The sequence below is a fragment of the Saccopteryx bilineata genome, chromosome 11, assembly GCF_036850765.1.
Source record: "Saccopteryx bilineata isolate mSacBil1 chromosome 11, mSacBil1_pri_phased_curated, whole genome shotgun sequence".
NCBI lineage: Eukaryota > Metazoa > Chordata > Mammalia > Chiroptera > Emballonuridae > Saccopteryx > Saccopteryx bilineata.
The window spans coordinates 40,309,570-40,381,658 of record NC_089500.1 but is presented as its reverse complement, the minus strand read 5'-3'; positions in this window follow the sequence as shown (position 1 = coordinate 40,381,658).

Here is a 72,089-nt window from a genome sequence, read left to right as displayed (position 1 = left end):
CTCTCAGTCCTTGTCAGGAGCTTGCCAAAAGACTTACTTAAACTGCAAAAAGCTATTTTTTAATTAAACATAGTGAATATATCAATACTCTAAAGAGGAAGATATGGTATAGAATAAATTTTAGCTCTTCATATGGTTAAAATTGGTTAATAATTATTCATCAGTTATTTCTGAAATATGACCTGGCCAGATACTAAGCTGTTTGGGACACACATATTTCTTAGGAATTACCAAACGAGAGAGAAGCATAGCCAATATTCACTCCCTTTCTCCAGCAATTACTGATTCTAACACATGAATCAGCTTCCTTTTCAGCAGTCAGCTTTCTCTTCCTGTGCTCTTACTTATAGAAAATATGTGCTCTTACTTATAGAAAAAAAGTCACCAATTGTATGTTTACATTTTAAAAGGTTAATTCTTATAAAAACTGAAAAGTCACAGGTCAAAATACAAGCATTAATTAAAACATTTTTTAATATGAAGAATAAATATATAGTATGAAAGAATTAATTATAGCACACTTTTTCTTTCCACCAAAAGCTGTGTCTTCCTAGCTGAGCTGAAACACTTCGGATATTTCACCAAGGCAGAGCAGAACAGACCAGCACAGCACATGCTCAGCAGATCACTGAGGAGGGAAGCCTGGCCTCAGGGCCACCTGTCCATACAGCTGTTCTATAGCCCTGCCTATAGCAATTGAGCTATTCCATAGCCATGCAGTTTTCACAGCCCTGTTATATTGCAACTGAGATGTTTTACACTGAATAAAGTTTCCATCTTGACCACATCCCAGACTGGGGATTCCTGTTGGTGTTGAATCAGCACCAACAACCATTGTTTGATAGGTTGAATCAAGGTTGGTAAAAGTATTAGAAGTTTTGTTTCTTTGTGTGTTTATAGAAATTAAATCGATATGAATTTGGTAAAAATGATACACAAGTATTCACCATATTGTTGATTCATTTTAAAATACTAATAAAACATAAATGGTGACACCTGCAAAAGAAAAAATAAATAAATGCCCTGCTATTATTTGCTACATGACCCTCTGTGAAAACACAATACTCATGTACACTAGATCTATAGATACAAAATATTTCAAAATCAGCAGGTGTAGGGGGCAGAAAAACTTCCTAAGAATTGTTTAATGACACTCCCTGCCAAACTATCTTTACAAATAATCCCTCAAAAATTTTAAATCTCACTGAAATATCCTCAAATTCAGAATCTACTAACCAGTAGTAGTGAGCTTTTTAAGACAGTGGTTACAGAATAATACAGTGAGGTGAAAATATCAATACTTAGGCAGACCACGCTTGCTGCAGGCAGCCCAGGAGCCAGCACTCCTGCGGGATTCAACTCCAGGTTGAATTCATTGTCTTCAGAGATGCTGCCTTTAGGTTTCCGTGGTTTAACCCAAGGGTGTGTGTGTGAGTCAGTCAGCTCCCAGCACTGAGTCTTGCTGTGTTCAGTAGACTCTTCTGGGGTCTTTGGGAAATGAAACACAATTTCCCACAGCTGTCAAAAACATGGTACAGAAGCTCTAGCTGAGAAAGGGAACTTTAGTTTCTTTTCCTTGTGTCATAAGAAATCTAGACTTGAGGTTTTAGCTTGGCACGATAAGGGAAGATGACATCCAGATCCTGAACTCAGGTTAAGATTTTAGGCAGAAAGAGCCTCTGACAGTGTTCCCAAGATGAAAATGAGTAAGCCACATTTTGTGTCTAGTTATTTATCTCTAGGTCTCTTATCACTTTTGTATCAATTGCCTTTAAGTAAAAGTCCTCTTTAAAGACCAAGTCTTTTTCTAAATTTGCTCAAATAATAAAATTAAATTAAAAAAGCACTGAAAGTATAGTGTCGCCAGAGGCTGTTGACAGCAGAAAAAGTGAAGAATCCTCAAGGGAAAAGTGTGATCAGAAGGTTAAAGGTGAGCTACTTTAACTCTACTAAAGTGTCTATTCTTTATGCATGGCCAGGTTTTAAGGCTAGGGTTTGGTATCACCGGGTGTGGCAGTGGTTCCTTATTGCCTTTATTTTGTATGAAACACTGTACTAAACCCTTGAAACATAAAATAAATAAGGCATAGTTATTGCCTTAAGAGGCCAAGTTACCTTGGCTAATTGACTTTTTTTTTTATCAAGGAAATTTTGACTTGAAGAATATTTGTCATGAGGCTCTGTCAAAATAAAAAGTGAATATTTGAAAGCAATATTAATAGTCACAATAAAACCTAACATAATCTCTGGCCCTCTTCTGACACCTCACTCCTAACTACTCATGGATCAGAATTTATGCTGCCAACAACAGGAGGCGAAACTCAGTTTTAATTTTAAAAGCTTAAAATGTAAAGCTAATTTTAAGGCCTTGTGAAAAGAGCTGTTTCAATATGAGTACATCTAAATGGCTACATCAAATTGTCTGCATGGAATCCTCTTAGCCTCTGAAGATTCACAGGTTTCAGAAGAAGTAAGCAGCTTTTCAACAGTCTTCTGGATTATCCAGGAGAGACTGTTCAGAGCTATGGTTTCCAGAGACTGGAAGTACAATGCCATTGCCTACTTTTGCAAATCCTTAGTGCTGAAAGATTTAATGGGGGAATCTACTTTAGATCTAGAGCAACCTTGGAGAAGCAAGGCATCACCCATGATTTCTCTAGCTTGATTTGATCAGAATCCTAAGTGAGGCCAATAACAGATTAGTTAATTTGGTTGATCATTTTTTCAGGGTTACTACTTAGCCAAATGGCTCTGTGCACTTCTGAGTTTAGAGGCTAACATGGATTTGCCTCTTTGTGAACCCATAACACCAAGGCATGCGCTCTGCCCACAGTGGATTATAATCAACTACTTTGGCAGTTTTTTTTCAATGGAATGAGAGCTGATGTCCTTGCCAAACTACTCATCCTCCCAACGCAGCAGTCCCCAAAGTATGTATGACAGAACAGTAGTATCTTTGGTTGTAGAAAAAATTCCATGAAAAACAACTTCACTGGTCAAATATGTCAGAGCTTGCCCCAAATAATGTGGAATGGATTTATTTATTCCAGGATTTTCCATAACCTTGAAAAGGGGAATGAGAGAAGTGCATTAGCTTTCAAACTAATTTGAGTCTTTATTTCTTTCTAATTTTTACCTTGAGCAAGTTACTGAATCATTCCAAGGTTTAATATACCCACTTGTAAAAATTAAGATTCAAACACCATCACATCACAAAATTAGTGGATTAAAAATAAAAAATACTTAAAGCAGTAACATTTTCCATTTGTTTGGGGATATAATTTGTATCATTATATTTCTACCTCATCATGCAATTTGGATTATATCTTTGTCATGCCAAAAAATGTAGATTCAATTTTTAATATACAAACAAAAAAGAGGTGTTGCTGATAGTTTTTAATTCTAGTTAATCATTGTTTTATTAGCTGCCCCATTGAGAATCGTACAGCAAATCTCTGCAAATTAGCTGACAATTTCATGCTCTTTTTTTATGTGACCTTAGTGTTATCCTACACTGGTCATTGATTTTTCTATTGGAATTCTATAGACCTTTAAATGGCCCTGCACTAATGATGCCAATGTATTTTAAAATGGTGTTGGAAAGGTATACTTCCTATACACAATGAACGCTCATGCTGAGGAGCTAAATCTTCTCAGAGGCACTGTCCTTTGTTCTCATATTACAGTGAATTGAGTTACCTGGTTTACAGCTCAAGAGTCATCAGGATATCTGAGCCCTGAATCCCCAGCTACATCATCCATCTTCATCAAGGTGCGATAAATATATGTTCAGAGGTCACTATCTTGGAGATAGTTCAAGTGTTAGTTTCAGCTCGAAAAGAACTCACAGTAAATCATACCTTTTGCTGTTCAGAATTTTTTGTAAGAGATTACATTTCAGGCATAAAGGAGGCTTTTAAAATTCATCTACTGCTTTGTAAGCATGCCTTTTGGAAATAAGAGAGAATTGTAACTATAGATAAGAAACCCAGTGATATGCTATGGGTTACCTCATCTTTCTTTCTCTCTTTAAATGAATGGCATTACCTTTTTAAAGTTACCATACGCAGATTCTGAAGAATGTCAGTGTGTATGATTATCTTTCTGCATGAGAGACTATGTATGGATATGAAACATGTGTAAGAGCTAAATAAATACTGTCAGTTGTTTCCTATTAGACATATATGATATCAAAGGTGGAGAATTCCAAACACCTTTAGGATGAACAGGCTGTAATAAAGGTTTTCAGGGAGGCTTCTGGCTCCATATGGCAGGATAATTGTCAGTTCTAAGTACACAGTTTATGCCTGCCCAGTAGTTGCTGAGCACACAGTGTGTGCCAGGTTTAAATGCCAAGTCCAAAAAGTAGCAGAGAGGGCCTCTGTCCTCAGTTATTTACTGAGACCAGGAGACTCAAATAATAAACAGCAAATAAAAAGCAATAGATATGCCTGACCAGGCGGTGGTGCAGTGGATAGAGCGTCAGACTGGGATGCGAAAGACCCAGGTTTGAGACTCTGAGGTCTCCAACATGAGCACAGGCTCATCTGGTTGGAGCAAAAGCTCACTGGCTTGAGCCCAAGGTCGCTGGCTCGAGCAAGGGGTTACTTGGTTTGCTGAAGGCCCACGGTCAAGGCATATATATGAGAAAGCAATCAATGAACAGCTAAGGTGTTGCAACACGCAATGAAAAACTAATGATTGATGCTTCTCATCTCTCTGTTCCTGTCTGTCTGTCCCTGTCTATCTAACTGTCTCTGTAAAAAAAAAAAAAAAAAGGCAATAGATAAAGACATCAGCACACTATACATATTGCAGGAATTCAGAGAAAAAAAAGATGTTAGCAAGCTGTGGATAGGAAAGATGGCTTTCTTGGAAGAAAAGAACTTGGATGGGAACTTTAAACTGGATAAGATTGCATTGGCCAAGAAGAGAAGGAAAGAAATTCCTGTAAATGGTAAAGTGATGACAAAGAACAGAGTGAGCGAAAGGCCCAGTAAAACAATTGTTGTGAGTGAAATGAATTCATAAAATAGTGATCATTTTAAGGCAGGTAGATATGAGAAAGTTGGGGAAAAAAACTCTCTGAATTTATAATTTGACCTTGATAGCTAGATTGTGGGTGATATTATAGATTTCTTATCAATGTCACTGCATTAAAATTAATAAAAATAAGATAAAAAAAGAAATGACAGAAGCACAAGGCAAAGGAAAATAAACTAGGTAGTTTTTGTTCAGGCTGCATTGGAAATGAAGAGTAGGAAGGCAGAGTAACCAGGTTGATCTAAGGTTGAGTTTACTCAGGACTTGGATGGGATTCATAGCAAGGAGGTGAATAGAAGAGAAACAGAAACACTGAAATGAAGTTCTGGCTATACGTGGGTGATAATCTCAAATGCTTAGGCAATGACATGGCGAAAGTATGCCATCTGTAAATGATCATACAAAATGCGATAAGTCATGGGTTTTAAAATGACCTGTGTTTGTATCCCACCTTGCTTCTTACCAACAGTGTGATCTCAGTAAAATTATTAAATTTATTTGTTCATAGATTTTCCCAAATATAAATGATATTAAAGTTGTTATCTAAGAATTAAACAAGAAAACATGTCCAATGTCTAAGAAGTGCCTGGCACTAAGCAAGCACTCAAGAAATATTAGCTCTTTGTTCTATAACTGAAGAACCAGCTCAAAATGGTTCTATCCTGTTTAAGAAGATACTGAGTTATTTCAGAGACACAGATCAAGTTCTGCAGCAGAAGCATGTGCAGAGGAGAGAAGTTTGACCTCCAGCTGCACCTGGAACCAAGTCTGACCCACCCTTCATGGACAGCCCTCCCTTTCATGAAACCAAAGGGCCAGACATAACCAGAACTTAACACCAGAACCCTTTCAGAAGTGAAGGGTCTATTATCTAGGAAGATCTGGTGCTGACACCCTTACCATAAATGGCCAAGTTTCAAAGTCCTCCAATTAAAACTTGCCCACGAATGCTTCTGTGTACATATTCCCACTACACCCTTCAAAAACCATAACCTAGTCAAGCAAGCAAGATGGATTTGAGGCATCATTAGGTCCCTCATCTTTTCAGTTGGTGTCTTCTCAATCAGTAAAACTTTTCTTACTCTAAACCCTGACATTTTGAGTTTTGCCTTTTTGAAGTATTTTTTTTTATTTTTATATATGTAACACAGCTTTTTAATCCACTCGTCCAAAAATGGATACTTGGGCTGTTTCCAGAACTTGGTTATTGTAAACAATGCTGCAATAAACATGGGGTGCATATCTTTTTTTGAATCAGTGATGTGGTATTCTTTTATTTCTATTTTTTTTAATTTATAAATTGTGTTTACATAGATTCTAGGGTTGCCCTGAATGCATCCCCCTCCCCCTTATTCTACTCAACATCTTCCTTGCTCCCTCCACACAGCACCCTCCCCCTTCCCTTCAGGTTTATCCCATCCTATCATCCCCTTTCCCTCTGTCCTCTTTTCCTCTGGTCCCTTTGATCTCTCCTCTGTCTCAATTCCATTCCTCAGTTCTCATTGTTCCTTGGGTTCTGCAAATGAGTGAGGTCATATGATATTTTTCTTTCTCTGCCTGGCTTATTTCACTTAACATAATAGTTTCCAGGTCCATCCATGTTGTGGCAAAAGGCAAGATTTTCTACTTTTCCATGGCCCATAGTATTCCATAGTATATATGTAGCACTGCTTTTTAATCCACTCGTCTGCTGATGAACACTTGGACTGTTTCCAGATCTTCACTATTGTGAACAATGCTGCCATAAACATGGGGGTGCATTTCTTTTTTTTAGTCAGTAATATGGTGTTCTTGGGATATATTCCTAAAAGTGGGATGGCTGAGTCAAAAGGCAGATCTATTTTTATTTTGGGGGGAATCTCCATACTGTTTTGCACAGTGGCTGCACCAGTCTGCATTTCCACCAGCAGTGCAGGAGGGTTTCCCTTTCTCCACATCCTTGCCAGTACCTATTGTGTGTTGTTTTGTTAATGAGCGCCATTCTGACTGGTGTGAGGTGATATCTTATTGTGGTTTTAATTAGAATTTCTCTAATGATTAGTGATGTTGAACATTTTTTTATCTGTCTATTGGCTATCTGCATGTCCTCTTTGGAAAAGTGTTTATTCATTTCTTTTACCCATTTTTTTTATTGTATTGTTTGTCTTCCTGGTGTTGAGTTTTACAAGATCTTTATAAATTTGGGTTATTAACCCCTTATCAGTCATATTGTCTAATATGTCTCCCATTGTGTCATTTGTCTTTTTATTCTGCTCATATTGTCTTTAGCTGTACAAAACTTTTTAGCTTGATATAGTTCCGTTTGTTTATCCTTTTTTTATTTCACTTGTCCGTGGAGATAAATCAAATATATTGCTGCGAGAGATGGCGGTGAGCTTACTGCATATGTTTTCTTCTAAGATGCTTATGGTTTCACGACTTACATTTAAGTCTTTTATCTATTTTGAGTTTATTTTTGTGACTAGTATAAGTTGGTGGTCTAGATATTTTTTTGCAGGTAACTGTCTGATTTTCCCAACACCATTTGTTAAAGAGACTGTCTTTACACCATTGTATGCTCTTACCTCCTTTATCAAATATCAATTGTCCATAAAGGTATGGGTTTATTTCTGGGTTCTCTGTGCCTGTGTATGCCTGTTCTTATGCAACTACCAAGCTGTTTTGAGTTCAATGGCCTTGTAATATAACTTGATATCAGGAAGTGTGATACCTCCCACTTTATTCTTCTTTTTCAAAATTGCTGAGGCTATTTGTGGGGGATGTTTGGTTTTTTTTTGGTTCAATATAAAGTTTTGGAATATGTGTTCTATACGTTTGAAGTATGTCATTGGTATTTTAATTGGTATTGCATTGAATTTATAGGTTGCATAGGGTAATATAGACATTTTAATGATGTTTATTCTTCCTAACCATGAACACGGTATATGTTTCCATTTGTTTGTATCTTCCTTGATTTCTTTTATCAATGTTTTATAATTTTCTGAGTACAAGTCTTTAATCTCCTTGGTTAAATTTACTCCTAAGTACTTTATTTTTTTGGTTGCAATAGTGAAAGGAATTGTTTCTTTAATTTCTGTTTCTCACAGTTCATTGTTGGTATATAAAAATGCCTCTGATTTCTGTGTATTAATTTTATACCCTGCCACTTTGCTGAATTCATTTATTAGGTCAAGTAGTTTTTTTGACTGAGACTTAAGGGTTTTCTATATACAGTATCATATCATCTGCAAATAATGATAGTTTTACTTCTTCTTTTTCAATTTGGATGGCTTTTATTTCTTCTTCTTGTCTGATTGCTGTACCTAGGACTTCCAGTACTATGTTGAATATGAGTGGTAAAAGGGGGCACCCTGCCTTGTTCCTGGTCTTAAGGGGATTGCTTTTAATTTTTACCCATGATGTTGGCTGTGGGTTTGTCATAGATGGCCTGTATCATGTTGAAGTATGTTCCCTGTATTCCCACTTTGCTGAGAGTTTGGATCATAAATGGGTGCTGGATTTTATCAAATGCTTTTTCTGCATCTATTGAAATTAGCATGTGGTTTTTCTCCTTCCTTTTGTTTATGTGAAAAATCACATTGATTGATTTATGAATATTGTACCGTTATTGACTCTCCAGAATGAATCACACTTGATGTATCATGGTGTATGATTTTTTTCATGTATTGCTGTATTTGGTTTGCTAATATTTTGTTGAGGATTTTAGCATCTAAGTTCATCAGGAATATTGGCCTATAGTTTTCTTTCTTTGTGTTGTCTTTGTCTGGTTTTGGAATCAGAATTATGCTCACCTGATAAAAGGAGCTTGGAAGTCTTCCTTCCTCTTGAAGTTTTTGAAATGGCTTGAGAAGAATGGGAGTTAGTTCTTCTTTGAATATTTGGTAGAATTCCCATGTGAAGCCTTCCGGCCCAGGGCTTTTGTTTGTTAAGAGTTTTTTGATAACTGTTTCAATCTCATTTGTTGTAATAGGTCTGTTTAGGTTTTCTGATTCTTCCAGATTGATTTTTAGAAGATTATATGTTTTAAGGAATTTTTTGATTTCACCTAAGTTGTCTCATTTTTTGGCAAACAGTTCTTTATAGTATTTTCTTACAATATTTTGTATTTTCATTGTGTCAGTTGTTATTTCTCCACTCTCATTTCTAATTTTATTTATTTGAATCCTCTTTCTTTTTTTATTGGTGAGTCTGGTTAAGGGTTCATTGATCTTCTTTACCCTTTCAAAGAACAAGTTCTTGGTTTCATTGATCCTCTGTATTGTTTCTTTAGCCTCTGTGTCATTTGTTTCCACTCTGATCTTTATTATTTCCTTCCTTCTACTACTTCTGGGCTTTACTTGCTGTTCTTTTTCTAGTTCTTTTAGATGAAGGGTTATGTTGTTTATTTGAGCTTTTTCTAGCTTCTGAAGGTATGTCTGTAATGCTATGAACTTCCCTCTAAGTACTGCTTTTGCTGTGTCCCACAAATTTTGAATTGTTGTATGCTCATTATCATTCGTTTCTAGGAATTTTTTAATTTATTTTTTTATCTCACTGTTAATCCATTTGTTATTTAATAACATGCTATTTAGTTTCCATGTGTTTGAGAATTTTTCCATTTTTCTGTTGTGGTTGATTTTTAGTTTCATGCCATTGTGATCAGAGAAAGTGCCTGATATGATTTTAATCTTCTTAAATTTGTTGAGACCTCTTTTGTGACCTAACATGTTGTCTATCCTAAAGAATGTACCATGAGCACTTGAAAAGCATGTATATTCTGCTGCTTTATGGTGAAATGTTCTGAAGATATTTATTAAATCCAGTTGATCTAGTGTGTCCTTTAAGTCTCCTGTTTCTTTGTTAATTTTTTTTCTTGAGGATCTATCTAGTGATGTTAGTGGAGTACTGAAATCCCCTACTATTATAGTATTACTGTTGATCTCGGTCTTTATGTCCATCAAAGTCAGTTTTATATATTTAGGTGCTCTTATATTAAGTGCCTAGATATTTGTAATGGTTATATTTTTCTGTTGGATTGCTCCCTTTATCATTATGTAATGGCCTGCTTTATCTTTTACTATAGCCTTTGTTTTAAAGTCCATTTTGTCTGATATAAGTATTGCTACCCCAGCTTTTTTTTCATTTCTCTTTGAATGAAATATTTTTTTTTATCCTTTTACCTTCAGTCTGTGTGTATCTTTTGTTTTGAGGTGTGTCTCTTTTAGACAGCATAAGTATGGGTCTTGCTTTTTTATCCATGAAGCTACCCTATGTCTTTTGATTGGATCATTTAATCCATTTACATTAAGGTATTACTGATACGTCATTGTTTATTGCCATTTTATTCTTTAAAGCTTCATTCCTCTTTTATATATTCTTTTCCCTTTTTGCTCTGTTTAAAACATGCCTCTTAACATTTCTTGCAGTATTGGTTTGGTTGTAATGAATTTCTTGTGTTTTCTTTGTCTGGGAAGCTTTTTATTTCTCTTTTAATTTTAAATGATAGCCTTGCTGGATAAAGTAGTCTTGGTTGTAGGTTCATGTTCTGCATTACTTTGAATATTTCTTGCTATTCCCTTCTGACCTCAAGTGTTTCTTTTGAGAAGTTGTATGTCATCCTATGGGGGTTCCTTTGTAGGTGATAACCTTTCTTTCTCTAGCAGCTTTTAATATTTTCTCTTTATCTTTTAGCTTTGGTATTTTAATTATGATGTGTCTTGGTGTAGATTTCTTTGGGTTTCTCTTTAATGGAATTAGTTCTCTGGGCTTCTTAAACTTGTGTGACTTTTTCCTGCATCAATTTAGGGAATTATTCAGCTATAATTTCATTGAACAAGGTCTCTATCCCTTGTTCTTTCTGTTCTTCTTCTGGAACCCCTATGATGCGGATCTTGTTTCTCTTTAGGTTGCCACAGAGCTCTCTTAGAGTTTTCTTAGATTTTTTCATTCTCTTTTTTCTTTGCTGCTCTGCTTCCGTGTTTTCATTTATCTTGTCTTCTAAATTGCTGATTTTATCTTCTGCTTCACCCAGCCTGCTATTAATTGCTTCTAGTGTAGTCTTTATTTCTTATATTGTATTTGTCATTTCTGACTGGTTCTTCTTTATTATTTCAATGTCCTTTTTGATGCTTGTAATCTATTTATGTGCTCATTGTGTCCATCCATTGTTGTTCTAAGATCTTTCAGCATTCTAATATTTCTTATTTTAAACTATGCATCCACTAGTTTCATTATTCTCATATCACTCAGTTCATTTTCTGGAGGTTTCTCTTGTGGTTTCATTTGTATTGCACTTTTCTGTCTTCCCATTATGTCTGTGTTGTTGGGTGTGTTGTTTGTAGAGCTGGCTGAGTCTAGGGTTGGTGTTTTCTGCATCCAATTTTCAGTTGTGTTATTTCTAGGTCTTCTTGGGTTGGCATCAGCTGTTTTTTGTAAGCCACTGTCGAATTTGGCTTTTCTAGTAGAGTCGCTTTGAAGTCTTGATTTGTTTGTTTTCTTCTCAATTTTCTTAACTCAGTGGTAGTCTTGTTTACTGATCTCAGCAGGGGGCTTATTTGAAACTGTATCCAGGAATGAAGTGGGAGTAACCTGAGACTCTAAAGGCCTAATCTGCCAGATACTCTCTGGGGGCAGGGTGCTTTCTCAGCTTCTGTAATGGGAGGTGTATCTCAGATCTCCATGGAGACTTGAGTTACTGCCCCTCCTCCTCACTTCCTGTTTTCAGCTGTGTCTTTTTGCACTGATTAGAGCTGGAGAGATTTCTGGAGATGAGTCACCTGGAACCACTTTAGGCTTGTGCTGTATGGAAGGATCAACCCCTCTCCCAGCTATGGCCACCTCCGCACTGGATCAGTCATCTTCTCAGGTCATCCCATGCATTCCTCTGCCCATCACTGTCTGTCTCTCTCTCCCCACTTTCTTTTTGTAGACAAGCCATCCCTCTTAGCACAACTCATTCCCAGGTCCCCAGGCAAGTGGCTCTGAGCAATATTTTCTGCTCTTCTCCTCCCCCCCCATTCCTGAAAGCAGGGGCGACCCACCATGCCTTGGTGCTCCCTATCAGGCTCCTATGGCTTCTTTTTTGCTCCTTGGTTTTTGAGAACTGTTCTTGTAGTTCAGAGTTCAATTTTTTATGCTGATTGTTCCTAAATTAATTTGTAATCCAGTTTGATGGTGTGAGCTGAGAGTCTGTGCATCTGCCTACTCCATTGCCATCTTGTTATCCCTGATTTGGTTTTCTTAGGATATATTCCAAATATTGGGATAGCTGGGTCAAAAGGCAGTTCCATTTTTAATTTTTTGAGGAAATGCCATACTGTTTTCCCAGTGGCTGCACAAGTCTGCATTCCCACCAGCAGTTGCCTTTTTGAAGTATTAAGCATATTAACTTGGGTTTATTAATAGTTCCATTTAGGGAATGCTAAAACATCCAATCGGCAGCTACTAACTAGAAATCAGGTTCAAATTCAGTGGCTATGTTATAGTCTGAATGTTTGTATTCCTTCCTTCAAATTCATATGTTGAAATCCTAATTCCTAATGTGATGTTACTTTGATGTTAGACCTTTAAAAGATGACTAGGTAGTAAAATCAAAGTCTTGTGATGGAATTAATGCCTTATAACAGGCCTGAGAAAGAGAGCTCCCTTCACTCTTTTGCCATGTGATGTTATACTGATAAGATGGCCATCAAAGAGGAAGCTGTCTCTGATCAGTCACTGTATCACTCTGCACCATGAACTTGGTCTTCTCAGACTCCAGAAATGTGAGAAATACATTTTCATTCTTTATAAGACACTTAATTTATAGTGTTTTGTTAGAGCTGTCTAAATGAACTAAGGCAGGAAATGTAGTTAAACACCAATCACAAAGAAGTGGTATTTTGAGCCATATGAGAGATACTCTCATTAAGAAAATGAGTAAGTTTGGAAAAAGCCTAAGATGAGAAAAAAAGAAATTAAGTAAAGCTGAACAATAGATATGAGATACGTTTAGAATAGTATTTAGAACCTACTATACACTCAATCAATACAAGTTGTTATTGTTATTGCTATTGTTATTACTAATATTAAGGATGGTCAAAGATTTGAGAATGACTCCTAGAGAGAAATAACTTATGGTTATCAAGTGAAGCAGAAAAGTTGAAGTGTGGAGCTCTCTAGTGCCTAATGTTGCAAAAAGATAAGGACATGAGGGTAGGGTCTGCAAAACCATTCCATTCAAGTGGGAATAATTAGTGACTAAAGTGCCTTGTCTTTGTTATTCTTGTCTCCAGTTTGGACTCCTTTGTAATTTAGGACAAGACTATGTGATTTTCACTTAGCTACCTGAACTGTGAATGACATGTAATTTGTTCATCATTACCAAAAATACCTTTTCAACAGCTACTCCACCTGCTACAGAAGAAAGAGAGAATCAGGTTCTTAAAATAAATGCAACTGGCAAGCTATTTTAACATAGAGGAAATAGAAAACTATGAATTAATAAAATACAACTCCCTGTGATGGTTTTTTAATAAAGCCAAACAACAAATATTGGCTTCCCTTGTGTTAGAAAATGAAATGATAAACACTTTTGCAATGACCTGAAGTCTTGGCTAGAGAGAATACATAAATTATTGACACATGAGGAGTAGATGATTCTCCATCCACCATTGAGTTTTTCATTCTTTGTGGAGCAGATGGTCTAAATAAAGCATCCAAAAATAACAGGTGGATTTTATTGCATTAAGCCACTGAAAACACTAAGCTTCTACAGTTTAAATCATGTTTAAAATATTAAGCCTTAAAACCACCTTTGAAAGTAATCTTTTCTATTTACAAACACCTTTGTCCATTTTCAATGATATCAAAGCACAAGGACAAATGTGAGCATGAACACATATTTAGAGACAACATGGGAGAGACAGATTGGTAGAAACAGATGTTCTTTATGAAAATGGTTTAACATGAGGTTGTTAAACTATGTTGATGGACTCTAACTAATATGGATAACATCACCTCTTCTGGGAACAAACAAAGCTTGGGTCTAAAGTCATTGCTGCCATAAATATGGCTATCTCCCATCTCCATCCACCATATGGAAGGCTGCTATAAAGACTTCAAATACATTATTTCTCCTATAAGTTGTCCAGTGTGTAAGTCCAATTACAGAAGTCAAATTGCAGTCCAATAACATCATGCTGCATCATTCTATGTATTTATCTCACAATGTATATTTTTATACATCAGAGAAGGAAAATGTCTGTGAGGTGGGAAGAGATAAGGGAGAATATAATGCTTGGGTCATCAATGGATGAGATGACCATTGGATCAATTTAGAAATTATTGTTGTTTTATAGTATCCTTTATTAATTACATCATTTGATGCCTAGAGTTTTAAAAGTAAAAAATATCTTCTTACTTCCATTCCCCAGACTCCCATTTCTCTAGAATTACTGCTTTCAGCATTTTCAAGAGTAACCTTCAGAATCTGTGCATGTATATCAATATCTGAAAAATGCTCAAACCATTACATCTACAATGAATTTTAAGAATCTTGCACATTTATGAAACATCTTCATTCTTCTTAAATAATTTAAACCACAAACACCTTCCTGAGTACAAAGTATGAATTATAAGAAAATGAAATTATGTCTCTACTTAATGTTTGCAACTTACTTTTTAAAAAAATTCAATATTGCCTCACGGACCTATTTAATTGTCATAGATGAAGATCTACTTCATATTTTTTAATGGCTGTGCCCTTTCTTTAGGTATATTCTAGTTTATGTAATTATTCCCAAATGAATGGTTGTTACTTTCAATTGTCACCAAAATAAAGTCGCAATTAACACTTTACTGATATACACTTACTTGTACAGGTATTTCTAAAGTGTTTATCACCACAGACAGATTTGACGTATCAAAGGCTTTGTGGATTTTCATGTCAATATCTTTTGGAATACTTATGTTCAAAACTTCCTCAATTTTCTTGTACTTTCAATAAGTAATGTTATGTTTTTCTCTAAATCTAAAGAGTTTTTTTTTTTTTTCCTGAAGCTGGAAATGGGGAGAGACAGTCAGACAGACTCCCGCACGCACCCGACCCGGGATCCACCCGGCACGCCCACCAGGGGTGATGCTCTGCCCGCCAGGGGGCGATGCTCTGCCCCTCCGGGGCGTCGCTCTGCCGCGACCAGAGCCACTCTAGCACCTGGGGCAGAGGCCAAGGAGCCATCCCCCGTGCCCGGGCCATCTTTGCTCCAATGGAGCCTTGGCTGCGGGAGGGGAAGAGAGAGACAGAGAGGAAGGGGGGGGTGGAGAAGCAGATGGGCGCTTCCCCTATGTGCCCTGGCCGGGAATCAAACCCGGGTACCCCACATGCCAGGCCGACGCTCTACCGCTGAGCCAACCCGCCAGGGCCAAGAGCTTTTTTATTTAGGAAACTACCATTTTTTTATTCTTTTCATCTCAGAGTTGGCTGCATTTGGGAATAAATTAAGTTATGTACTACTGTTGATTGTATATGAGACAGGGAAGGAGATATGGTGAAAGAGAGAAGAGTTTAAACCATAAGCTGAGAGTTCTGATACTGTTGGCACTGCTGCTAGTATATAATAATCATTAGTAGCCATAGTATATCTTACATTCACAAATCACTTGAATGTGCCTCTAGGGCTTTGATTGTCAAAGTCTATATTATGTAAGTTTAGTGCAAATACAGATGCTTGCAAAATATGTAGTGGGTAGGTTTGTGGTGGTGGTATATTTGGTCAAAAGACAATATTTGACTGACAGCAATAAGACAAGGTGTGGCAACCTGGTATCATAGGGTAGGAATGAGGCTGTCTGAACAAGAAGAAATGCAGAAAGGAGGAAGTTAAATCTTTGTAGAAGATTCTGAACAATTGGAAAATAAAAAAAACTTTCTTATGCAAAAAAACCCCAAAACAAAACAGTAAGTATTTATGAGGGACAAAATACCTTGGGCCATGCTTCCCAAGATTCAAAAGATTGCATATGGAAAGGGAAACAAATGTATATAATTGAAAGCCACTGTGAATAAGTCTGAGCAGGTAGGTTCAGGCTTGCATGAAGAGACAAAAAAATTTGGAACTCAAAAGACTTAAATTGCTTAGTGCTTATTTTGACTCCTCTAGACTGTGATGAGTATTTGCAATTGGTTTATTTTTGTATAGGTTTTGGAATCAGTGAAGTAAATGTAGTTGGGCAAGCAGAATTGTCCTCTAAAAATGGGCAGTTGAAACCAAGAAAGATCATGTCACTCAGCTACATAGAGGGAAAGCCAGACTGATGATGGTACATTCCTCTGACTCACTGAATTGATGCTGTTCCCTTAGCTGAGATCACACTGTCTAGACCAATGGGATATTATATTCTCTAAGTAAGATTAGCACAAAGGTCAGATGGGAGATATTAAGAATCATTGGTTTATGTCTTCCTAGTCTAGACTGAGTTTTTGATAGTTTTTCAAAATCATATATAAACAAATACTTGTACATATGTATTCTAATTTAAACATTGAAAAAAATGACTGAGGAAAGAACTAAGAAGTCCTTTGATCTTTCTTCCCATCAAATCTGCATCCCACCAGTGATTGCCTAACAGAGTTGGAGCCTACTGTAGCTATTTTTTGGTCAGTCAAGATGGCTACATTCTCAAGAGTTAAATGAGGTCCCATAATATTGTTACCTTGTTTACACTTTCCCCAGACATTCAAAAAAATATAAGTGGTCAGAAAGACAGGGATTAAGAACAGCATGGAACCTTGCAAAGGCAGCTATACTCTCTCCATATCTGTTTCTTCATTCCTATGCCCACAAATGTCTTTTTACCACCAGGAGACCAGCTTTGGTTTCTAACAGACTTTTGAGCATGTGAGCTTTGAAGTGTATATGCTCTATGTTTCTTGTGCTTCTACTACCAGAGCCTCCACAGCAAATTAATTCTTCCTATTAGCTGCTCAAAGGCTGTCCATTTCTCTTCTGTATCACAACATTTTACTACCTTAAAAATTCTTGCTATAGCAGTCATTCTTCTCACTGTGGCCTCCTTCTTTCTCTTCTTTCCTTCCTCCTTGATCCCTTTCACAGTGGTTAAGTTTTTGTACTTTGTGGTAAGTTAGACTGTGTTCAGATCTTGACTCTACCTATTTAATAATTGTCTAATCGTAGGCATCTACCTTTCTGAGCCTTACTACCCTAATCAGGAAAAATAATAAAAGATTATTTTTGAGTGAGAATTAGATATGGTAATTCATATCAAGTGATAGGTATAGTGTCTGACACCAATATGCATCAGATATCATTTATTTTTGTTGTTAATATTAAGCACCACTATTTTCCAGGTATTGTGAAAAGTACTGAAAATATAAAGTTAAGTAGGATGTAGTCCCTTGAGAAACTAATAATCTAGTCAGTATTTTCAGCTAAACTTTATTCTGTTGTTGGTGAAAACTCTTGTCAAGAGCTTGTGGCTACTTTTTTCTCTCTTTGAACAGGAAGGAAACCTCCTAAGTAAAGTACTCACATTGCAACCCTCTGTACAATAAAACTTATCCAAGGTGCAAAGGGCCAAAACCAGACCAGTCTTTCAGATACACTGTCAAGTGCTGACTCCATATTTCTCTTTAATGTGGGCAAAACAATTTTCTTACCATTTTTACAGTGTCTTATCATGTGGTCATATCTCTGGTATAAGGTCAAGTGATTCTATCCTCCAATTTTCTGGGATTAGGTGGTTGGCAGAAATAGAAAAAGAATCCTGTGTTCTTAGTTTTTTCTAATCTGTCTGTTCTAAGAACTTGCTCATTTGTAGGGAAAAGAAACCATGTCAACTGGGTACCTGTGGATAAAGTCTTCATAACAGTGAAACAATATGAAACCTTGTACTTAAAATTTTATGTAAGCCATTAGGTCTAAGATGGTTGAACAGAGTCTTTTTAAAATCCTACTTTGATCTCCAAAAACCCACTGTGAATAATAAAAAAAGATAAAAATGCAAGAGAAAACCTCTTAATCTCTAATGAAATAAAAAAGTTTTACAACCTTGAATTATTCACATATTTACAAAATATTGCAACACCAAAGCTTATATGATAAAAGCATTTAACTTGTTATGTCTCAGAGAAATTATAAACAACAAGATCACTCTTGAAAAAAACATCTCTTAGAAAGATAAAGGGATTCAAAAAATTATAAGACAATGGATGGAGAAAAAATTTGAGCTACCACAACTCATAGAGAAAATATAAGAAAAAAACTAAACCATGAAAAATGAAGGTCACATTAGGAATAATAATAATAGTAATAATGAAAGAAACTATTACTGTTTGTAAATTGATAAGTAGGGAAGAAAAAGAGATCGGTATGCCCATAATTGCCAAAGGAGAGTGCACAACAAATGGAATAGCTGAAATAATGAAACAATGTTCCAGGTGAAAACACCACAAAAACTAGAAAAAATTCAAATCTTCAAATTGAAAGGGCATCTTTTATCTTGGAAAAATTCAGACAGTATCATATGACATATTTTGTAAAAGTTGTTGCCCTTAACAATTCAGGAAAAACCAATTGAGCATAATAGTATGCAAAGTAGTAAGTAAAAAACAGGTTGTCTGTGGATATCTCTAAGGTCACATTCAACCTTAAAGACAGTGAACAACATTTATATATTTCCAAGAGAGTGACCCAATGGTTTATCCATTCCAAGCATCTTCAAACAAAGAGCAAAAGACATTTTCTGAAAGTTAACAAATTTGTTAATGACTTAGGGACCACACTGCTCTTGGGCAGAATGAATACTAGAAAGGCAAGTGATGAACCATAATAAATATTCAGATATGAAGAAAACATAATGAAAAGTGATGGTAAATATCAAATCAATTTAAATACAAAATGTAGGCATTATAGTTTCAAATAAAAATAGATACTACTTAATGTAGAAACATAAAATTTTATAAAAACTTTATATTAAAATGTGAAAAAAATATAAGGATTGAGTGTCTCTTGAAGATACCATTATTTTAGTTTCAAGGATAAAATCTATTATTTGTATAACCTTTTAACTGTACAGGTAAATTTGTGTATATACATTCTTAACAAGAGAAAGCTGAATTGCACACACTTCTTTACTGTTCTCATATTTCAAGGTTATTTTTCATTTGATTTAAACCAGAATAGTTTAATGACAAAGTAACAAGAGAAGTAAAATGATGACAGCTGAGATTGAATAGGCAGGTGGATTTTGATGTGGTATTTGTAGCTAAAACTACATTATAAAATTCTATTTATTTTTGGTTGAATTACTAAGCATTTGTTAGCATTTCATGAGCAAAGTATTTCATTACTATATTACAGAATTTAAGCAATACTTAACAACTTCTTGTGTGGGCAGAGAGAAAAAAAGACGAGAGACAATTAAGTAAAAGTAAAAAAGAAAATAAATAAAATATGTGTTTCTGTTTTTACAACTATTTAAAGCTCATTCAATCTCCTTCATTAACAAATCTACTGTCAAAATTAAAAGGCAAGAGAAAATAACAACTTAACCTTCTGAGATCATATAATGATCAAATTCATAAAATGCTGAAATACAGACTTTATTATCCTGCCTGTCATTCCTTGCAGTTGAGCAATGAAAGTCAGGAATGTTGAAAATGACAACTGATGACCTTATTAGGTCTCCGTGTGGCCCAGGAAATGTAATTTCAGGGCAGAAAATGAAAAAGTATTCTATCTGCTATTTCCTCCAAAAGGTTTTATGAAGGGTTTTCCAAGTCCCTGGCAACATCTAGGGTGAAATAATAATTTGTTTAAGCTGATACAACTTCAATTCCTCCACAACAGTGATTTTAACTTGGAAACTATGGATTTCCTGGTCTTTGAATACGTTTCAGGGGTTTATGAAATTCTTGCATTTCTATCTACATGATTTATTGAAGAACTAGTGCTCTAGCAGCTTTTTATCTAAATAATACTTGATTTGAATACTAAGAAACACACCTACATCAACTATTAATTTTTGGAAATGATACCTCCTAAGATTATGGACTCAAAGGAAACTTTATAATGCACTACACAAGAAACAAAGACTAATTTTGTAAGTTTTACATACTCTACTTACTAGATTCTTCAAACAAGAAGGCTCAGAAACCTGATGTGTTCAGTGAGATGTACAACCATCCTTGGGTTGGTGGACATGTTCTCTAACTCTTTAAGTTGTATGTACAGCTGTAAAGGGTGGGAGAGTAAACTTAATTTGTCTAATCTTTTTTAAATTTCCCCACAAACAAAATGAAGTTAACATAGAAAAAAATGGTCCTATTACATTTTTTGGGAATCATGGTAAAGCAAACTGCCGGTTTCCTTCAACTGCTTATCCTACCGAGTAATGTTATTCCTATGTGGTGGCACTTTGTTATAAACATGCTGATATTCACGTTGCACTTTGGTCATGGATTCGAATTTGGCGAGCCACAGAACACATTGAACTTTCTTCTGTACTGTCCACATCTCGACTGGCATGGCCGTGGGCTGCTCCGCTGTATACACAGTGTTACATCATCATCTGCACATGTGCACATGCTGCCACGTCATCCTACAGAAACTGGGAGGGTTTTCCTTTTATTTGGTGCAGATTTCACATTTCTATCATCTTTTGTTGCTTTCCTGTGACCGGTCAAAAGTGCACCATGACTTTATGGATACACTGTATTTAATAAAGACTTCATAATTTAATGCTAAGGTTCCCAATCATTTCTCATGATGTTGATATATCAGATTTATAAGCCTAACAGTAAGAATGCTAACCTTTTAGGGAAAAAAATAGCTAAATTATTATTTGGGCAAAAAACAATATGATCATGGTAAACCAAGAAGAGAAACTTGAATTTATAGAGTTAATTCTCTTGAAAACACTAAACTTCATACTTCCATTTGTGTAACTCAAGTGCCAAAAGAAATTCATTCAATATATTTTTTAATTGTTTGTTATTCATTTATAAGGGAGCATCAACTATAAAAAATGGCACATCTCTTTTTTATTTTGTGTGTGTATGTGTGTGTGTGTTTGCACAAGACTTAATATGAAAGAGAGGGTAAAGAAAAGAACTAGTTAAATTCTTCCCCATCCCTAAGTTGACTTTTTTTTTCCAACCAAATACAAAAATGTTGTCTTCTCCATTCCTTCCCTCACTTTTGGATTGATTTATTGTTTCTAAAGAGTAACTGATATTATGCTACTGTCTTCATTCTCATCTAGAAACACAGAAAACATTTTTTACTGAGGAAAACTTTCAGGTGAAAAGTGATAAAGTAGTCGGTGAAAATTGCAGCTCCTCTAGACAAAGATGTCACTACCACAATTGACTTAACTGCTGTTGTCCAAAGTCAAAGAATATAGTTAATTACTTTTTTGTTATTGTTCTTCACCTTTCCACAGACAATACTATAAATTCAGAACCAACAGGGTGCCATAACTCAGGCATTGTTCAGTGCTAATGCTGTCTGTGAGGTAGTGTGTTCTTTCCATAAGTGGTTGCTTTCTTTTAATGCTCCCCATTTTATTAGGATATAGATTACCATGGGAAACACTTGTCAGTCCACAAAGTGCTATCTCCAAACTGCCTACAAGACTAACAGTATTAAGAAACAGGCTTCATATATCTTTGCGGCTGAATTGTTGATTTTTTCCCACTCCTGACTAATAAAGACCCACCTGAAGCACTCTCAAACACGGATAGGCACCACACTGTTGATTTATAACTGAGCACCAAACTTTTGTGATTATAAATTCTATACTGCAACAAATTTGGCTACTATAATGTTTCCCCCAAGGAAATTAACCATTGCACATTCACAAAACAGCAGAATTTCTTTTCTTCAACTCTTCTCCCCCTGTTTTTTCTTCCATCCTCCAACTGTTCCCTAAAGTCCAACAAGATTACATTTCAAAACTTTCATCTTGCAGTTGAAAACTTTCAACTGAGCATTGCAGTTTTGAACTTCTAAAAAAATATTTTTATAACTAGCAAAGAAGGTCCAGATTAGGTCATATGGGAGTGGTTGTGACATGTTATCCCCTAAATTGGCAAATAACCTTTTAGTTCATAAAGTATAATCACAGGCGTTATTATCTCAGTATTACCAACAATCAGACTGAGTCTGGTAGATGCAGGTGCTGCTGGCCTAAGTGGGCGGATCCATGATTTGGGTTATTTTTTTGGAGGACTAGTTAGGTGTCCTGCCATCACATTGTGTGGCAACTGTGCAGCCATTTTGTTCCAATGGGCAACTTTTTCAATAAGAAAAGGAGAGAATTTTATGAAGCCTATGTAAGGAAATGATGACAGCATGTGATTTGAGCACTGCTGTGTGACAGTGTGACAGAAAAGCTCACTCATCTTTAAATCCCTCTTCAACTAGATTATAATAAATGCCTAACATTTTAACATTAGTAATACATTCCCTGGGGCAAAGACTTATTTTTTAGTCATAGCCCCGTTAAAATGCAAATATTCCAAAATGGCAAAAATTCAAATGATGAAGAGAGTTCATTTGCTAAATTTATTTTCAGTGCTAGGTGGGAAGAAATTGAACACATGCAGGTGACTATTAAGTTTAGAGAAATTTGCTACTAATGTGTCATGCTAGTGGAGACAAGCCTGAGCACTTTAGACAGTTGATAATTTTTAGATTAAGTCCTGGGAAGAGTATTGTACAAATGTGGGTTGTAGATTTTAGTCTTGAGCATCTTAATTAGCATTTAATTAATGGAGACACTAGGAAAAGGGCACTAGAAAAATTGTGAAGTTACTCTTCTAAGGTGCTTTTGTTTCTACTTTGTCAAACCATGCTTATCCATCACCTGTTTTTCAATCATTTTCCCTCATATTTCAGAGAAAACTTGGTAATGTCAGTAGATGATTTCCCCTGCACTTCTCAGTGTTTCTGCATGGTTCAGGCATTCTGAGTCACGGGGGTATTTTGCAAACATGTAGAAACAAGAGACAGTATCTCCCAACTGACTGAACTCCCAGAGATATTCAAGTAAGTAATGTTTCTTTGCACTCGTACAGAGATACCAGCTTTCATTGCAGGAAGTCGGTCTTATTTACCCCTTTTCTTTTCTTTTTTTTAATTTTTATTTTAATGGGGTGACATCAATAAATCAGGGTACATACATTCAAAGAAAACATTTCCAGGTTATCTTGTCATTTAGTTCTGTTGCATACCCATCACCCGAAGAGAGATCATCCTCCGCCACCCTCCATCCAGTTCTCTCTGTACCCCTCCCCCCCTCTCCCTCCTTCTCTCTCCCCACCCCCATAGCCACCACACTCCTGTCCATGCCTCTTAGTCTCGCTTTTATGTCCCACCAATGTATGGAATCCTGCAGTTCCTGTTTTTTTCTGATTCGCTTATTTCACCCCGCACAATGCTACCAAGACTCCACCATTCCTCTATAAGTGATCTGATATCACCATTTCTCCTAGCTGAATAATATACCATGGTGTATATGTGCCCCATTTTCTTGTAAAACTTAATACCAGGAAGACAAACAATCCAATCCAAAAATGGGCAAAAGAAATGAATAGACACTTCTCCAAAGAGGACACACAGATGGCCAATAGGCATATGAAAAAATGTTCAACATCACTAACGATTAGAGAAATGCAAATTAAAACCACAATGAGATATCACCTCACACCAGTCAGAATGGTGCTCATCAATAAAACAGCACAGAATAAGTGCTGGCGAGGATGTGGAGAAAAGGGAACCCTCCTGCACTGCTGGTGGGAATGCAGACTGGTGCAGCCACTGTGGAAAACAGTATGGAGATTCCTCAAGAAATTAAAAATCGAACTGCCTTTTGACCCAGCTATACCACTGTTAGGAATATTCCCCAAGAACACCATAGCACTGTTTGAAAAGAAGAAATGCACCCCCATGTTTATGGCAGCATTGTTCACAATAGCAAAGATTTGGAAACAGCCCAAGTGTCCATCAGAGGACGAGTGGATTAAAAAGCTTTAGGGTATATATATATATATATATATATATATATATATATATATATACACACACACACACACACACACACACACATACATATATATATACACACACACTATGGAATACTACTCAGCCATAAGAAATGATGACATAGGACCTTTTACAACAACATGGATGGGCCTTGATAACATTATACTGAGTGAAAGAAGTAAATCAGAAAAAACTAAGAACTATATGTTTCCATACATAGGTGGGACATAAAGATGAGACTCAGAGACATGAACAACAGTGTTGGGGTTACAGGGTGGGGGGAGGAGAGGGAGGGGTTTGGGGGAGGAAAGGGGCACAAAGATCATGGCTTTTCAGCATTTGCCATATTCCCCCCTTAATCTATAGACAGACAGCAAATATTTACGTATGGTGTTCCCACTATAAAGACTGCTGTCTTAGGGACAAATGCTGATAAACTATTTCAGCAGTTCCTCCTTCTTCAAAGACTTATATGTAAACATAGAGCTCCATGTTTCATAGGACATACTCAAGCTCACTCCATGCTCCCTGGAGCTTTAGCACAAGGGAATGCCCCCCCCCCTTTTTTTAGTATTTTTTCTTTTATTTATTTATTTACCCCTTTTCTAGGAGAATGTTGTCTATATCGCAAAGTAAAAGTCTTTTTTTTTTTCCTGGTAGAATGACAGATGTGCCAATGCCCCATATAAGTTCCAAGTCTCATCATTTTGGGTTCTTCTCTTGCAAGGCAAACAATGCATGTGCAGATAAACATCTGGCTCTCATTCTGTCACCTTTTGGGGGTTGGGGTACGGGGTCGGGTGCTGAGAGGTTGTTTGGGCTCCTTTCTGCTGTAAGTAATAAAGCATCTGTGTCTATGATCTAGGGTCTAGTTTTACATACACACACACACACACACTATGACATGTTAACAAGCTGACTGGTTATCTCGCAGATGCAGTAATCACAATTTTATTACAGTTTCAAATTTAAATAGAAGAAGCCATAAATTAATAGAGGAAATTTTGTGTGATTTCAGTTATATGGCATTCAGAAAAAGGCAAAACCTATCTTCAGCGGTAGAAGTCAGCATTGTGTTTTCCTCTGGTTTATTATTTTATTTATTACATTTGGTCCTTATTGAAATTACATGTGTATTTAGATAAAATCATGAAACTATTATGCTGAGATTGTCATGTGAAGGGGGATTGAGAAGAAACAAAATCTAGAATGTCATCAAAACAAATTAAAATTTGTGTAGAAATCAATATGTTAATAGGTTCTTTAACCCAGTTTACTTCTAATTCTTCCCCTCCTTCTTCTATATTGTGTTGTATTCTTCATTTTCTCTCGCTAGATATCTTATCTCCACCAAACATATGGCAAGGTATGGAACAATTTAGTAGTGGCTGAGGATTGGAACATGTAATTCTAGCTTTCTGATTATCATGACCCTTTTATAACCACTGACCTAATGTCTTTACAAGGTATGGAATAGAGGATGCATTTATTTATTTTTTATATCCACAAATAGATATTAAATTTTATATTTAATCCTAACTGATGTAGATCAAAATCCACAGGACTTCCACAATTCTCCGTGTTTCTGTTTTTTTCTCTTGGGTGATTTTTATTCAGCTTTACAACAACCATTTTTCACATGAAAACAACTTTTACCAACTAATGTGTTTTTTGGCACCTATGGTGATTGTACCATACACAGTTAACAATCAGATTACTGTCTCTTTAAATTAAGATATAGGAGTAGTGGGGATGGCTACTGACATTTGTTGGAATATGTACAAAACTCATTACCATTAGCTTGTTGCACAGCTGTATATTCCTGCCGACAAATGTTTTAGTTTCACAAGCTTAGCAGTTATAGAGCTAATGGTAATTTCTTGAAGTGGGTCTCTAATTATGGAAATGGCCTAAAGGCCTTTTTTACTTATATATTTATATTTTTTTAATTTTTAAATTTTATTTAGAAAATTAACTTTAACAGGGTAACATTGATCAGTAAGAGTACATAGGCTTCAGGTAAACATTTCTGTAGCATTTGAACTGTTGTTTTTGTTGAAACTCATCACCCAAAGTCAAATCATTTTCAGTCACCCTTATATTTGTCCCTCTTTATACCCTTCTTCCCACCCTCCCCCTCCCCCATATCCTCTTTCTCCTGGTAACCACTTTACTTTTATCTGTATCCATGAGTTTCAGTTTTATATCCCACCTATGTATAAAATCATACAGTTCTTAGATTTTTCTGATTTACAAATTTCACTCAGTACAATGTTCTCAAAGTCTATCCATGTTGTTGAAAATGTCACTATGTCATCATTTCTTATGGCTGAGTAGTAATCCATTGTATATATGTACCGATTCTTTTTTATTCAATCCTCTATCAAGGGACAATTTGGTTATTTCCATGTCTTGGCTACTATAAATAATGCTGTGATGAACATGGGGTGCATGTGTCTTTATGTATCAATGTTTCTGAGTTTTGGGGGTATATACCCAGTAGAGGGATTGCTGGGTCATATGGGAGTTCTATTCTTAATTTTTTGAGGAACCACCATACTTTGTTCCATAATGGCTATAATAATTTGCATTCCCACCAGCAGTGAATAAAGATTCTCTTTTCTCCACAGCCTCTCCAACACTTGTTATTATCTATCTTATTGATAATAGCCAATCTAATATGTGTAGGGTAGTATCTCATTGTAGTTTTGATTGGCATTTCTTGAATAGCTAGTGAAGATGAGCATCTTTTCATATATCTGTTGGGCATTTGTATGTCCTTTTGGGAGAAGTGTCTATTAAGATCCTCTCCCCATTTTTTAATTGGATTTTTTGCTTGTTTGTTGCTGAGCTTTGTGAGTTCTTTATATATATTTCCAATCCTTTTTTCAAAAAGTAAGGTTTTCATTAATCAACATGTATATTTATCTATACACATGGACACACATAGGCTCTAAGAATAGTAGTAAGGCAGCCATGAGAATGAACCTCATGGATTTCCAAAGGCAGGAGCATCAGTTACTGATGACCTGAAGCTTCTGTACTCTGAACTCCATTTCCACATTCTGACGGAGGCTCTGTTTCCCCTGCTATTCCCAATGAATGACTGAGCAGAGTGGGGATACTAAGTCTCCATGTCTATAGAAGAAAGAAACAAGTAAGGGATAGCAGGTAAAGGAAAATAGAAAAAAAGAAGATAACATAAAAAAGACTGACAGAGAAAAGAGAATATCAAAGAGAGAAGAATAGGAAGAGGTGAAAACTGGAGGACCTCAAAAAGGGCATGCAGAATGAGGCAGGCAGTGGAAAAAGAGAGGAAGCATCAGATGGTGAGTGTAATGAAAAAATAACATGGTTCCAGCATTCTGCTTATCCATGTGAACATGGAAGTGGAGGCTAACACCAGGCCTTTCATCTCCGGTAATTCTTCATGGGGCTCATCCTTCTTACCGTGAACCACAAAGTTGCTCTGGAAGAACCAGTGTCTGTAATTTCAGATTCCAAAGGGGCAACAGTTATCATTGTTTTGTTTGTTTGTTTGTTTGCTTTGGTTCTTATGAACATCTGGCAAACTTTATGATTTGAATAGTCATATATATGAAGACTGATTCTATTAAAAATGTGTGATTGTTGAATTCAGGGACACGGTCTTTCCTCTTACACTAGCATTATTTAAGTGTAATTGATAGCCTCAACATTAGAATTGATTCTGACAATTTGAGCAATAATTGTTTATCTGTAACCACACCTGTCAATTAAAGTTACTACTTCTTTCAGTAAACTCATATTATGTAAGCTGAAAGTTCTTTAGTTTAATCTTTATCTTTTTCTTTACCCTTTTTTTCCCTGTAGCTAATTATCACTTTTCATTTACAGGTGTCAAAAATTTAACATGTCAAAGACCAGGAAGATCACCTTTTTATTTCTGTTCCATCAGGCAAGGGTTTCAAGTGGTGCAGGAAAAGTCTCATATAATCCATTCCTCCTCCTCTACGCAAGAGGGATTTCATTAGTTGAAAGGATAAACTGGGTAGAGTCACTGAAGATATAAACATAGAGTGTCTTCTATCTGGCAAGATTTTTGTGGCTTTGCACTAGACTCCTACTCTGGTAGTTATACAAACTGTGTCCCACACTAGCTCCACTCTTCTACTCGCCAGCCACACGAAGTTAACCATGAACTTGGCAGAGCCTCAGTGCTTCCATTGTAGAACAGAGATAGTATTTCCTATGGGACAGTATTACTGTGGGCATCGTATGAGAAATAAATACAAAACACCTAGTGGAAAGGGAACAATTTGGGACTCAATAGAGATAGCTATTAAGTTGCATCCATTTAACATATATTGATAATCTTGAGTTTAAATAAAACAGTGCAAGGTGGTGTTATTGTTGTCACTTTTTTTCTCATTATTGATTAGAAAAATATGACTGAAAAAAGTTAATTTTCCCATAGATGTACCAACTTATATACATCTTGATTTCCAAGTTTATGCTCTTGGCATCACTATGAGTGAGTTCTGCAGCCATGCTATACAAAACTGGGCACATCTTATTATACCCTTGGCATATGTGTTAGCATATGGATTGTGTTCTACCTGGCAAAGAGTACTTCCCGAAAAATGGAAGATGTTTTGCTATGAGCAAAATCCCAGCATTCCTTATTGGAACAAAAAGATATACAATAAGCACAATTGGCCCCCTCCTACTCTTACCCCATCCCTAGGGAAGAAATAACAGTTCAAGACTGAGCTATAACAATGTCTTATTTTTACATCCAAAGAAACTGCTGTAGACTCATGATGAACATTTAACGCTCACAATTCTCCATATTTTTTATTCTGTTTTAAGAAAGGTTTTCTGTTTCTGATTTGACAAGCCATCTGCCTTGTTAGTTTTGTTTCTCATTTGTTTCCTTTTTAAATTTTTTTTATTTACCTTTAAAATAAACTCTAGAAACAGCCCAAGGTAAGGCAAAAAAAAAATAATAATGAAGATAAATACATGCAACGGGCTTGCTGATACCTATGTCCCTCCTTAGTGTTTTTAATTTGTCAGTTTCTTTTGCTTGATTGAAAGTCCACTGAATAACAACATCATTTTAATGCTGCTGCCTGTATGCAAATACAATTATTCTCCATTTCTTAATACTAAATTGCAAGATGGCTGCTTTTAGAAAACCAGAAGGGAATGTATTTATAATTAGGCAGTGAAAACAGTTCGTCATTTCCAGTCAAATAGCATAAAAACTTTTATTTATATACTACTTTGCAATTGTCAGAGTACTTTCATATACGTCACTTGATTTAGTCCTCATATTTACCTACTCTGGAATTAAATTAGGTTGCAGTTGAGGATGTGATAGGTATACTTGGTAAAACTACAGATTTCGCCAAGTGAAATTTCCTTTCAGTTAAGCATTGTGATTTCAGGAACCTGCACATACCTCCTAATCTGTTACAGGGATCACAGGTGAAAAACTGGTTTAGCTACAGAACAAAGAAAACTAACCTGCTTTTTTGGGGAAAGACATTTGCATTCAATGTTTAAGTGCATTCAATTATCTCTGAAGTTCTGCCTTTGACCTTTCCAGACTCCGAAGAACTTGGTGGGACTGAGAACCATCAGGTAGTATTAAATGAGAAGCCTTAGGCAAGTTGCTTAATATTTAAAGGCTGAAAAATAATCACTTTGGCCACAGTATTAGCAATTTTTTGCTTGTATCTCCTGTGATCTATGAACAAATTACTTTATTAGGAAATCACTAGAGCATAATTTGCTTCTATACGTTACTGACATCAATTTTCACTTCTTATAATGAAACTATAGGTTCTCATGATACATTAGTATCGTAAATAGTATGTTGCCAGGTAGCAATTAGCAATTGTCATTAACTCTAACACCTATGCCTTTCTTAAAAAGTATATGAACTTATCAAGGTTATGTCATAGTTCAGCTCCCTTCATCTTACTTAAACACAGAAAGATCTTTCTAAAGACAGACAAAGATGAGTCTCAAAATGAATTTCCATAAATATTTCCCTTTGTGTTGTTGTGTCTTTATTTGTGAAAGACAGGAAAGCCCAAATGAATGTGTTGATCATTATGATGAGTTTCTTACTAATAAGGGAAATAAAATCTGAGCAAAGGCATAGAGTTTCAGGTCATAATTAGATGGGAAATACAGTAGACCCCCTTTGTCTATGGGGGTTATGTTCCAAGACCACTGGTGGATGTCTGGAACCACAGATAATACCAAACCTGATATATACTATTTTTTCTATGTATACACACATACCTATGAAAAAGTTTAATTTATAAATTAAGCTCAGTAAAAGGTTAACAATAACTAATTATAAAATAAAACAATAACAATATATTATAATAAAAGTTTCTTCATTGGTCATGGTTTCATTGGTAAAAATGGATTCACTTGACCTCTTAACAATAAAGCACAGTTAAGGGTAGAAAATGGGCCTTTAATATATCTGATCATTTTAATTACTTGAGATTTAGTTGGCATCTTACCTTGGAAACTGTAAGGCTGGTGGTGGTGGCTATGCACGATCACACTGGATTCGGGCAGATGGTAGAGGAACTGAGGAGCAGGAGGATGGTGGACCATTCCGTTTATTCGAGGCTTGCAACGGTGGTTGAGCAAGCAAGAAAGGAAAACTGCGTCTCTCTCTCTCTCTGGGCTGATGAGCAAACAGGTGGGGGAGTGCAGGGGAGAAACCCCCTCTCCTGCAAATAATAGCAAAAAAAAATGGCTCCTCTCAATGGCGGCAGGCAATCTTCAATCTACAATCTGCTGCCCTGAGACAAGCACCTGCAGCCTTACTTGACTCTACACAGGTGGTGCTGCCCCGTGCTCATGCACCATCAGGCAGAGTACAAGTGAGCAAGCCTAACACATTTATTTTCCCCACACAAACCCTTGAAATTCAGCAGTTCTTGACAATATGCAAAAACCTTTCTAACCTCTTATAAGAAATTTTAACTTAGATCTTACCATTTTCTTAGAGGCACACGCTTTCATTTCATGAAAGTTTTCTATCTTCCTTTTTTCTTTCTTTTTCTTCTTTCTTTATCTCTCTCTTTCTCTCTCTCTCTCTCTCTCCCTCCCTCCCTCCCTTCCTCCTTCCCTCTTTCTTTCTCTCTCTCTCTCTCTCTCTTTCTGTCTTTCATTTATAATAGGAACCTGATTTTTTTTAATGCCTTTCTGTGTGTCACTTGGTTATGGAAATCATTAGAGAGCATAATGTTTTGTGTTTCTCCGACCCCAGATGGCAAAAGAAAATGTAAGTGTTCTCTATCCAATTCTCTCTTTCTGCAGTGAGGAAAGACAAGCTGAAAAGCAATCCTTTAGCTATTGACTGAACTAGGATCAAAATTCAAACTTCTTCATGATGAGAATATTTTCTCTATACCATACTGTCTCAGAAATTTATCTCTTAAAAAAAGGATTTCCAGGAAAGGAGAACTTGATACTTTTTCCCTGGAATCTCCCCTCCAGTCACCTTTCCTCTTGCCCTGGTCCAGAACCTGGGGCTGCCCAGTTGACCAAAACTTATTAGCAGCCCCTCTACTGTTCAGAAGGTAATCATAATTTCAGAGAAATGTTACTCATAAGCATATTCTTAAATTGAATTCTAAAATGTCTAAAAATAAGATAATTCATTATTTTTAATTGAGGCTTGTCATGGGCATTAAAACTGGTTTGCTATTCAAAAAAAATCATTTACTGTATTTCAGCATGTTATCAGAAGAAAGAGAGATACCTTATAATTGCATTAATAGATACAGAAAAAGCACTAGACAAAATTCAAGGTTTATTTCTGAAAGCAGCCTAAGATTGGAGATGGATTTGTTATCTGATAAAGGCATTGATGAAAAAAAGCCAGAATCACAGTGAATGGTAAAATGTTTAAGACTGACTACACCAAATATAAAAACCATTTGTAAAAATGTGTCAAGACTCATGCATATGCATTTAAGATAGCGCACTTCACTACCTGCAGTATTTTGTAAGCATCCTGTATTTCAGCCTTTACATTAAAAACAAATTGAAACACTGATTTCACAGCTCCTTTCATCCATCCCCCTTCCTCAGATTCTGATTTGATAGTTGTGGGCTTGGCTCATAGCCAGCATATGCTGCATAGTGTGTGAGGACCAGTACAAAGTGAAAATGAATAGCACCTTTCTTTAGCATTATTAAAAATTTCAAGACAGCAACAACAGAGTATTAAGAGAAAAGATTTTCTAAGCATGCTCCTTTGTGACTGCACAGCCAGCATGCCCAAGAACCTTACCCAGGTCACAAAGATGGTATTTTTCTAAATGCTTTTCTGATAATTCTAATGAACAAACAGGGTTGAGATCCATTTGCAGGTCAATCCAAGCACACTGACCTGCAGATTTACTTAGAACAATATATATAGTGATATATACATATATGTACATATATATACATATATGTGTGTTGTGTGTGTGTGTGATAGAGACAGAGAGAGAGACAGAGAGAAGGACAGATAGGGACAGACAGACAGGAAGGGAGATATGTTAGAGATGGAATTAAGCAAGATTTGTGGAGGCAAAATACCTCGGCAAGGCAACTCTAATAATTTCTGCAGAAGGATGTGCTGCCACTACTGAAAGCCAGCCAGGAAGCGTGTGGGCAGAGGGCAAGTTCTGTTTTTATTCCTAACGCAGGCCCTAGGATGCTGGGTCTGCTCCATTGGCTGGGGTGTTGACCGTACAATCTTATTTTTTCTTGATTGACTTGTTTAAATGGCTGCACCAAGGTGGAAGGGAGAGATGGGGATATCATTAACTAAGTAAAGGGGTTGAGGAATGGTCAGAAACAACCGGATGACCAGACAAAAGGCACTAGGGGTTGGTAAACAAGTTAGCTATTTCTCATTCTATTTCTTGGTCAGAGGAATCCAAATGAAGGAGGCTGGGAATTAGTAGGAGCAAAGAACATGAGTTAAGTATTTCCTTCAGAGAGAGAGATGAGAAGCATCAATTCTTTGGTGCGGCTCCTTGGTTGTTCATTGATTGCTTTCTCGTACATGTTTTGACTGGGGGACTCCAACAGAGTGAGTGACCCCCTTGCTCAAGGCAACGACCTTTGGGCTCACACCAGTGACCATACGGTCATGTCTATGATCTCATGCTCAAGCCAGGACCCTGTGCTGAAGCTGGTGAGCCCACGCTCAAGCTGGCCACCTCAGGGTTTCAAACTTGGGTCCTCTGCCTCTCATCCAGTGCCATATTCACCACTGCCTGGTCAGGCAATAAAATATATTTTAAACATTACTAAATTCATTGTTTTAAAATGTCATTTACACTTTAATTAAAAAATTTGTTTAGAAAATTAAATATAACAGGGTGACATTGACCAATAAGAGTACCTAGGTTTCAGGTAAATGTTTCTATAGTATTTGAACTGTTAATTATATTGTATACCATCACCCAAAGTCAAATCATTTTTTTGTCACTACAATTTGCTGTTATGTGAGGATAAATACTAGAACCAAAACTGACTTATAGTCAAGGAGGATAATCAAACTTTAAAAGATATGGGATTCACTGTTTTGCCGTATATTACACAACAACCCACTTAGAGAATTTCTCATAAGAACTGTTCTTTTCTAATTGTGGGTGTATCAATATGGACAGAGTTCCTTTTCTACTAAAACAACCTCTCACTCTTTTGCATCTCCAGAATATAATTAATGGATCATACTCTAATGATTTATTTTTTAATGAAATTCTTTATAGTTTCTATTTTAACTAAAAGGTTATGAAAGTTTGTTGCCTACTCCCGAATGATCTAGATAGGCAGAAAACAGGAAACAGAAAAAAATGTGGATTGAGGAAATGATATAATGGCAGAAATGGGTAGATCAAGAAAAGCAATGTTCTAAATTACCACTATTTAAATAACATAACTATATGAAAATTATTTATTTATTTATTTAAATATTTGTTAGAAATGTTTAATAGAACCATGATTAAACTTCTATAGTTCACAAATACTTGCATGTACATTTTCTGTAAACCCATATATTGTTTTATTCAACAATTTTTTTTTAGCTGTCTATGAAATACCACTCCTTTTCTTCATGGAGTTCACTTTCCAGTAAGGGGATCAGAGATGGTTAGTAAAAGGTAATGAGACATTCACATTACCCAGTCTCATAAAAATAATTTAAATAGACAGTCATACCTCTTGTACAAATACCAATCCAGGAAACCCAAAGTGAAAGAAAAATATGTAACAACCAGGAGAGGTTCATATATAATTTTGGAAATTGACAAAATAAGTTTAGAAAAAGTGAGACTAAATCCAAAAAATTAATTCAATTTTTAAATAATTCATCAAGATTGCGAACATAATAAATAATGTAAACAAACAGCATGAAGCAAATGAAAAATTAAAGCAAGAAAACACATACGAGGCATTGGTTGTGTTGGGAAAAGTTAATTTTAGGAATAATCAATTTCCTTTGAAAACATTGGAAATGTATTTGTGTGTCTAGCTTACAGTCTCGTATATTCTGGAGAACTGTCACAATGTGAAATATTCATTGATAAATGGACTATACATTATCCAGTTGAAAGTTTTTACTACTTAACATTTTTTTTTAATTTTAGGAAAATTTATATGGTACCAAAATTATTAATATTTATCAAGAACTCACCATATTCCAGACATGGTAACTGATTGTGCCCATCATCTTTTTCCATTTTTCTAACATATCTTAGGGACTAAATTTTATTGTCCTCGCTTTAGACACAAAGAAACAGAGGGCTAAAAGAATCGTTTACCCATGAGTACAAAGCTTGGAAATGAAAGAGTTGTGACTCATACCCAGATTATTATGACAGTAAAGCACTATGACAAGGTATATTTACATGCTTACTGGAGACTGTTGTCAATGATATACATTAATCTGCTCAATCAACAAATACTTAATTGAGTATCTACTATATATTAAATTGCTTTTGATTCTAGCCTATAGCTCATTTAACCTTCATGACAACTAGAAGAAATACTTTTTATTATCCTGATTTTTTTTTATAAATAAATTTTTATTTTAATGGGGTGACATCAATAAATCAGGGTACATACATTCAAAGAAAACATTTCCAGGTTATCTTGTCATTTAGTTTTGTTGCATACCCATCACCCGAAGAGAGATCGTCCTCCACCACCCTCCATCTAGTTCTCTCTGTACCCCTCCCCCTCCCTCTCTCCCTCCTTCCCTCCCCCCACCCCCCATAACCACCACACTCCTGTCCATGCCTCTTAGTCTCGCTTTATTATCCTGGTTTTACAGAGAAGAAATTGGCTAGGAGAAGGTATAACTTACTGAGGTCTAGGGATGGCTAGTAAAAGGCATGGACCAATTTCAACCTCAGATCTGTTTTACTTCACATCTTATCTTTATATCAAAGCTTTTATATAAAGTTTCGTCTCATACTTAGCACTAAGGAGAAAGAGAAGATAAGTAACTTCTTTTGTTTTCCTATAGAATTGTCCTAGGTGACATTTAACAATTGTACTTTAATTTCCTCTTGTGTACTGGTCTTTCCATTTTCCCTGTGTGGCTCTGGAAGTCAAAGGCATGTCTGCATTCCAGGATCTGACACATTTTCAGGCAGAAAGCTGTTACATAACACAGGTTTCATGATAGAATGTACTCAGTGAATTTTTTCAACTTAAAAATACCAAAAAAGATAAGAAAATAAGTGTTTATGGAATATTTGAGTACAGGCTTTTTGTCTATCTGGTATCTAAAAAAGACAGACACCTAGAATAAAAATTAATAATTCAGGCTGTTATTTTTATGGAATAATAGAATCTCGATGAAAAAAAAATAGAGACTGAAGTCCAGGCTGATTTTTGGAGAGTGGTCGCAGGAACCCAATGATAAACATGCATCACCAAAAGGCAGTTTGCTTTGGGCATTTACAGGGAAGATTTCCAAGGGAGTTAGTTACAAAGAACTGTGGCTTTCCTTTCTTCCCAGGCGGTGGAGCACAAGGGGACAGAAAGATGAAGTAGCAGGCGGTCTGAGCTTTACGTTTGTCTTTCTCTCCAAGGCACTCATCAGTTTTGTGCTCTGTAAATGCAAGCCTCTAACTGAAGAGAAGGGGAAAAGGGGCAAAGGACTGACGAATGCCCTTCAGTACTCTCATGAAACAAGAACGCTCAGAAGAAGCGGGTGCTGGGGAGAAAGTAAGAATAGAATTTGGTGTCAAAAGTTGTTGCTATAAAAACCTAATAGGAGAAAAAAATAAGTTCTTTTATAGCATGTACAATATTATTCTCATGAATGATAATTCTTGGCATATAAATTTAAAAAGTGTCACAAACTCCGAAAAAAAATACCTTTCACTAAGTGTTAGAAAACCAATATTCTAAGTGCCGTGGTCAGTAAAGGTTAAAGGCAAATATTATTCTCACGTTAGACTAGAAGGCTTTTGAAGACAGAGACGACAACGCATACAACTTTCTGTCTCCAGGAACTTGCACAGTGTCTGTTGAATAAAAGAATAAATATTCACACACACACAACAACAACAACTGGGAGAGATAGTAGATACTTTGAAGTATATAATAGCTTTGCTGCTCTCTGAAGCCTTAAATGAAAAGAAGCAAGAAATAAGAGATATTTTTCTTCACTGATAAGATTATTCTTGAAGACACTGATCAGAAGTTAGACTTTAAGAGGTTTTCCTAAACTGAGAAAAATGGCTCCTCTTATTATATTTGTAACAGCAGTTACAAATAAAATGGAAAATAGTGAACCTGAATGAGCAACACCTAGTATGACTGATGACAGCCTAAGGGTATGAAGTCAGTGATATGATGAGAAGGATGCAGACAGAGAGCCAAGAACAGAGAATCCCTCTGAAGACTTGAAGCCTGGAAGCACAGAGCCATTATTAGAGTAAACAGTGACCAGAGTGTGGAAATTCCAAGAAAAGAAAGCCTACAAAAGTATGCAGAAGAGAGAATGTACAAGAGAAATGGAGTTCATACGGGATTAATTCAGTGAACTGTAAAGAGACTTTGCAAATTTTCTGCAACAAATAATAGAACAAATGAAAGTAAGACGTTAAAACCTAGAAAATCAGTATTGAGAGACTAAACTAGTAAACCCTATCTAGAAAACTATTATTGACTATGAGTGAGAACACCCAAACTTAACTGATTGCCAAACTGTAGCTGACAGAGTATGGGTTTAATATGTTGTTTTAAATAAGTAAAGCTAAAATTAGTAATAATGAATTTACCTATATAAATGTTTAGTTCATACACAATGAGTTATATTCTGATAACCCCATTTTGCTTAAATGTGTAATATTGGAACTCTACTCAAGTAATAAAGGCTAAACTAAATTGGATGGGCACAGGGACCATGTTGTTACCAGTCAAGATGGAGTAGGACCAGACCTCCTGGATTTACCTAAATTTTGAGTCACCTGGCAGAGAGGAGCTAGGGGTTATAACCCTGACAACTTGAAATGAGATGACTCTACAATGACTCTCATTAACCATAAGTAGGAAAAGCAGTAGTTTGTGGGTCTCTACTAAGTAGTGTAGATGTGGTTTATCAGAAGGCAAAAGCATGAAATGAGATGGAGAGGCCTATTAAAGACTCATCAAACACATTAAACATTATCCACTTCTCAAGAAAATCAGAATCAATGCTACCCCCATAAATGAATTGGAATTCATTTCAAGTGAAATAGTCAATAATGTTTTTAAAGTAACGAATGTTTTTGAAAGATCTGAACCATCTCCTTTGAAAAATACACAGAACCAAAAATTAACAAATAATTTCATGGTGTTCTGAAAGTCCTTTGAAGTGTATCCATGAACACATATGGATTCCATAGACTTAAGAGTAAAAAGCCTTGCTCCAGTGACAGTATGTCTTAAATAGAAAGCTAAGGAACTTGAGAAAGAGAATAATCTGTATATTTGGCTATGCTTTAAATTTACAGTTGTTTCTAAAGTATGAGAATTTAATGATGTCAAAATTACAGTTTAACTTTTGAGTCCAGAGGAAACAAAGTTTAAGTTTTCTGTAACATTGAGATAATTTTTCTCTGAACATTTAACTGATAGTTTTGAGACTTATGTAAACTTTTAAATAATTAAAATGTATTGCTTCCCTATAGTACTTACGTCAAAAATTCTTCTTATACCAAAACACAGAATTGAAAAAAAAATGACAGAATTGAGTCATTTCAAAATAAATTGGAAAAAACAAAATGAAGATAATAGAGATATTTCCTCTAAGAGTCAGGAATGAGCAACAGAGCTAAGAAAGGGTAGAGACTCTTACTTAAAGAGCAATGAGAAGGAAATTATCTAAAATAAAGATACAATGATCTAAAACAGAGAGAGAAACAGACACAGAAATTCCAGCTTGCCTTATGCTAATTTTCTATAAACATTAAAAAATAGAAAGAAAAAACATCCTATCAGAGGTATCAAAATCACCACAGGAAGCCTAAGTCAAATAATGAAAAACTAAAATATCCTCCTACTATTACTAGTAAATTTTAGATCCCCTTAAAATATGAACTACAATACAACCCCATTGACGTTAATGGGAGTCGTATGAGCCCCTAGAGCAGGGACTCACCCAGTTATGAGAGACGCATAACTAACCACCACGAATCACATTGGATACATTCCCAGGAGTTAGTTCCATGACCCAAAGCCTTGCAAACATCCATGAAGTGAATGAATCCTGATTTGTAAAGACCAACTGTCAGGAAAAAGAAGAGGTCCATTAAAAGTGTTCCAAATAATTCTGAGGAACAACTTGGGAACCATATGGACAGAGGAGGCTCACTTAGCTACTGCTATTTCAAATTGCAAAATTCTGACATACAAAGAGAACCCAAATAGTTTGTTCCCCTACTCTGTATATAATTCCAAACAATGTCAAAGAAAGAAGTCTTTCTTCAAACCATGGACAGAGGATAGAGCTTGAGGGGCAGAAGAAAACAGTAATTTCCTTAAGCCTTTGTACTTTGCAGTATTCCAACAAAATTAAAAAACTGAACTACCCTAACCATAAACACTTTTAAACCATTTCTGTAGTGATAATATATTTATTTGTTTGCTGAAATCCTATCTGTGAGTCTTTGCTATTATGCTAAATTAAATACCACCTAGTTTGGTGTTTAGATTTTAGTAAGGATAATTTCTTTCCCAGAGTCCTAGCTGAAAAAATTAATAGAAACCACTCAAAGTGGTGAAGTTAGAGCTGGCCTTGTGTGGGGAGCATCATGCGTATAATTCTAAACCCGCTGGTCTCCTTGCTGAAAGTGACCTACTGAGCCTACTCTCTGGTATTTAAAATGTCAAAATTATATCCCAATTTCTCTGGTGTGTACAAAATATATGCTTTACATTTTAAAAAGTAAACATCTCATAAAGAGGGAGTACTTTATATTTTATCGATTACTTGCAATTTACTGTGGTGAACAGGTAGCATCCTTTCCTAAAAGTCTCTCTTTATAGATATGACTCCTTAAATGCTGTGCAAAAAGAACCAGAGCTGGAGACATGACAGGTGACCAAACAGTGAGTGAACTGTGAGGATAATCTAAGATATGCACGGAAAGGGAACACAAGGGAGGTATCTGTCCATGAATATGTTGAAAATTGATGTGTTGCTATGATCCTAAACCTCTCCAGCCATGCTTCCCACATGCCTGTATTTTTAGTCGTTTTTCTGTAGCAGAGTTACTGGATTAGACATTTGTACATATTAGGCATAAAGAATTAGCAAACTGCATTCCTAGTTCATGATCTAAAAGAAAATTTAAGAAATCCTTTGAGATTCACATTGACACTCATTTACAGTATTTGGAAAAAGCTGCTACCTTTAATTGATCAAGTACAATCAATATTTGATTATAATGCAACAGAAGGGGGACTACTCATGACATAGTAGATAATAATATTTTAACAGTTATTTAAAAAGATTTTATTTATGCCAGTAATTGAGTATGAGTTTAAAATAGCCTTCAGGCCCTGGCCAGTTGGCTCAGTGGTAGAGCGTTGGCCTGGCGTGCAGAAGTCCCGGGTTCGATTCCCGGCCAGGGCACACAGGAGAAGCGCCCATCTGCTTCTCTACCCCTCCCCCTCTCCTTCCTCTCTGTCTCTCTCTTCCCCTCCCGCAGCGAGGCTCCATTGGAGCAAAGGTGGCCCGGGCGCTGGGGATGGCTCCTTAGCCTCTGCCCCAGGCGCTAGAGTGGCTCTGGTCGCAACAGAGCGACGCCCCAGAGGGGCAGAGCATCGCCCCCTGGTGGGCGTGCTGGGTGGATCCCGGTAGGGCGCATGCGGGAGTCTGTCTGATTGTCTCTCCCGGTTTACAGCTTCAGAAAAATACAAAAAAATAAAAATAAAATAAATAAAATAAAATAGCCTTCAAATTCACTCTAGCAATCTTTGAAAACACACTATTTGCATCAATCGGAGCAATTGTCCACAATTCCGTGCTGAATCTGCTGAACCTGATCGTTTTATGGAGACTCACTCAATTCAAGGAAAACAGCTTCATAAGGAGACCTGTGCAAATTTGTACCTGAAGAGATTCTCTATTACTTGTCCTCCAGTATATACTATAGTCCATGCTCTTGAGATTATTAACAGATTAAGATTATATAAAAAGATTTCTGTTGTGGGGATTTCAAAGAATAAAGGCTCTGGAGACCACTTCTTTCTATGGGCACAGACACTCGAGAACTCGGCAGCCAGGCTCAGCCATGGCCACAAAAGCAGGAAACGCAGCTGGGAGGGCTCTTCTTTAAACAAGGGGGATTCCAGAACAAGTGGACCCTCTACATTTGTGAATTGGATTCAGGGTAAGAAGGTCTCCATAGCGAAAGTGAGTGGAAACTATACTAAAGTATGCTGATAATGATCCTTGTGAAAAATGGTCTTTGATTTCTGAAAAAGCATACACAGAGAAAAAGACAACATGAAATCAGCAACACGAATAGTTTTGTAACCATTTAAAAAGTTAGACTTTATTTAAAAACTCCTGCAAAAGAAATTTCTATGCCCAAATGGCTTCACTTGTTAATTCTACCAAACACTAAAGAATTAACATGAATTTTCTCCTATCTTTTTCAGTATTAAGAGGAACATGTCCCAACTTATTTAGGTATTATGCTGACACTAAAACCAGACAAAGGTAGTCTTTTTTAAATTGGATTTATTGGGGTAGCATTGGTTAATAAAACTGTACAGGTTTCAAGTATACAGCTCAACAAAACATCATCTGCACACTGCACTGTGAGCCCACCACCCAAAGTCACGTCTCTTTCCCTCCCCATTTACCCCCACTTAGCCCACCTTCATCCCTCCATTCTTCGTTCCCATGACTGTCATACTGTTGTTCAGGTCTCTATGTTATATATATAATTTTTTTTTTGCTTAATCAAGATATAGTTGTTTTTTTAAAAAAAAAAAGGAAAGCAAAACAAAGATAAAGAAGGCAACAGATAAATATGTCTTATGAATTTACAAGCAAAATTTTCAATTAAAAATTAAAAAATCAAATCCAACAATATATAAAAAATTTATATCCCAACACCAAGTGGTGTCCAAGTTGGAGAGGCTGATCAAACATTCAAAAATCAATTTACTATAACCCACTATATGAGATAAAGAAAAAAATCATATAATTATATCAATTGAATGCAGTTGACATAATCCAAGTTTTATTCATAATAAAAACTCTCAGAAAGCTAGAACCACAGAGGAATTTCCCCAAATGTAAAAAGAGTACATACAAAAATCCTGCAATTATCATACTTCAGGGAGAAAGATAGAATGGTTTCCACCTATGACTTGCAAGAAAGCAATGTCTGGTCTCACCATTCTTATCCAACATAGTAATGAAAGTTCTGGTGTGCACAATAATGCAAAAAATAATAAATAAATAAATAAATAATAACAAGCATCTATATTGAAAAAGAAGGAACAAAACCATTATTATTTTCAGATTACATGATTTTTTTTACATAGAAAAATCCCAAAGATTCTATAAAACACCTTTTAGAACTAATAAGTGAGCTTAGCTAGAGTAAAAAATATTAGAGGTTAACATTCCAAAATAATGAGTATATTTTTATAAACTAACAATAAACATATGGAAATTAAAATTGAAAACATGACATGATTTACATTTGCTCCAAAATTTTTTAAATATAAATGTACAAAAACATATACAAAAACTGACTTCCAAAAATTACAAAATATTGATGGCATGACCCTTGACGTAACAACAGTGCCTAAATCCACTGACTCTTTTAATACAAATCACAGAAAATAACCTTTGCAACCCTTTTTTAACCTTCTTGTCTAAGGACATCTCTTCCACCTCAGTAATATCTAACAAAGCATTTCCAAGGTTTTTTTGTTGTTGAATTCTGTTTAGCAGGAGACATATTCTAATGTATATAAATCCCTCAAAAGAAAAACAGGTATAAAATAGTATCTTACTAATGAAAATTGTAGTCAACATGTAAGACCATGAATGTTAAAAACTAAAGAATTGGTGTTTGTTTTATCTCTAGGTGTTAAAAAATACTGTGTCATTAAAGCATATGTGACAGTCTAGTTTGAAAAAAATATATTAAAATCCCTCTTGACTTCCCAAGAGGGATTTCCTTCTGAAAAGGTCAGCTATAGAAAAAAGGAGAGAAAAGATTTCTTACTCCCAAGATCACCAAAATAACATAATTTATTAGTTTTAATGCCAATGTGTGAAGTTTTTTGGTATTCACCACTAAATGTAACAAATGTAGTAAGAAAACAATAAACTTAGAAAAGGATCAGTAACAATGATATTGATAATAATAACAGAAAATTGAAAATTTTTTGCCCTTTTACAAATATGTATTTTACTCTGTTTTTAGGTCAGGCACTTTAAGATGAAAGGCAAAATGGCTTTAAAAAGTATTTAATTGAATATGTATAACAGCATTATTTAAAATATAATCTTCCAGAAAATGAATGGTCTACTACTTCTATGAAATTTGCAGAAATCTTTTTGATGAATGTTTCCATTCTATGTATCTAATTGCCCTCCTCATGTACCTGCTTTTAAGAACAGAATATAATAAAATTTATTCTTTTTAATTTTAAAGTGTCCTTTATTTTTGCAGATTATTAAGAACACGTTTTTATTTTAATATAAAGGGTACATATTTGCAGGTAAATAATGAACTTGTAGGAAGGGTCTGAGAGCTTCTCTGAGCACATACCAGATCTTGTCTTCCACAGCAGATGTATTTTATAAAAACACACACAAGACCATAAATAATGTGTTTGTGTGTCTTCAGGTTATCATGTTTGAGTACATAGAGAGTCTGGGCTAACCTGAGAAACTTCAGTCATATTTATTTGACTGTTAAGTTTCCCTTCGCAGGGTTCTAGAATCTGAGAGCGGTTCCCATCCAAATGATGCAGTGTTCCAGTCTTTCCTCACATTTCTCCCATTCATTTCTGGTCTCTTCCCTGGCTCCCGCTCGATCCCCAAATTATGCTGTTCTAAAAGATGTCAACATATAGCTATTTCTGCGTCTCAGTGTATGAAGGCAGCATTTCTGTGAAACAGCATGAAGTGTCAGAGCCATTTTTGTTTCTTTTTTTTTTTTAGTAGAAGGTGAGAATGAAATAATTGAAATAATATGTCTAGAAATAATATAGAAGTTTTCCCATGGTAAGTATGGGGGTTGAATTTTTGCAGAGAGATTTCTTGAGGTCTGTAAAAAGGTATGGAGTTTTCTCTGGTGGACCCAAGTATTAAGAAGAGAGAGCAAAAGAGAAAGACTGTCCCTAGAGATGAGAGGGGCTATGCAATGTGCCAGCAGGCTAGGGCCTTAAAAAAAGAGACAGTCAGGAAGACTTCTTCCCACCTTTGATAAAAATGGGCAGCAGACCTATAGGAGTAAAGACAGGGGCAGCTGAGTTCTTAGTTTTGCTTTTTGTTAATTCTCTTATGATAACTTACAGTCTTTTCTGAAGTTTTTTAAACACAAAAGCTTAAATTCAATAGGGCTTAAGGGAATGAAAAGTGGAGACTGGCAGGACCAAAAATTATAATGTAGTATGAAAGCAGTCCAGAGTCTGACCTGTAGTGGCACAATGGATCAAGTGTTGCCGTGGAATTCTGAGGTCGCCGGTTCAGAACCCTGAGCTTGCCTGGTCAAGGCACATAGATAGGAGAAGCAACTACAAGTTGATGCTCCCTGCTCCTCCTTCCCCTTTTTGTCTATCTCTCTCCGCTCTTTAAAATCAGTCAAGATAATTTCTTGCTGACTAAACAAGGCACTATATGATATAAGTCAGACACCCTCTCTGTGATTAATCTTGAAAAAGAAAAGAAAAGAAAGCAGTCAAGAGGTAGTAAGAGGAAGGGGGTGAAGTAGAAAGGTAATGAGGGTTAAGTGGTGATGGACGGAGACTTGACTTAGAGTGGTGAGCACACAGTAGAGCATACAGATGACGTATTTTAGAACTGTACACCTGAAACCCATATCATTTTATTAACCAGTGTCACCCCATTGAATTCAATAGAGATAAAAAAAAAGAGCTAGTAGGAAGAAATAAAAAATAATTCTTGGGTGGCAGTACAGAGGGTGAGGTGACAAGCAAAGCCTGGTTTGCACTAAGCAGTCTCTAAGCATTCTTAAAAAGTCTTGGAAAAAGGAGAGAATTTCTCCAGTCCTGCAGAATGGGGACTAGAGTTATTTTATTTGGGAATATTAAAAAAAACTCATAAGACAGGAAAGGCTAGACTGTGTTTGTGAATTACAGATTTCCAGTGGAAAAACTCAAGTTTTCTAAATCACTTCAATAATGCCACACACTGGCCTCGTTTTCAAAGGCAGTGGAAAATGGAGAGATGAAGTACAAGACACAGATGCCTTCGTCTGAATTTTCTGATCTCTATGTTTTAGAATTATACTGCTCACAAAAACTAAGCCATATTTTGTCGCTTTATATTCATTTTGAAATATCCCCTAATTTTTGTGAGCAGTATATATATATATATTTCCAACTGGTATGATCACTTGACCCAAGGTACTGAGTCCCTTGTTGGGAAGAGAGCGACTTTCTGAAACAGGACATTTCATGGCACAGCATTTCCTGTGGCTGCAGGAGCAGGGGCTTTTTTAAAAGTTGAACAGACTTCGTAGTCAGCAGTCTTAGAAGTATACTGGAAGATAATTTCTTGCTGACTACACAAATCACTCTACAATATAAGTCAGACACCCTCTCTGCGATTAAAACAGTTCTGGCTGCTCTAAGTACAAAAAGAGAACACTGACCTTTCAACACTGACCAAGACGATGGACGAACAACAGTGCTGCTACCCTTGCACTTTGCAGAATAAGGAATTGGCAATGTTCCATTGAATGATCACTTCCTACATGCAATGAATCTCAGAACATGAAAGGAGCTCCATTCAGATGTTTCCTTGGCAAGCAAAGTAAACAGGTCAGATAAATTAGCGATAGCCTTTGAATCAGGGATGCACCATTGGGATGACTAATGATAAGTACGGTGAAACTGTCATGTTCTCCGTTACCCAAATACTCTTAACAAATTCCTCCCACCTTGCCTTATTTACATCATTCTCTGTCTCAGAGTCTTTCTTCCCCTACAAACACCATACCATTTTTTAAAATGTTCTTTAATTCTGCCCCATCTTAAAGATATCCCATGAAGCCTCCTTCAAATAATCAAACTCACAATGTTATATCCTTTTCAGGATTAACTTCTGTTATTTGTACTGTTAAGTAGATTACCCAAAATCTATAACGTTCCTGCATAACATCTGAAACATACTAGTCATCTATTTTCCCCCCCAAACCCCCACCAAAAACCACTGGGTTAGGTTCCAAAGCCTTCATAAAATTGTTAGTTCTCTCTTCACCTCAATTCCCTATTGGCATTTAGCATAGGCTACCATATGTGTGTATTCTGGCTGATTAAGAATCATATCTCATATCTTTTATCTTCCCATATATCTACCACAGTGCCATGCACATATGAAGTAGGGTACTTTAATTATTCATTTATAGAGTTTACAATCCCATCATGTTACTGGATTGAAGAGAAGTGTTGAACTAATTGTTGCCATAGATCAGCATCAGTTTTTTAATCTGATGCATCCATGAGATGAAACAACTTCTGAGTAACATGAAAATTGGTATTCATTTGTGGCTTATGTCATAAAGCTCTGTGTCAAATAAAAACTGTGTTTCAAGTCTGTATTCAGTTATATTTTATTCAAATTTATCTCTAAGTTCTCATCGTTGGACCTTTGGGTATATATTCATAAACCCTTAAAAAGTATACTAAAAATTCTAGGAAAACATCTATATCAGGGTTAGACTTGCTCGGCCCTGAGAAGGACCTCGTTAGAAGCTCTTCTTAGGAAGCCCAGAAGCCCCTACAGGGTCCTCTTTTATTCTTAACAAAGTGCTAGAATTCACTGTAATAAATGGGTGTCAGAAATTCTGGCATTATACATTTCCACTAGTCCTGATGGTGAGTTCTTTAATCTATACGGCGAGCAAAAAACTGGGGAGAGGGACTGTTCGTTTAATGGAATAGATTCTTCATCTTCCACCACCAGTTTGAATTAAATATTTTAAAGAAATGTTTTAGAGCAGAGAAATGTGTAGACTTTAAGACACTGCTATTGTTCATTATGGACTAACACCATTGTTGTTGCCACTTTTTGAAACTAATATTAGTCACATGGAAGCTTAGTAAAGTAGAGAAAATGAAAATTATGTATGCGTGCAGTTGATATGCCAGAAAAATCATTCACACCAAAAAAAAAAAAAAGTAAAATGTATTAGTCTAATTCCTGAATTTTTTTTATTTAGACAATTAATTTTAACAGGATGACACAGATTCAGAGAAAACATCTGCAGGCCATTTTGACATTTGATTATGTTGTATACCCATCACCCAAAGTCAAATTGTCTTTTGTCACCTTCTATTTGGTTTTCTTTGTGCCCCTCCCTTCCCCTTCCCCTGGTAACCACCACACTCTTGTCCATGTCCATGAGTCTCAATTTTCTGTCCCACCTATGTATGGAATCATGCAGTTCTTAGTTTTTTCTGATTTACTTATTTCACTCAGTATAATGTTATCAAGGTCCATCCATGTTGTTGTAAATAATCTGATGTCATCACTTCTTATGGCTGAATAGTATTCCATACTATATATGTACCACATCTTCTTTATCCAATCATTTATTGAAGGGCTTTCTAGTTGTTTCCATGTCTTGACCACTGTGAACAATGCTGCAATAAACATGGGGCTGCATGTGTCTTTACATACCAGTGTGTTTGAGTTTTAGGGGTATATACCCAGTAGAGGGATTACTGGGTCATATGGTAGTTCTATTCTTAATTTTTTGAGGAATGACCATACTTTCTTCCATAATGATTGTACTACTTTACATTCCCACCAACAGTGGATGAGGGTTCCTTTTTCTCCACAGCCTCTCCAACACTTGTTACTATCTGTCTTGTTGATAATAGCTAATCTAACAGATGTGAAGTGGTATCTCATTATAGTTTTGATTTACATTTCTCTAATAACTAATGAAGATGAACATCTTTTCATATATCTGTTGGCCATTTGTATTTCTTCCTGGGAGAAGTGTCTGTTCATGTCCTCTTCCCATTTTTTTATTGGATTGTTTGCTTGTTTGTTGTTGAGTTTTGTGAGTTCTTTGTATATTTTGGATATTCGGCCCTTATCTGTGCTGTTGTTTGAAAATATCATCTCCCATTTAGTTGGCTGTCTGTTTGTTTTGTTGTCAGTTTCTCTTGCTGTGCAAAAGCTTCTTAGTCTGATGTAGTCCCATTCATTTATGTTTGCCTTCACTTCCCTTGCCTTTGGAGTCAAATTCATAAGATGTTCTTTATGGCCAAGGTCCATGAGTTTAGTACCCATATTTTCTTCTATGTAATTTATTTTTTCAGCTCTTATATTTAGATCTTTGATCTATTTTGAATTAATTTTAGTACAAGGGGACACACTATAGTCGAGTTTCATTCTTTTGCATGTGGCTTTCCAGTTTTCTCAGCACCATTTATTGAAGAGGCATTCTTTTCTCCATTGTGTGTTGTTGGCTCCTTTATCAAAGATTATTTGACTATATATATGTGGTTTTATTTCTGGGCTCTCATTCTGTTCCATTGGCCTGAATGTCTATTTTCCTGCCAATACCATGCTATTTTGATTATCGTGGCTCTATAATATAATTTGAAGTCAGGTATTATAATGCCCCCAGCTTCATTTTTTTTCCTTAGGATTACTTTGGCTATTCAAGGTTTTTTAATGACTTTTTATTTTTTTATTTTTATTTTTTTGTATTTTTCTGAAGCTGGAAACAGGGAGAGACAGACAGACTCCCGCATGCGCCCGACCGGAATTCACCCGGCATGCCCACCAGGGGGCGATGCTCTGCCCCTCTGGGGCGTCGCTCTGTTGGGACCAGAGCCACTCTAGTGCCTGGGGCAGAGGCTAAGGAGCCATCCCCAGCGCCCGGGCCATCTTTGCTCCAATGGAGCCTCGCTGCGAGAGGGGAAGAGAGAGACAGAGAGGAAGGAGAGGGGGAAGGGTGGAGAAGCAGATGGGCGTTTCTCCTGTGTGCCCTGGCCAGGAATTGAACCCGGGACTTCTGCACACCAGGCCGACGCTCTACCACTGAGCCAACTGGCCAGGGCTATTCAAGGTTTTTTATAGTTCCATATAACCCTGATGATTTTTTTGTTCCATTTCTTTAAAAAATGACATTGGAATTTTGATGAAAATTGCATTAAATTTGTATATCGCTTTGGGTAATATGATCATTTTGACTATATTTATTCTTTCTATCTAAGAGCAAGGAATATTTTTTCCATTTCATTATATCGTTTTTTATTTCTCTTAACAATGCCTTATAGTTTTTATTATATAGGTCCTTTACATTCTTTATTATGTTTATTCCTAGGTATTTTATTTATTTTTTTGTTACAACTGTAAAAGGGATTATTTTTTTGAGTTTGTTTTCTGATGTTTCATTGTTGGCATATAAGAAAGGCAATAAACTTCTGTATATTAATTTTGTATCCTGCGACCTTACTGTATTGGTTTATTGATTCTAATAGTCTTTTTTTGGAGTCTTTAGAGTTTTCGATGTATAGGATCATATCATTTACTTCTTCTTTCTCAATGTGAATGCCTTTTATTTCTTCCTCTTGTCTGATTTAATTCCTAAAATTTTTAGATGATGAAATTTGTGCAGATAAGGGCTTCATAAAAAATAAAAGGGTGCAATTTATCAGCTTCAGGACAATTACAAAGCCTGATAGTCTCCAGGTATAAACACAAGATAAGGAAGTAATGTAACTGCACTGTTTTAGCCTCATTGGTGCCCACTGTGGATAAAGAAGGGGACACATACTAAACCTGATGAGCTCTGGCGAGGCCTGCACGGCTGCCTCACAAACTCAGAGACAGAAAGTAGCGACATGGGATGGTCTGAAAAACTTCACTAAAAGTGAGTCACGGCAGGTAGTCACATCTCAGGCCAGAATCTTCTTGACAAAGGTCAATCTTTACCTTAAATGAGCCTGTCCATTGTATTTCTGCATCTACAGTAACATACCAGTGGATTGCCAGAGTAACTCCCTTTCCAGACCACTCAGGGTGCAGTCTCTCACCAGAGCAGGAGACCACAGAGCCCACATTGTTATCTTTTTTTTTTTTTTAACTGATATTACTTTATTCATTTTTATTGGTAACCTTATATTTTTAAAATTAATTTTAATGGGGTGACATTGAAAAATCAGGGTACATATGTTCAGAGAAAACATCTCCAGATTATTTTGACATTTGATTATGTTGCATACCCCTCACTCAAAGTCAAATTGTCTTCTGTCACCTTCTATCTGCTTTTCTTTGTGTCCCTTCCCTCCCCCCATCCCCTCCCCCCCATCACATTCTTGTCCATGTCTCTAAGTCTCATTTTTATGTCTCACCTATGTATTCCATGAACTATATGGAATCATATAGTTCTTAGTTTTTTCTGATTTACTTATTTCACTCAGTATAATGTTATCAAGGTCCATCCATGTTATTGTAATGATCCGATGTCATCTTTTCTTATGGCTGATATCCTGTTGTTCCACATACCATCTGTGTCCTGTAAGTGTTCACTGTTAACAATACTGTACCCACCAATGTAAACTTACCTGTTTTACTCTTCATCGAACCTCAGAGGTTTCCCCACTTTGCTTTCTCACACCTTGCTAATCTACCACAATGAATTTCATGCAACCTTCCTTATGTTTCCTTCTTTGACTTTTTTATATTAAACATTTTATTGAATTTATTAGGGTGACATTGAATAATAAAATTATACAGGTATACAATTCTACAATAATTCATCTCTGACTCCTTTGACTGTAATGTATAAAACAAGGTACAAAACTGCCATTCTCTGGAGCATTTTCTCAATACAATTGAGATTTTTGTTTCCTGGCAATTGTCATCAGTTTGGCTCAAATAAACTCATAAAAATTCTTACAGGTTTATGGGTTTTAAAGAGCATTTTATGAATTTGAATCCAAAGGCAAGAGAAGTGAAGGCAAAAATTAATGAATGGGACTACATCAGACTAAGAAGTTTTTGCTCAGCAAGAGAAACTGATAACAAAATAGACAGCCAACTAAATGGGAAATAATATTTTCAAAGAACTGCTCAGATAAGGGACTAATATCCAAAATATACAAAGAACTCATAAAACTCAACAACAAACAAACAAACAATCCAATAAAAAAATGGGAAGAGGACATGAACAGACACTTCTCCCAGGAAGAAATACAAATGGCCAACAGATATATGAAAAGATGCTCATCTTCTTTAGTTATTAGAGAAATGCAAATCAAAACTGCAGTGAGATATCACCTCACACCTGTTAGATTAGCTATTATTAACAAGACAGGTAATAGCAAATGTTGGAGAGTCTGTGGAGAAAAAGGAACCCTCATCCACTGTTGGTGGGAATGTAAAGTAGTACAACCATTATGGAAGAAAGTATGGTGGTTCCTCAAAAAACTGAAAATAGAACTACCTTATGACCCAGCAATACCTCTACTGGGTATATACCCCAAAAACTCAGAAACATTGATACGTAAAGACACATGCAGCCCCATGTTCATTGCAGCATTGTTCACAGTGGCCAGGACATGGAAACAACCAAAAAGCCCATCAATAGATGACTGGATAAAGAAGATGTGGCACATATACACTATGGAATACTACTCAGCAATAAGAAATCATGACATTGGATCATTTACAGCAAAATGGTGGGATCTTGATAACATTATACTAAGTGAAATAAGTAAATCAGAAAAAAACAGGAACTGCATTATTCCATACGTAGGTGGGACATAAAAGTGAGACTAAGAGACAATGATAAGAGTGTGGTGGTTACAGGGGGAGGGGGGAGAGGGAGAGGGGAAGGGGAGGGGGAGGGGCACAAAGAAAACTAGATAGAAGGTGACAGAGGACAATCTGACTTTGGGTGATGGGTATGCAACATAATTGAACGACAAGATAACCTGGACATGTTATCTTTGAATATATGTATCTTGATTTATTGATGTCGCTCCATTAATAAAATAAAATTATTAAAAAAATTCTTACAGGTTTAAACTTTTCTTATATCGACACCATTAATTAATTAAAAAAATTTTTTTCTTTCTCATAAATAGTTCTTCTAAGCTTGTATCCCTGTGTCCTCAGATGACATTATTTGCCAATCATGTGTCCACAGTAACGCCATTCTTCCAAGTGTGCACTTGCCAAAGCTCAGGGATGGGGCTGTGGTGTCTTTGTAATTTGTGTAGCATTTGAAGCTTACTCCCTGCTATAGTCTTCAGAGATACATTCGTTGATACACAATTGAATAATGACACTGAACAACTGCTTTTCTGGAGAATACAGTCCATAACAGAATTTCTTAAATTCGCATATTCAATTATTTGCTTCAGAGACATACAGATTCACTTTCTTGCTCTATTAACTACCCCTTGCCATGCCTTTGGCACTCTAAAATGTGCTTAGTCAAAGAGAAATTACATCTATACCTTTAAACTCTTGGTGTACTGGGGAGTTTCCAAGTATAAAATTTCCTTTTTAAGTACACCTTTTAAAACTACTAAAATGTGGTGAAACAGTCCTCAAATGCAACATGACAGCTGGACAGAAAACTTTGCTAGCATGATTGATGAGTTCTTTATTTTTTTCCTCTGTGAATGGCTGCTGATCATAATCACTTTTATAGCCTGGCTGCAACAAAAAGGATTATTTCTTTTGTCCTGGAATCTCAAGATGAGCATATTTGTTCAGAGGATGAAGGGGACCAAATGAGACCGAGCTACTAGGGCATAATAAATTCACAGCAATCACAAGCCAATGTTCTTTAATTTTTAAGACACTATCAAGTTTAAATATTCTGATCCTCTCATGCTAGCTCCCTGATCCTTTTGTCCTTATTGAATTAACTGCCTTTTCTTTTACATTGTCTCCTGAGGGGACCTCAATTTAAATCTTTTCAGTTTAATTCCATTAATTGGCATATTGTCTGGTCTCATGTTCTCCTCCTGGATCTTGAACTTATGTTCCCTTCAGTTCTTAAACTCCTTAGCTATATTTTGCAGCTTTGAATGACAACTTGCTCCATCTGTACACAAAGCATGTGCATGCTTATCTTTCATTTCCAGGCTCATGCTTAACAATGAATGCACAATCCTGGAAGTTTACCGGCCCGTTCAGTAAATCCAAGAGCAGAGTTCCTTGCTTTTAAAGCCATTGCACTGAAATCCAGGGGTGTTGGTTTACTAATTTGAGCATAATTTAAGAGTTAGCAATTCTAAAATATGTCAAATGGATCAAAAGTATATGTCATTTATCTTTTTAGGTCTTCTTGCTTAGAAATAAGACAGATCTGAGGTCACGATACCAGGATTTATAGCTAATCTTCATCATTTATTAACTAGGGAATCTTGGGCAGATATTTCTCTAACCCTCAATATTCTCTGCTATAAAATGGGAGTAAAAATAACAATTAATTTCAAAACACAGTTGTGATGATACTTAATGAGATAATCCTTATAGAATACATAATATAATATCTGGCATATGGTAAATAAACAATACTAGTTATCACTATCATCATTACTATTAAAGTACCATTGCACCTATTGGTGGTGTATGTATTTCCTTGCTGCAAAGCACATCTAAATCAAACCTTATCTGACACCTCAGATTCCACATGGAGAATGTCAATTTGGGAGATAAGCTTTGTACTTGTATTTGTCACTGTGAACAAAATAAAGGGGCCGTATACTAAACTTCACAAGTTTATGGGAGGCCTGCCTTGTGGTCCTTACAAACTCAGAGACAGAAAATAACCACACAGGATAATCTGGTCATAACAATTTCTAACTAAAAGTCGTTCATGGCAGTAGTCATATTCTGAGCCTCTCGCTTCTTTGACAAAGGTAAATCTTTTTTTTTTTTTTTTTTTGTATCTTTCTGAAGTTGGAAACAGGGAGGCAGTCAGACAGACTCCTGCATGTGCCTGACCGGGATCCACCTGGCATGCCACCAGGGGGTGATGCTCTGCCCATCTGGGGCGTTGCTCTGTTGCAACCAGAGCCATTCTAGCGCCTGAGGCCGAGGCCATAGAGCCATCCTCAGCACCCGGGCCAACTCTGCTCCAATGGAGCCTTGGCTGCAGGAGGGGAAGAGAGAGACAGAGAGGAAAGAGAGGGGGAGGGGTGGAGAAGCAGATAGGTGCTTCTCCTGTGTGCCCTGGCCAGAAATCGAACCCGGGACTCCTGCACGCCAGGCCGACGCTCTACCACTGAGCCAACCGGCCAGGGCCGACAAAAGTAAATCTTTATTATTAACTTTATTAATTCAGCCTATCTGTTATCTTTTTACATCTAAGATAACACACCCTTAGAATGTCAGAATAATCTTTTTTCAGACCGCAGGCTACAACCTCACACCAAATCAGGAGACCTCAGAAACCCTCCTTGTTATCTTGTTCTTTCATACAGGGTCTCTGTGTGTTGCAAATGTTCATTGTCAACAATCCTGTACCCACCAATGTAAAAGGAGCACGTGTCTCTCTGTTTTACTCTTTATCCTATCTCAGAGATTTCCCCACTTAGTTTTCTCCTGCCTCTTTCATTGACCACCAATGGATTTTATGTAACTGTCATGCTTCCTCATTCTATTCTAATGTATAAAATAAGCAGTAGAACTGCCATTGTCCAGAGCATTTTCTCAATCTATTCAGATTTTGCTTCCCAGTAGCTGTTATCAGTTTGGCTCAAATAAACCCATACAAATTCTTACAGATATGTATGTTTCTTACATCAACATCACTTATTTCATACCGCCATTGTACTCTTCCCTTCTTTTCAATTATACTGGAGTTCCTTATATCATATAAAGAGACCACATCGGGTATCTTTACAAACCCAGGCTCAGAAAAATGCCTTCCTCACCCAGAAAAGGTGATATAACCATTTATTATCAGCAATAATTATATGAGAAATCAGATTTTAAATTCATCTTATTTTGAGGAAAAGGCCAAAATTAAAAGAAGATAGCATTTTATTGCAATTAATGGAGCTATTTAGAAGGGGGGAAACTGACGGCAAGAAGAGGACAAATGAGTTTATCTCTGGGCCAGTCTTGATTACCTATAGATGATAAAAATAATAATTAAGTGATAAACAGATTATAATGCCAAAATCCTCATAAAATTCCCCTTAATTAAATAATCTCATTGCACTTAATTATCAAATACTTTTAAAATGGATTTGGAACAGGGTGTTTCAGAAAACAACCCATGAAAAAGAGTGATATCCAGCCACTGATAATTGTCAAGTGCTTCAGTGATACGTATTAAAGCAGGATGCCAAGCTGTGGTCATCACTTGGACTATAAAAATGATTTGAATGGACAGTGCCGACTCCACCCATTCCTGCTCTGAACTGCCCCTTAGCTATCCCTTTACTCCTCTCCTTTACCACATTAGCCTCTTACACTTCCAGAACTGTTCTTTTCCTTTGGCTGGACTTCTCTTCCTCTAGATAATATATAGTTTCTTCCCACCATTCACTCACGCCTTATCCAACACCTCCGTTTTCAAGGATGTCTTCCTTAATCAACTTAAAATGACTGCTTCACCCTCACCTCAACCCTTGCCTTTATTGAACTTCTTATACCCATCTTTGGCATCTCACCGTCTTATCTTCTAAAGTCTTATGTGATTTTGTTACCAGATGGAAGGGGTCTGTTTGCCGGTGCTCATCAAAGCTCAATAAGAAACGAACAGGAGTCTGCAGCCAAGAAAGAAAGGATTTATTAAGGAGATGGCGCCATGCCCGGAGTCAGAGGTAGCTCATGCTCAGAGACCTGGCTCCCTGGCGGCTTCCAGGAGATAGATTATATAGGGAAAATCGTTAATCACGGTGTCTAATAAAGTTAAGAGCACAGTCTCTACTGATTGGTTGGTGCTAAGATAAGGAGTAACTGATCACTGTATTTGGTCCTGATGTCAGTTATAAAGTTGTTCTGATTTTGCAAGAATTGTGTGTGTGTGTGTGTGTCTGTGTGTGTGTGTGTGTGTGCGTGTGATTGTTCTACTCTCTGGGGTCTGGAGCTAAAACATAACTGAAGCCAAGATAATATGTTTAGTTTGATTGAAAATTCTATCTCAATGCTGACTGGAGCCTTATTGTCCTAAGGGTTTAATGATTCGGCAAGGGAAAAGGTGATGGGTGAGTTAGAGCTCTGGGTGAAGACAGTTTGAACAACAACAACAACAACAAAAATCAAAACAAAAGGTCAAATTAAAGAAAATAAGGTTTCTGCACAGTTATAATTCCCCCTGTTCTTTTGACCTTTCCTCAGTTTTGAGGAATATAGGGCAACTGGTTCGAGGTTCAGTCAAGAGGGAGAATTAGCTGGGAAGATGGAGTCAGATTTGTCTGTCCATTGTGCACTTCTTATCTGCTTCTTACAATCTCACTTGCCCACCTCTTCTGTGATGGTCCCTGATCTTAGAGGGGGCATTTTAGGTGTTCAGTTTACAATCCAGAATCATAACAATGGGAAGATCAGGATACCCGTACCTTAAGTAATAATCAGAGAAAACCATAAACTAGTCTCTGAGTCTTTAAGACGACTGGCTAAGAAAACCTCCAGATGAAAGGCTCAGAGCTTCACTTTTGTTAGAATAAAGGCAGGCAGTGACAATCTGACAAGTTCTCCTGGTGCGCAGTCCAACCATATCTGAGGAATATCCTGACACCAAGCAAATGCTCTCTGTGGGTTACATAGTATCAGTTCCAAAATTGTCTCGGCACGAGTTGTTGTGACGACTTCACTGAAGTTGACAGACGTTATGTTGTCTACCTGCAGTCTAGAATTGCAAGGCTCAAAAAAATTAGTTTGGGTTCTCAATAATCCAAGGCACAGGATGAGAGAAGAATGAAATACTAGTTCAGAGGGCTGTAGCCAAACACTGCCATAAAAAAAGGTCAAGATCCAGTCCCGTCCACAGGTGAAATATAAGATACAGTATTAAAGACAATTAACTGATCTAGAATCTAATCTTGACAATTGGACATTACGGTTTCTATTGAAACAATTTTTCTCTAAAATTGCTCTTATTTTATCAAAGCTAGCAAAGTTAAGATTAATTTATTATATAAATCCAGTTTCAATAAATTTGGCCTCTTTTTTGCATAAGTACAACAAGAATAGTAATGGCTTATATAGGTTCTTTTAAATGCTTTGCTGAAATTTTATGAGAAATTTCCAGATTGAAGTTTAATTAGTCTCTCAGGGCTAAGAAGCCATATGTACTTGCTAACAGTACTTGCCTGCAATACCTATTGATTTGGGTTAATTCTTCAGGTTCTTGATGTTCCACCATATATCTTGAGGGCACCTGACCAGGTGATGACGCAGTGGAGTAATTGATCACTGTATTTGGTCCTGATGTCAGTTATAAAGTTCTTCTGATTTTGCAAGGATTGTGTGTGTGTGTGTGTGTGTGTGTGTGTGTGTGTGTGTGTGTGTGATTGTTCTACCTGGGATGCTGAGGACTCAGGTTCAAACCCCTGAGGTCACTGCCTTGAGTGCGGGCTCATCCGGCTTGAGTGCGGGGTCACCAGCTTGTGCATGGGATCATACACATGACCCCATGTTTCTGGCTTGAGCCCAAAGGCTGCTGGCTTAGGCTCAAGGTCTCTGGCTTGAACAAGGGGTCACTGGCTCGGCTGGAGTCCCCTGGTCAAGGTACATATGAGAAGCAATCAATGAACAACTAAAAGTGCCACAACTACAAGTTAATACTTCTCATCTTTCTCCTTTCTAGTCTCTCTTTCTGCTTCTTTCTCTCACTCACTGAAAAATAAAAGAAAAAGAAAAAAACTGTCTTGAAGGCAACCTCTATTCCTTACCTGGATAGACTGCTATGAACCATGTAACTGAGGCTTTAGGCCATTTTTCAAAGAAACTTTTGTTGGCCTCCAATGTCAATCTTAATTCCTTAATTAAGAGACATCCGGAGTCTATGTATGTCTCTCTCAATCATGCCATTCCCAGTCAAGGTGTTGGTACTAAACCAATTTCTAATTGTGTCTCTGTTATAAAAGTATTATAATTATTGAATTTATGTAAACAACCACATTGCCATGAAAATAATAATACTCATTCAGAATCTTCAGTTTCCTAGAGGGATCAGGTAGGAAGAAAAATATAAATGTTTCAGTATTGCTTACAAAGGTACAATTTACTATTGCTTGAAGTTATAGGTAGTTTAAGTGAAAACAAGTTTCCTTATGTCTAAAAATCAAAAAGAAGTTAAAAATGAGCAACATTTTTAGCAAAAGGATATAAAAACTATCATCCTCAGCTCATTCAGTCCTGTATAAGTGATTCTTGTCTGTTGCCCTCATTTTCTCCTTTGCCAGCAGTTCATGAATATCCTCAGAGCTTCAGCCAGTTTAAAGGTATGAACTTAAAGTTTATTTTTAGAAACTCTGTTTTAGAATAAGTTAGAGTCCTTTATAGATCTTTTTGGAGATGAAACATACTTGCAAAAGCATCAGAGTAAAACTGACTCTAAATGACATGGTTATAGATCTGATAATAATGCAATTGGCAAAGAACTTTGCTTTTTTCTAACAGAGCATTTTAAGATAACAATAATTACTAACGAATATTGTATCAGGACTTTGTAAACTCCTGAAGATTCTTTTATTTATTTATTTTTGACAGAGACAGAGTCAGAGAGAAGAACAGATAGGGACAGACAGACAGGAAGGGAGAGAGATGAGAAGCATTAGTTCTTCGTTGTGGCACCTTAGTTGTTCAATGATTGCTTTTTCATATGTGCCTTGACCGGCACGGGGATAGGAGAGGCTACAGCAGAGCAAGTGACCCCTTGCTTAAGCCAGTGACCTTGGGCTCAAGCCAACAACCTTGGGTTTCAAGCCGACAATCTTTGGGCTCAAGACAATGACCATGGATTCATGTCTATGATCCCACATTCAAGCCAGCAACACCTTGCTCAAGCTGGTGAGCCAGTGCTCAAGCCAGTGAACTTGGGATTTTGAATCTGGGTCCTCTGCATCCCAGTCCAACACTCTATCCATTGTGCCACCACCCGGTCAAGCAACTCCTGGAGATTTTAACATAATCTTCAATATATTTTTTATAATATTAATTTAATAACAATATATACATAAAAATACAACATGACTACTTCCTTAGTTGAGAATGTTTCTCATGCATTCATACATACTACACAATCCTAATTAGCTCCAATCCTCCCCTTGCAAGAGGAAATAAGAAACCCTTTGAGGTGTTCTAAGGGCTCATTGTAACAACCTAAAGCCATTTCTTGATTAAGAAAAGTTCTCCTGCTAAAATTTGTACTGCAGAAGTTCATAAAACACACTTGACCAAAAAATTATATATTATTATAAAGCAATATTAAATTATTTATTTAGCCAAGGTGATAATAAAAAGGTATCAAATAAAAATGCAGGTTAAAATTAAAAAAAGCACTTTGTGCCTGACCTGTGGTGGCGCAGTGGATAAAGCGTCGACCTGGAAATGCTGAGGTCGCCGGTTCGAAACCCTGGGCTTGCCTGGTCAAGGCACATATGGGAGTTGATGCTTCCAGCTCCTCCCCCCCTTCTCTCTCTCTGTCTCGCTCTCCTTCCTCTCTCTCTCTCTGTCTCTCTCTCCCTCTCTCTTTCCTCTCTAAAAATGAGTAAATAAAAAAAATAAAAAATAAAAAAAGCACTTTGTTAAATAATTAAGGACCTAACCAAGACAATAGAAAACTATTTTAATAAAACGTAATCTTTGATTTCTGGGAAGAAAACTTTCCATCACCTTTTTTTTTCAATGCTGTTCTATCGTATCTTAACTGGAGTAGAAACTACAAAAACACTTTTCTTCTTAAAAGAACCAAATTCTCATTTTGTATTACTTCTGATATTTAAATGTATTCACTTAGCCTGACCAGGCGGTGGTGCATTGGGTAGAGCATCGGCTTGAGACACTGAGGATCCAGGTTCAAAACCCCGAGGTTGCTGGCTTGAGCGTGGGATCATAGACAGAATCCCATGGTCACTGGCTTGAGCCCAAAGGTTGCTGGCTTGAAGCCCAAGGTCACTGGTTTGAGCCCAAAGTAGCTGGCTTGAGCAAGGGGTCACTCGCTCTGCTGTAGCCCCCCTATTCAAGGCACATATGAGAAAGCAGTCAATGAACAACTAAGGTGCAGCAACAAAGAGTTGATGCTTCTCATCTCTCTCCCTTCCTGTCTGTCTGTTTTTGTCTGTGCTTCTCTCTGTCTCTGTTACATACAAAAGAAATAGATAGATAAATAAATAAATAAATAAATAAGAAAGCATTAAAATTTTTTTTCTCATAGCACAATTATTTTAATGTGGCATAAGTCATGATTACTATTGGAACCAAATATCTTTAGTTTCTCTATAACAAGCAGAAAGTAGATAAACCTATCTTCACTGATGGTCCAGACATTTAATGACTATCCATTATTTAAAAACTTTGTTTCACATTACCAAAGAGATTTATAAAACCATTTAAGTGCTATATAATTATTGTTAAAGAGTTAACCTAAAAGAAACTTTTCATTTAATTTACATTTGTTTAATTCATTTGCTCCTAACAATTAAGTTTAGATTACTTATAAAGATTTCATTAGACTGTTATTTTTCTTTCTGACAACTTTGTAACAAAGCTAACATAAACTTATTTAACTAATAAACCACAGCAGAATAAATGTATTAGGTAATGCTGATGATTTTAAACTCATGCCTATTTAACCAAACCAAACTGAACTCAAGCGGCTTTAATGTCAAATACTTTCTCAGATCATGTGATTGTGAAAAGCACTATAGGGTTAGTTTCTGGTATATTTTTGAGAATTCCCACAAAAGTGCTTGTTTATTTAAGCCAATTTAAAAGTTGTTTTTTTCCAATAAGCAACGGTATCAGAAGGAAGAAAATACCACAATGCACATGAACACACAGAGAGACATAAACAGAGATCTTTTAGCTATGAGACGAACAGCATACAGCAAAACTCACTTACTTAGAAAGGAGCAGCTGAAATAATTTAAATTGACTTGTTCAGATGGCTAAAGTTATTTTGTTTTGTTCCTTTTCTACTAATATTCATGGAAAAAGCTCTTCAGATCTGTATTTGTCCTTGGTAAGTATGACTTGGAGCCACAGAAGCAGTTTGTGCTTTCAAATAACGCAATACGTCTTCAGTCTTAGAAATTGAGAATGATAATAAACTAGGTGGACTTAAATTGCTTCTAGAGCTGCAATCCTGGTTTCAGAAAGACTTGTAAGATGTGGACAACTGCTCTCAAAATTGGGTTGAAACTTAAGTGACATCATAGGTTGACCTACCTGTCTAACTACGTAATCTCTAATGTGATTCTTTTCCTCGAGGCATATACTTATTTTTAGCTTAGGGAGGGGACTCCAAACTGAAATTCATATCAGACTCTGAAGGTAGGTTTCAATTTGGTCAAATTTCTCATCCAAAAATTATTAAATCTTTTCAAGTGTCAGGTTTTGGCTAGGACAAACACTAATTATTTCTGGCATTATTAAGCAATTTCATGGACCCAAGATGGTTCAAATACCCTCTAGAATCTTTCCCTCTGATGGCCAAAAGAAAGAGGCCAACCTGCATGTTCCAGCTCCCCAGTGAGACACATGTCTATCTCTACAACACAATCAGGTAAAAGAGATGCCGTTACCGGAAACTGCAGTTGACATAACTTTAACATAAAGCCTGTTTAAATGATCCAATTTTCCTTACATGTAATCTGAGTCAGGGCTTCACTAATGGGTTTTGGTACCACAGCTCAGAAATTTCCACATCAAGGAGTTCTAGAACTTTCCTTTTTTAATCTTGATTGTGTCACATGTTCTTGATAAAGAGGCTTTGAGGTCTCCAGGAGAGATCAAGCCAGGGAAGCCTAGCCCTGTTACAGACTCTTTTAGATTTTACCAGCCTGACTTTTGCCCAAGCAATTGCTGGTTAAGTTTCTCATTGTAATATTTTCCTTCCGACTTTCAAATTTCCCTGCATTGTTGTAAATAGAGCAGACTTGTTTGGGGCCCTTTAATCTCAGGGGGTTCATTTGGCCTGATTTAGCCTCTGGTAGTACTACTGTACTAAAACCTTTATTTTTAACCTCGTTACTATCTACTTAATTAGCCCATTTTTTTTCCTTCCTTGGTTCCTAGCTGAATTTACTCCAGTTCTGTGAGACACAGCCCCAGGAGCTGCACTGAGGTACAGAGATGGAATTACTCCTGTTCCTGAGGTCTTTATCAAAGTAAGTAGTTATTTTTAGCTTGAGTGATGTTAAATAAATCATAGGCTTAGACAGTTTACATAAAAGAATAACCTGGGAACAAACAGTTGTAAGATCTAACAATTCTGTAACCCTCATTTTTGCTAAAGTTTGGCCAGCAAGGAGTCAGACACAACAGACAGGACAGTAGGAGGAGCTGGGGGCTCCGTGTTGCCAGCTCTCCCTGAACCACTCAGTGCACGGAGGTGAGGTGAACAGCGCCTGGTGTCCGGCCGGCCGGGGAGCTTGCTCTGCCCCCTCCCTCGGGGCCAGTTGAAATGCGGACAGACTGGCCGCCTTCTCATACTATGAAACATAGACTTAACAAGTAACAAATACAGCCTCAAACAGATTGACAAATAAAATTTCTCCTCAGGTTCCCACTGAGTTTCCGCCAAGTCCAGGAGAGGGAGACGGAACCAAGGTCTCTCAAGAACCGATTCTCTCCCTGTTCCCATTCAGGTTTCCCTGAGTCTCGGATCAGGGTGGATTTCCTGTGGTCCTCATCCACAAAACCTTACTAAAAAAAACGGCTTCAATTTCCAAAACCAGAGCAAATTCTAAATTACGGCCTTTTAAATTGTTTCTTTATGCTGTGAACAAGGAAAGGTCAGGGACTCCTGGTCATGGGCTGCTGTCCAGCCTCGGCCTCCAACACCACAGGTCTGTGCAGCTACAAAGTGGAGGCCTGGTCTCAAGCCATAGGCCAGGGGTCCCTGAATCCACAGGGAAAAGAAAGGCCTCATATTAAGCACCAACATTGTTAGCAGATTGAAGGAAGCCATGTGCTGGCACTCATCGAAGCCCGATAAGACACACACAGAAGTTTGCAGCCAAGAAAGTTAGGCTTTAGTAAGTAGATGGTTTGATGCCCAGAGTTACAGGTAGCTCATGCCCAAAGAACCGGTCTATGGCTTCCAGGGGATGGATTATATAGGACAGGGGTCGGGAACCTTTCTGGCTGAGAGAGCCATGAACACCACATATTTTAAAATGTAATTCTGTGAGAGCCAAACAATATGTTTAACACTAAATACAAGTAAATGTGTGCATTTTATGTAAGACCAACACTGTTAAAGTACAATAAGTCTCTGAATTCTTTTTAATAATATTGTTATGCTGTTGCTAACCAATGATGAATAAAGTACTTCTTACCATTAATGCGACTTCTGGTGCTGCATGGTTTTGCTGATGGCTTTGTAATCTGGTTGATATATGGTGAGGTTAAGCTTCATGCAGGCCTTGAGACTTCCATCCATTAAATGTGATCATAGGTTGGTCTTAATGTTCTTTACATGTGAGAAAGACTGCTCACATGCATATGTAGAGCCAAACATTGTCAGTACAGCAATACTAACATGCTGCAGTGTGTGGTATGTGACGGGAAGCACGTCCCAAGTTTTGACAATCAGCCAGTCTGCAGGTTGAAGCTTTTTCATTTCTCCCCACTTGTGTTTGCTCGCCAACTCTGCTTGCTGTCGTGCAAGTCTTTCCAAATCTTCATTCAGTGACTCGAACTTATTCACCCACATGTCGGAGGCCTTCAGGTGAGCAGCTTGTAGCTCAAAATCTCTGACAGAGACACTGGGGATGAAACTCAGGTCGGCACTGTCCACGGCACACTCGTGTGGATGGGTGATGAACTTAAAAAGATGAGTGTGCTCACAAAATTCTCCAAAGCATGCTTTGAATGACTGCAGGAGATTAGATGTGAAGCCCGCTAGCTGCTGGAGATCAAGATGTTGAGCAGGGTCACTTGCTGTGCATGCATCTTTAAACTCTCCCAGTTCTTCACAGTGTAGTAAACTATCTGTTTCAATGTCAGTGATGAGGAGTTCCAGCTTGTTTTCAAAGGCAAACACTGCTTGTTGAAGGGATAAGACTGTATTTCTAACACTTTGCATTTTCACATTGAGCTGGTTCAGATGTTCAGTCATGTCCATGAGATAGTAGAACTTCAGGAGCCACTCAGGATGCTTGAAGTTTTTCATTTCAAGAAAAGTCCAGATTTCGCTCAGACAAGTCATGAAATAGCTGAACACCTTCCTTCTTGCCAACCAACACACATTGCTGTGCAGAAGGAGACCAGGATAATTATTCCCAACTTTATCCAGCAGTGTTTTAAACTGGCGATCATTTAAAGCTCAGGCAACAATAAAGTTGACCACCTGAATGACCAGTGACATCACCTCACAAAGCTGCTTGCCACACATCTGAGCACAAAGCACCTCCTGATGTAGGATGCAGTGAAAACTTAGGATGGGTCTCTTTTCTTGTTCACAAAGAAGAGCTACAAATTCTCTGTTTTCCCCTACCATGCACAGAGCAGCATCAGTACACACCGAAATAAGTTTATCCATTGGTAGATTTTTTTCTTTACTGAACTCAGTGAAAGACTTGAATAAATCCTCCCCTCTTGTTGTTTCTTTCATAGGCAAAACAGCAAGACTTTCCTCACATAGTGTGTCACCAACAGCATGCCTTGCAATCATGCTGAACTGAGATAAATGGCTTACGTCTGTTGACTCATGCAAAGTGAGAGAAATGAATGGTGCTGCATTTATATCCTTCACTTGTGTTGCCTCAGTTTGATTTGCCATTATGATTGTATGATCGTGAACAGTTCTTGCTGACAGAGGCATGTCTATTATTCATTTTATTATCTTGTCTTTATCTGAAAAGTCAAAAAGTTCATTGGAAACATCAAGCATGAATGTTTTGGCATACTCACCATGTGTGAATGGCTTTCTGTTTCTCATAATTGCTAAAGCAAAAATTCCAGTCTCCTTGTTGAGTCCAAACACAGAGTTGCTGCTGACTAGCTTGCACTCTGCACAGTAGCTCTTGACATACTTTCTTCCTGCTGTCTCCCGCTGGATATTTCGATGCAAATGTAGTATTGTGTGTGTAAAAGTGCCGTTTTATATTTGACCATTTCAATTTTATCATTCATATTAGACACACTGCAGAACCTGCTCTCTCCACAAAGGCGAGTTCCTCTGTCCATTCCTGTTTAAAAATATGATACTCCTCTTCTTTTTTTCTTTTAGCCATCTTCTTCATCAAAAGGGTTTCTGCAATTAGCTAGCTGATACTTGATTAAAAGGAGGGAAGTTTACTTCCTGACCTCATAGTGACCTGTGTACGTTAGGCATTATCCAATAAAAATTTGGTGTTGTCCCGGAGGACAGCTGTGATTGGCTCCAGCCACTTGCAACCATGAACATGAGCAGTAGGAAATGAATAGATTGTAATACATGAGAATGTTTTATATTCTTAGTGTTATTATTTTCTTATTAAAGATTTGTCTGCGAGCCAGGTGCAGCCATCAAAAGAGCCACATCTGGCTCTTGAGCCATAGGTTTGCGACCCCTGATATAGGAGAAAAATCCTCACTCCTGGTGACTACTAGGGTTAAGACTGTGGTCTCTGGTTATTGGCTGGTGCTAGGGTAAGAGGTAATTGATCATTGCATTTGGTCCTGATATCAGCCATGAAGTTGCTCTGTCCAATTTCACAAAGATTTGTTGTGTGGGATCATTTTGCTTTCCTGGGTCTGGAGCTAAAGCACAACTAAGGCCAAGATATTATGCTTAGTTTAATTGAAAACTTTGTCTCAATAGTTAATAGACCCAGAACTTTCTTTCTAAGATTACTGGATGCGAACCAGAACCTCAATGTCCTGAGGGCTTACTGATTCAGCAAGGGAGGTGCGTAAGGCAGAGCACTAGATGAAGCCAGTTTGAGTCAAGAGGAAAAATCAAAATAAAAGTCCAGATAAAGAAAACAAGGTTTCTGCATGATTACAATGTTCTTGTTTGTTGTCTCTATCTCTTCTCTCTCTTAGAAAGTAAGCTTCATGTAGGCAGATATTTTTGGTTGTTTTGTTCACTGCAGTCTAATTAGTACTGGGTATAGAGTTAGTGCTTAGTAAATACTTTTGAATCCTTAAATAAATGAATGAATGGATTGCAGTGATCACTAATATAGTAATTAGACAATGTGAAATCTTGAGTACCCTTGGTTGGTAAACACAACCTTGAGTTTAAATGAGTGCTTTTTTCAGGAGTTACATGCTATCAGTCATTGAATGCTCAGCAGGCTGAATTTAGTTAGAGGTTATATTAAACACATGAAAACCTGTACTTTTAAATGTTAGTTTAGAAAATTATCTTAAAACATGTGATTTTTCCAGACAATTCATATGTAGTGGGTACTTCTGGGGAGGATTTGTGATTATATAGCAATTGTGCATTTGGTTAGAAAACTTGTCTGATCATGACCTTGCACAAAAGGACATATTTTAGAACATTTAATAAGTAAAATGTACCTGCATTTAAACTTTTTCTCTACAAAAAAATAAAAGAAACGGTTTCTAAACATAAATCCATTGCCCAAGTGACTTGGCTGCTGTTTTATGATCAACAGTAAAAGCTGTCATCTCGTTTGGCAATTATACACAAACTGAAAGGTCTTCAAGAAGGTCTTCTCACAAAAGACTCACAAGAAGTGTACATTAGAAGATGTTTTGAGGAGCAGCTAATTAATAAGTGTCTGGCAAGGAAAGACTGACATTAATGTAAATTAATGACATTATAGAATACAGTGACAATCTGCAATTGAGGATTTACATAATCAGTCACTATAGTCCCCTATTGCCTCTCAGGTCCATAATGTGCAGTTTTAAGATAGGCTAATACATATTTACTCATTAAAAAAGCTTCAACACTTTTCTTAAGAGAGAGTATGGGTCTCTGGTTGAATTGAATTATATTTTTATTATTACCACCAGGTATCTGCTTCACAGACTGGCAGTAGGTACATAAATTCAAAGATGTAGATTAAAGATAGATCATTTAGGAAAGTCTTTGTGTTTCTTATTTGCCTTGTAAAGATAGCTTATGATCTACTAAAACATCGTCATAATTAGAGGCTCAGTTGGGACAGGGTCTTAGATCTGTATTTGCCTTGGATTACGTAAAATGACTGTGAAGAGTATATTTGGCAAGCAAGGGGGAGACAGAGGATGGGAAGTGGGAAAGAAGAGATAAATCTGTTGCCTTTTATTTGGTCATAAAAACACAGCAGTCTTAAAGCAAAACACCAGCAGTGATAAGAATAAATCAGATATTTCATATGACTCTTAGAAGGGAAAAATCACTAAGTGATAATTACTTTTGACACTTTGAAGTAATGAGTCTAATCTTTTTGCTTCTAAATTATTATAATCTATCACAAAAATTAATGCAAAATGGGGCTGGCCACTTTGATGGGGCCAATCATATTGACCTATTTGTTTCTATAAATCCAATACTCCCTAAACAATTATTCCAGCCATCTTTCAGATGGCTTAACCTTACTTATTCCAAAAGCAAATATCCTGTATGCTACAATATGTCTTCATAAATGTCTACGGTCTCTTCTGATGGCAAAGTACAACCTGGAACTTATAAGATATATGGTTAACAGTGCCTTTGGTCATTGCCAAAGTCACCTATACATAGAAATTAAATACTGACTTATCTCACTGCTGGTGATAGAAGCCAAACTCCTTTTTTCTTTTTCTTCTTCAAATTATAAGAGAAAGTTTATTTAGAAACTTACAGAGGTAGTAGAAATGAGCCAGATGGACTGCATAGGTTTAGGAAACAGGTTATAGAAGCAAAAGAAGGACAATTGGAGCTAAGGAAAGCAAAAGACAAAGGTTGACATCTCTAGGAGGAATAAGACAGGAAGGGCAAGGTAGCAAGAGTGTGTCCAAACTCCTTTTAAGATGCATGTGAAACTGGGTAGATTTTTCTCTTAGAAGACAAACTAAATGTTTCAGAGTCCCACATAGCTATATCTCTTTGGATGAACGGTCTTTCTTGCTTTAGTGAGGTTGTGTAGCCCACCATGGGGTTTTTCCATATCACGATGGAAGTGCTGTTGGAATAGGTTGCAAAGCAATGTTGTCACAGCATTTAACTATACAACCTCTTTGATTAGGGGATTGTATTCATCTCTCATTTGCATAGGTATTGACTTCTCTCCTGAAATGACATTAATAGGTATTATAAATCTACTTTTTCCTTGTTAGCATGATGTCAAGAGAGAATGCCAAGGGAAAGAATTATATAGGAATGGCTTTGGACACAGCCAGTCTATGTCTACAGTCAGCATCATTCAATGACCTTGCCTGTCAGAATTTGACAACTCAAAGGTGAGACAAAGAATATAGAAAAAACAGATAATAAAAATGTACCAAAGTTAAGAAGAAGCTGATGGATAAAAACATTATTGTCACTGATGGGAAAGATGGTATAATATGTTTTATATTGTCTGAGGACTTCAAAGTCTGATCCAGAGAAGAATCAGAAGGAAGGAGATATAAGGGGGTAATATATGTAAAAATGAATGAACACCAAAAAAATAAAATAAAATCTGTGTGAGAGCAACAACATTAGATCATTTTAATTAGCAAATTCTATCAATTCGAAGGCTGTGGCCCAGATGATATGGTTTCGGTCTATATTAATTAGCCATTTGAAATTGCAATGGAACACATATTTAGGACCACACCTTCTTAAGACAGAAATAGAGAACGGAGAAAACAATGTAGATTTTAGTGTAATCCCCACTGAAAAATTTTACAAAGACATTGAAATACATCACTATAAATGAAACTTCACATGAAAAATCTGCTGGCTATAGTTTTAGAGGGATCACCCACAAAGGCCAGCTTCCAGGTTAGACAGGTCCGTCCTCTTTATCCTTAGAGTTTGAGGTCATTTTACTTCACTCTTCCACAAGATATATTGTACCTGAAGCTTTGTTTTTCCTTTCCTTTCCTTTCCTTTCCTTTCCTTTCCTTTCCTTTTTCCTTCCTTCCTTCCTTCCTTCCTTCCTTCCTTCCTTCCTTCCTTCCTTCCTTCCTTCCTTCTTTCCTTCCTTCTTCTTTTTTTTTTTTGGAAGACCAACACACACACTGAGAATGACAATAAAGGCTATATAAAATGCTAAAGTCATATTTAGAAAAGTGCTAGAGCCCTGGCCGGACAGCTTCACTGGTTGGAGCATCATCTTGAAGCACAAAGGGTGCACGTTTGATCTCTGGTCAGGGCACATACAGGTACGGATGGATGTTCCTCTCTCTTTCTTTCTTTCTTCCTTCCTCTTTTGCTAAAATCAATAAATTTAAAAGGCTTTTTTTTAATAGAAAAAAAGAGAAGTGCAGGAAAATTTTTAAACAAGGAGAATAAGGGAAGTTAAGATTCCCTACAGATCTGAAACCAGTAGTTACTTTTCCCCTGGAGGCACTAGCCGTTTTTGAGTGTGGGGTAGAGCTGAGTGTCTAAGATCTATCTGCGTAGAGAGCTATTGTGAGGACATAGAAACCATGAGGGCTTTTCAAGGGCTTATGGGTCTTAGATGATAAAGATGGAGAGTTGACTTGCTTCCAACCCCTGGCAGGTTTCCCCCTCTCAAATCCTTTTTGAAGCTACAGAGAGTAGGCATATAAAAAGCTAAGCCACTGACCCCTTAGAGGCAGAGTGGAATTTTTAACTTTTGTGATATTAAGAAGACAAAGGTTAGAGTTCAGAAACTGTCAGAAAGAAATATCTCAAGAAAAAAAATGCACTAGGCTCTTATTTGAAAGCCCTTGAAGACTACCACCTAGAAACAAGATGAACAAGAGATCAATGTGTCATTACCAAAGCTACAAATCATTTAACTGTTTCCTGATTAGAGTAAGGTGATTAGCTCCTTAACCTCACCTGCTGAGAAAGGGGAACTGTTATTCTTCTTTGAAAAAAGGCAGTATCATTTGTAGCCTCTTTAATGATCTCATACCAAATATTTATTGTCCCATATTTTAAAATTACTAGAAATGCCAAGGGACATGACCATATAACCAAGAGGAAAAAAAGATACTCATCCAGATATTAGAGTAGACAAAAAAATTTTAAAGTATAATAAACATGTACAAGAAAATAGAAAAAAAAAAGATGGAAAAAATAAGTAAAAAGATAATTTCATCAAATAATTAGAATCTAAAAATAATCAAGTAGAAATGTCAGGCCTATATAAAAACAATATCTAAAATTAATTACATGAATTAACATCAGCAGACATAGCAAAAAATAAGATTGGAGAACTGGAAAATGATGTTAAAACTTCTACGTAATATTGTACTGGAGATCTTAATCAGTGCAATAAGGCAAGAAATTAGAATAAAAGGCATACAGATTGAAAAAGAAAACAATGCCTATTTAATTGCAAAAGACATGATAGTATATGCAGAAAATGCAAAAGGAATGTATAGGTAACTATTAGAATAAGTGGATTAAGCATTATATTTCTATATATGTCAGAAACAAACCAACAGAAAATGAAATTTTAACATTTTTACACTGCATGAGAAACATCAAATATTTAGAAATAAATATTAATAATATAACAACAGGAGTTATATGAAGATTATAAAGAACCAAGTAAATGGAAGAATATATCATGTTTGTGGTTAAGATTAATTATTATGAAGATGTATTCCAGGTTGACTTATAGATTCAAAAAATTCTAATCAAATCTCCAGCAGTTTTGTGGTATATGTGTATGGGTGTATGTGTGGAAATTGACAAGCTGATTCTGAAATATATTTGGAAATATTATATAAAGGCATAAGTATGGTCTAGGTACTATTGAAGAACACTATTAGATATCAGATTGGCTATACAACCATAACAACTAAAATATAGTAGTATTAGTATAAGGACAGACAAACAGATCAACAGAATAGAAAGTTCACATACATATAATTACTTGATTTATTACAATAGTTACCTTGCTTGCGAGTGAAAAAACGATGGTCTATTTTTTTCCTAAATAGTGCTGAGTTAGTTCAATATCATATTTTTAAAAAAATTAATTTCTACTCTCTACTTTACAGCACAGTGAAAAAATCTATTTCAGATGGATTGAAGTTCTAAATGTACAAATAATAAGGCTTCCTGAAAATAACATAAAAGATACCTTCTGACCTTTGGCTCTGAGGTGATCTGGAAAGATTGATATTGTAAGCCTGACCTAGAAAGGTTAGGAAGTCACTGGAGAGCACATTGCCGATCTTTATCGCGCACGAGGTTTGAGGCAGTCTCAGTGAGGCTGTCTTGTTAGGGGAACCTGATGACATAAGAAATAATGAATCAACCTAAAATTCAGGAGCAGAATCCAGGCCCACAGATCCACACAAGCCCTCCCCACCCCGATCTACCAACTTTCAGTCAACATGTTTTAATTCACTTGAACCTCACATAACCCAATGATGGAGTTTATATCCACTTTATGGATGAATAACTTGAGGCACAAAAAGATCACATGACTTACCCAAGGTCTTAAGGATAATTGCTGGTGGAATCAGGACTGAAACTCAGGCAATTTGATTCCCAGGAGAACATGCAGTACTTTCATTGCTCCAGAAACCACCCTGGAGGATGGACTTGGATTGCAATTTTTACCACCTTGAGCTAACACAATGGTGCACACCAGCTCAAATAAAATGCCATTAGTTAGTAGATAATAAAAATTTGACCTTTAGAAAATTTTTTTTGGCTCGTAGTTATAGGTGATTAGAGAAAAATATAAGCAAATGATTATCTATTTTTTTCTAATTTAAAGGTAGATGTGACTTAGCCCAGGGGAAATAATCAGATACGATTAATTGTGATTTCTAACCTACCTTCTGGGTAGAATGGTGATGCCAAGAGATTTTTCTTTCACCCAAGATCCCAATCTTTTGCAAGCTTCCAAAGCTATCACAATAAAAAAAAACTAATTTAAAATAATTTAATTGATTTAAGAGAGAGAGAGAGAAACATTAATTTGCTATTCTACCTACCCATGTATTTATTGGTTGATTTTTTTTTCTTTTTCTTTTTTTTTTTTTTTTTTTTTACAGGG